Source organism: Silene latifolia, chromosome 2 (genome assembly GCF_048544455.1).
Source record: "Silene latifolia isolate original U9 population chromosome 2, ASM4854445v1, whole genome shotgun sequence".
NCBI classification, from domain to species: Eukaryota; Viridiplantae; Streptophyta; class Magnoliopsida; order Caryophyllales; family Caryophyllaceae; genus Silene; species Silene latifolia.
In genome coordinates this window covers 11,524,526-11,596,614 of record NC_133527.1, presented here as the reverse complement: position 1 = coordinate 11,596,614, position 72,089 = coordinate 11,524,526, and the positions used below count along the sequence as shown (strand labels likewise).

Here is a 72,089-nt window from a genome sequence, read left to right as displayed (position 1 = left end):
CAAAATAACTCTTCATTTGATACGTAGTACATGTTTTCATTATGATCAGTGTATCCATTCCACCGTAAACATGATCATTTTTTTAGTAACCATATAATATTATATTATACGTACCTATTTTATTAGTTTTTGTACGATTTTCACTCCAAATTGTAAACTGATTTTACGATCAATTTACGGTAAAAGCGTCTTCAGTAGACTTAACTCTATATTAAAGTACCTAGTTAAATATTGCAATTGTATACAACACACAATTATAATAATTTTTTATTTATGAATTAATTAAAGTAGAACTCTAACTAATTAACATGACTCCCTTTAGAACTCTTGGAGCAACGAATTAGATAGTTATCACGTTATTTATTAACTGCGTTATGATCTTTTATTTTAAATCTATTTTATTTGTTTGTCTTTATTTTGTGTTCGGTCTTTTATCTGAATTGGACTCTCTGTAATCGCTCGAAAAAAGCTTCCTTTAATAATATACTAGATTTAATGCCCGTGCAATGCACGGGCCTATTTATAATGCTTTGTATCATCTATAATGTAGTAACCTCTACCAATCGAATTCTATGATTGTAAACCTCTAACTCTCTGTTTCATCTAACACACACCAAATACCAATGTCTTATAGGGGTAGCTTGATGTATGTTAGATAATATTTTCTCTAGCAATCACTCGTATAAATCCAAATTTTAAAATCATTTTTTTTACTAATAAATAATACTCGTTATGTTCCTCTCATTTGTTTTCTTATTTAATTTTGAGGTGTTTTAGTCAATTGTTTGACTTTCTATTTATTATCAATACCTTATATGGGTAATTGAATCCTCCATACTTAATTTAGTTCACTTATCATCTAATAACCCACTCCTCTTTTCTTTGTTTTTGTGCCAAAACCAAAGACAAACAAATGACTTAGACGGAGGCAGTAATAAATAAAAAAACTAAACTAAACTAAATTTTATGTTATACTCCTGTCTTAGGGGTATTTCCATTAATTCAATCAAAATAACTAAATAATTATGGTTGGTTGGTGTTTGGGAAGACGATACATATGGTTTCTATATGGACTCTTCACATCAAAAGCAATAGAAACATTTGTTATAGAAAAAACATTTGTTATTTTTAGACAGTAGGTAATTTAAGAACTTAAATACATATAGATATAGTTAACAAAAATTGAACTTTCCAATATCGAACGAAATTTTTTGGCGCCTTTAGCTCCTCTAGTGTGAATATGTGATTTTGACTTTTGTAGTCCAACTCCGTGCCACAATTTCATACAAACAAAATTAGTTAAATAAACGATTCAAAATTGTATTATGCTAAACACCTAATCATGGCTAATATATTTAATTTACTTAAGTAATTATGATTTGCGTTTTATAAAATCAGATAAGAGTCCTACCACTAACCTCTCAATACACACACCAAAACTCATAGATTTAAGGTAGGACTTTTACCGAAAGTCATTCATTCGTTTAGTCAAACCGGTTTTATCACACGATCAAGAAGAGTCCGTTTAGTTTAACTCACTTTTACCGTAATTAATTGGAATATCTAATGAATCTTTCTTGTTCAACTTATTAATGCGTGTTCTTAGGACATGCGTTAAAAAAGTCGCAAACCTGTAAAACAAAACTTATAATTAGATGCTTAGTAAAACAAAAAAAAAAAACTAAAGATAAAACTTTGAACGGTGTTTCAAAGTTAGTCTCGTATGACAAATTAAACAAAAGAAAAATCATCAAAATTAGACATAATAGTATAATACACCCCCTATACGGAGTATTAGATATCAATATCATTATCACCATTTAATAAAGTTATTGAACATACTACTAATCTTTAGCTTCTGCGGTGTTTCATCGTTGAGCTTCTGCGGCTAGCGGTGGCAGGCAGTCGGAGATGCCAGAGGCGAGAACAGAGTAGAAGGAGAAGAGCAGGTGGTGCGAATTGATGAAGACTGAGGCAATGCTGCTGCTGGTTCGGCTGTGGTGCGACTTGGCAGCTTCGTTGTTGGGTTTCAGAACGGAGACAAAGTCCAAGCAATGAATGGTATAGGTGGTCGTTCCGGAACCGAGACAAACCCCTGAATTAATTGTTCTCGTGCTATTAAATTAAGGCATCACCTATAAATCTTATTTTTTATCCACAAATTATTTTCAATATAGGATGAGACTTACCCGTTCTTAAAATAAACCAAACGAATCTATAACGGACTCGTGCAAACTTGTCTGTTTGATTTCCTTAACGTCCATTCTTCATCTAGTTTGGTACATTGCTACTATTTGCTTCCTGCAAAAACAATTAAATTTAAAAACATAATTAGCAAAACCCATCAACCACTTTCATAAATAATATAAAAATAATGGTTATAAATTAACGTAAAATAACAATATAGGAAACATGTATAAATCTCAAGATGGTTTGATCTTTCTGGCCTCATCATTCATTTATATAGCTTCATAGCTTTTTTTAAATAGACTCCCACTGAAACTATATGATTAACATTTGGAAGTAGACTCACATTGAAATCCTTTAATGCCCAACGTCTAATAGGATACGACTACTATAACCATATATTTTTGTTAAATTTTTATATTTATTTTAAATTTAGGAAGTTCGAAAAAACTGGACTCTCTGTAATCGCTCGGAAAAAGCTTCCTTTATTAATATAGATAGATAGATATAGATAGATAGATAGATAGATAGATAGATGTGAATCCAAATCATCATGCCTCGTCCTTACCCAATCAATTTACATATGCCATGTGAATCTTTGTTGTAACCTTTTATTTACAGATGTCGACAATTTTAGCAGAATATATGTTTAATGCATTCTTACCCATGGAATAGAACTTTCTGAAGGAAGGATAGTGTTGATGAGCTCTATGATCGAATGGATAGCTATGAATTGAATAAGTGTCATGATGGTTAGACACTTAGACTAGTGAAAATTAAGAAAAAAAATACAAATAAGATCGTTGTATAATGTATAACAGCCTAATAAAATGTTATAAACTCAATTTCGTGATGCTAGTAGTAACTTTGTTATATTATACAATGGACTTATATTACTGGACTACTAAAGACCTGTTCTTTTCGGCTGAAACGAGCTGAATTGAATTAAATGGAGTAGAGCTGAATTAAACTAAATTGAATAGAGATGAGTTGGAGTGAATGGAGTTGAAGTAAGTTAATTTTGTAAAGAGATGAGCTTAACGGGAGTGACTAAAGTTAAACAAAACCGAATGGAATAGAGCTAAAATGAGTTGAAATTAAGCCACAAAAACAGGGCCTAATTGACCTAAGCTAACGAAATAAACGTTTATGGTGCAAATTCAAGATCATCTTTACAACTGTCCACCAACTCTATCTTATGGACAGCTATAAAGATGAAAGATCAGCTTAAGGACTTAACCTAGAGCGGAGAATATATATCATATTTTTATGAATTGTGGATACTAGTGCAGTAGAATGCGACAAAAGGGTTATCAACGCTTCCTCGCAACATAAACTAATGTTACAATGTGAAAAGTTGGGTTTTGAGAGGCGATCGGGTAACCGCGTTGCTGATGCCATTGCTCGTTTTGCTCTTTTAGACTCTAGCCCCTCTGCGGGTTGTTTTGAGTGGGACTGCGTTCCCCATTTTCTATTTGAACTATGTAACTCGGATTTACTTTTGGCTTTTACGCCGCTTTCCCCCGACCCGCCCCCGTGATGTACTAAACCTTGAACTCTGTCCTTTCTTTCATTTAATGCACTTCTTTTCCAAAAAAAAAAAAAAAAAAAAAAATGTGAAAAGTTTATTGTCTTTTAGTCTATGATTGATGATTTTATTTATCTCGTTTATAATGCTACACAGTTGTCTACAGAATATTGATCAAGCTTGCCATAAAAACAAATATATCCATCTATTTAAGAGGCAACGGGTACTTTACAGTTTACACCTAATTTTAGGGTCTCTAATAAGCCGGTCCAACAAACTGCAATAACATAAATTATACAGTAAAAAAAACAACTATTAATAACAATTTAATTTCACAATAAATGGAATAATATATATATGACAGCTAATTTTTATAATTTAAATATGGTAGAATTCCATCTTAAATTAATTCACTTTACAAAGAATTGTATATGTAAAGTGTAAACTCCGTAATTCCGTATATATAAGATAAATAAATCACAAAAGTCGAACCCAAACCCCGGGACTAGGAACGTCTCGATGCACAACGAACAACATATAAAACCTGGCTAGGTTTGCGGATCCGGGTGTGGTCATATTGACTTGAAATTGCCCGGGGCCTACGGGCGTTACAATCTTTGTACGGGTTAAAACAAGCAACCTTTGACTCATTGAGAAAGAATGAGTATTAAAAGCCGGCCTAATCATGGTAATTTTGATCGTATTCAGTTTAATTTTCGTAGAAATTGAAAAATTTACCATGACATTTTTACCATAGGTGATATTGGTATATGGAGTTGGGACCGTAACAGTCGGGTGGAGCCCCGACTTTTTTTAACTCAAGTACGGTGGCGAATATGCCTCCAGGCTAAGCTCAGTAGGAAATAACACGTTAGTAAAATTGTAGTACTCATGAGGGTTACTTCCACCTACTAATATTCTCCCATCTCGTAGTAAAACCGCGCTAGAATGGTACATCCTCGGGATTGTAGACGCCGCCATGACGCAAAACCTTGGCCCTACGGGCTCGTGCGGATCATAAACCACGGGGTCATAACCGGATCACGGCCGTATTCCCATCCAGCACAGCCCGATCCAGCTCCGTTAATTATTATTACTTTTCCGTTAGGAAGAAGTATCATGTCACCCATGATACGGCGCATAGGCATTTTTTCCATGACCCAAACCGGATTCGGGTCGTTGACTCGAATCCTTGCACACGTGTCAAGAGCCGGTATAAATTGCATTTTTTTTCGCCGACCAAAAAGAATTATTTGGTGTACCTCCACATACTAAAACTTGTGCATCAACATTCACCCCAAGCTCCAAATTAACCAATGGTAAAAGAACCGCGGACCTGGTACTAGGGTAATTCCGCGGTTCTCCTCCTGGTACACTTGGGTTACTCCGAACAACTTTATTTGCATTATAATCAAGCAAAATCGCTCGATTATTAGCAAAAATAAATAAATTCCCGTCAGCATTAAGGAAAACAAATGGGTACAAATTATTTTCCACGCCTTGATCATATGTTTGAGCTAAAAATGGGAATTTAAAACTATTTGTTGTCGGAAAAAAATCGTAATTAAATTGGTCTCTACCACCAATAATAATAATTTTACCGTTAGGTAAAATATGGTTTGTAGCATACCACCTACGTTGAAACAATTTATCCGAAAGTTTCTCCCAATCACACGTAGGACAAGGCGTAAATGTCCGAAAAACGCGTTCTCCGGCTTGCCAACCGCCGCTTTGTAGGAGGCAACCGTCGATTAGGGTAGTCCCGGACGAGCACCACGTATCGGAAATAATATTTAAGGGTCGGTACGTGTTTGATAAAACATTGTACTCGACTGAGTGGGCCGTACAATCGGTTTTATCATATCTAATTGGACATTGGCTTGACGATGGAAGGGTTAAATTAGACGGACCGAAATCGGTCTGATCGTACATTATAACACGATCATTGTGTAGGAGTTGCATGTGCATGGCAGAAATGCCTATGCTTTTTTGTAGTAGTTGCCATTGTCCGGTTTTTACACCTTTTGCTATTGGATTTTGAGAAAGGATTAATAAATTGAATAAAAATGGGTGTAAAATGTGAAACATAATTATATAGTAAAAATTATGGGAAATTTTTGAATTTTTGAGTTTTTTTTTTTAGGGTTTTAGTGAGGATTTAAAGTAGAAAATAATGAGGGGTATAAATAGTGGTGTGGAAGGATAGGTGAGAAGTCATAATCTAAGAGCAAAAATTATAGGGAAGTGCTAGGGCGACACCGGGTGTTACCGAGTTTGAGTAACACCCTAATTAAATTAAAAAAAATATTGCAAAATATTCTCTTAGAAATTTGCTTAGCACCAAATTTAAAAAGGGCAAGAATGTAATTGATAATTAAATTTATTTTTAGAAATGAGATAATTTGAAGATGTATGTAATTGATTATTTAACATACGTAATTATTTCATCTCAAACACTATTCACATTGATTGAGTTAGTTCATCATGTCATTGGAAACATATGGTACTCTATCTAGTTATCATATCATCTTGATACTTGTTATTTAATGTCTCCACCTCATTATCATCATTCCATCATCTTATTACTTCAAACCTTCCACCCCAGCAACTTGAGCCATGGTAATATACTTTCAGACTTATTTACATGGAATATCAACTAATTATATACGGAGTATATTGCAATACTTCAGGCCATGCATCTCATCAAAGCCATGGCTCATAACTTCATCATTATTATCTTGATTATATATCTTGTTTTACCTCTTATTTTCATTTTAAGAAGAATTTTTTTTATGCTTCAATGGTCAACAGTGTGATAATATCACATAAGATAAGTTGAAACCTTTCCTAAAAATATGCCATAAATTTAGTGTTAGTTATTTTTATTATTTAATTAATTAAGTAAATGTAAACTTCCTACAATACCCTTGAACTCTTTATTATTAAAAATATTTTAAATAATGGAATATAAATGATAGTGTTAACGAATTTACTGTTATACCCCGGGTGTTACTCAAACTAAGTAACACCCGGTGTCACAATATCATTTTCCAAAATTATATACGTATTTGTTTTTATTGAAGGGGGTATATATCATGTATGTGTGTTATGTGTATACGTATTTAATAAAGAAAAAAAATTGTATTAAATGAGGCTTGTCCCTCACGGATTGTATTCATGCGAAAAAAATTAGTATAGGGACCTAAGCGGTTTTACATTATTGCATAGAGTAGTGTAAAGTAGATCGCCTAGGTTTGATTTCTTTCACGCTAAGACGAGAGAAAGGAAAAAAGGGACATACATCGGATACACTGATTTAAACCTTATTTATTTTTGAGCATATGTGTATTTTTTCTAAGTTTATTAAAGTTTATAAGTTACATTTTATTTTATTTTCCATCAAAACTCAAATTTAACTGAGTTTATATGTAAAGTTTTTGATGGAAAAGGTAAAAGTGGCGCCAATAGGGGATAAGATGATGAAAAATCGACTAAGATGGTTTGGCCATGTGAAAAAAGAAACCTATGGACGCACCAGTTGAGAGGCTGAAGACTTGGAGAACAGAAAAGGTCTCTAGAGGTAGAGGGATATCGAGACATACATGGTTGAGAGTGATAGAGCATAATATGAGATTTCTGGGGTTTGAGAAGAGTATGGTGACAAAGAGGGTACAATGGAGGGAAATGATCCTTTTGTTTTTCATTTTTCCCTTTTCTAATTTTTTCGCATTTTGAGGTGTGTGTTTACCCATGGACGGTTTCAAAGGATGATTCATGTCAGCCTACCCCAAATCATTTTGGGATTAAGGCTATGATGTTGTTGTTATTGTTTATATGTAAAAATTTTGAGTTATATTATAATTTTTTGAGTTTAATGTTTGAGTGAATAAACTCAGAAATTTTATAATAAAACTCATAATTTAAAAAAAAAAATCAAAATTTTTATTATGATGCTTAGAAACTATACAATTGGTGGTACTACATCGGACGTATAATCTACTTATTGCAAACAAAGGTTTTATTTTTGTGGCTTAATTTCAGCTCGACTGAGCTTACTTCAGTTCAGTTTACTTCACTAAAATGCAACTCGACTTATTTCACATGTCACAAAAACTCCGGAGAGACGGTCTCTCAATAGCGTTATTGAGAGGCCTCTCACATGATGGGGTGAGGGACCCACTGAATTTATTTTTTCCCTATTATGTCTCCCACTAAATTAGTGGGAGACGGTCTCTCATGAGACCTACTGTTCACATGTATTCATCTCAAAAAACTTTAATTCAATTCAACTCACTTTAATTCAGCTCATTATAGCTCAATTTATTTCAGAGTTCAGCTTTATTCAACCTAAAAAGTCAAGCCAAAGTCTAAAAGATTTAGTTTTTAAAATTAGTTTTACACAAATTTATGTGTGAGGTAACTTACCCGATAATTTGTTTTCTTTGTATAATGAGCAATGGTTTAATGATGATGTTTTTTGTTTTGTTTTTGTTTTTTAGAGCACAGGCGGCTAAATTCTATGCACAATAATTATCACGGATTCATGGTACACCATTTGCCGCATTTATTGCGCAGTATTCTACTGTATATAGTCTACAGCAATGTTCGGCAAAGACAATTAGTCAATTATGTAAACTACTGTATAGATTATTAGAACTAATCAAGAATTTTTAATTAAGATTAGATTATGCAAATGCACTCAACCAATTAATGTCATATAACGGGCAGTATAATATCGAAAGTGGGGGAATTCGAACTTGAGACATGTTATCTACAATACTTCCTTTTAATCATGCATTAGGTTAAAACTTTCTCGTCACAAAATGATCTGCGAATTATACTTGCGACCACAAATCCTCCGGCAAATCTCCCTTAAGTGGGGTTATTTTCGTCTTCAGAATTAAGACGGAGAAATGTTGACCTATTTACGACAAAATACGACTATTCTTGAATAAAATGTTACGAAAATAATAATTTTAAACTATAACGCTAGCTACAATAATTTTTCGTTAAATAATCATGTTTTATCACAAAAATTGCGACATTTAATCTGTGTTAACCACTTAATCTTAAGACGGAATGGTCCGTCTGAAATGATAATTGGTGCAAAACCTCATGTGGGAAAAGAGTCATCTAGTTGACTAGGTTTCCCCTTGTTATAGTCCCAACTCCCAACCAAATCTTGTACTCGTACCTTTTCGCTTCCTAAATACTTTCTCCACATTTTTTATTTTATTAAATTTATCTTTTTATTTTTAAAGAAAATACTTTAAACAATTTCCCCTTTTTTTGATTCAGTTGCTAATTTGCTATTGAGCAATGGACCATGCATTATGCATAACCTGTAATAATACTTTGTGTGCAGTGACTAAGTCCGGGTTTGAATTTAGAGGGTAAAAAATTTTAATGGACGAACGAAACGAACGGATAATGTATAATGTAAACTCGAAAAAACAGTTAAAATTTTAAACAAAAACATTGAACTTCTTATTTGTCAATGGTGCGAGCGCCGCCCCTAGTAAATCCCTAACTCCACCACTCTATATAAATCGTCAAATCAAATTAATGTAATCTTAGTTGATCTTATGTAGGACCATTACAAAATACAAATACAATTACTACTATTATTATTATTATTAGGGTGAATTGATAAAAACACCCCTTTAAGTACCAAAACTTCAAAATTACACCCCTTTATTATGTTTTTTTTTTACAAAATTACACCCATAAACTTCCATTTCCTTAAAATTTGATACCCGTCTAATTATCCGGTCAAACAAAGTTATAAACTGACTATTTTACCCCTGACTTATATACAACTTATCATTTACCCCATTCATTTTTACATAGTCATTTCTCTATCCCAAAACTAAAATTAGGTTAAATCCTAAATTTTCCCCAAAATTAATCCAATGTCTTCCCACATTGATTCACGCCTGAGCATGGAAACTTCTTTCCCATTGCCATGAATCATCAACTTAGCCCTAAATCTTGCTAGCCAACACTTTCCATAGCTGATATGAACATTCAAAGTCCTTAGAACATGTGATTGAAAGGACTTCAATTTCCAATCAATGTTACTCTTCCAAAAATCAAGAAACTTCTCAGCCAAATACTCACTCGACAGCTTTCTATTGTACCTTGACAGCCCACAATGGTCTCGCCATTAATGGTCAATCAACTCCTTGTTGTTGATTTTGGTAGATTTATTATGATTTTGGATGATAAAAGCTAAGGTTGAGATGGAAGACATTGGATTAATTTTGAGGAAAATTTAGGATTTAACCTAATTTTAGTTTGGGGATAGAGAAATGACTGTGTAAAAATGAATGGGTAAATGATAAGTTGTATATAAGTCAGGGGCAAAACAGTCAGTTTTTAATTGTTTGACCGGATAATTAGACGGGTATCAAATTTTAAGGAAATAGAAGTTTATGGGTGTAATTTTGTAAAAAAAAACATAATAAAGGGGTGTAATTTTGAAGTTTTGGTACTTAAAGGGGTGTTTTTATCAATTCACCCTTATTATTATTATTATTATTATTATTATTATTATTATTATTATTACTATCATTAAACGAAATGTATTAAAATAGTAGTATGCAAAAATAACTTGCATGAATGAATTTTGAACCTTATTAGCTAAGAAATTCCCTCCTCGAATTAAGGGCTTTTTGTCAAACACACCCTTTAAAAAACTTTTTTTTCCAAACACCACCTTTAAAATAAAAGTTTATGAAACACAACCTTTAATAAAAAAATTTTTGTTAAACACGACATTTTGGCTAGAGTTTGAACACTTGCAATGGGTGACTTTCAGTCGGTGTTTGAGATAGCAAACGAGGTCGGTTTGAGGTGTTTTTAAACTCGTTGGAAAGATGAAAGTACAAGCATTCTAGGCGTTATCAATACGGCGGTAATAGGTAGCCTTATCTAGGGTCTATTAGTGTGTAAAGTAAGGCTGGTCAAGAAGTGAATTGGTGTTTTTCTGATTTGTTTTTACCTCCAATTTACTCCTTGACCAGCCTTACTTTACACACCAATATACCCCACATAAGGCCACCTATCACCACCGTATTAGTAACCCCCGGAAAGCTTGTACTCCCACCTTTCCAAATAGTCTAAGAACACCTCAAACCGACTTCGTTTGCTATCTCAAACATCGACTGAAAGTCACCCCATTGCAAGTGTTCAAACTCTAGCCAAAATGTCGTGTTTAACAAAAAAAAAATTATTGAAGGTTGTGTTTCACAAACTTTTTTTTTAAAAGGTGGTGTTTGGAAAAAAAAGTTTTTTAAAGGTTGTGTTTGACAAAAAACCCTCAAATTAATGATGTTTCCATCTATAACGCAATCAAATTCCTACACAACTTTCCTACAAGTCTACAACTATATTGCTTTCTTGAAAAAGTGAAATAACTTACGGAGTACATTTTAAGACGGTCTCATTAAATAAAAGTACACATGATTACCTACAAGGCTACAATTCTACAAACCAACTAATGTACTTATTATTAATTAGGTAGTCGATCGATTTTATGATAATCGTTTTATACTTTTCATTTCAACCATTAATTTTTTCTTTTATCGTTGTGAGTCGTATTTTAATCAAAACAGTGTTATTTGAGAATCTATATTCCATTGTCAACTTTATTTGGTTGTTACCCCCCTACATTCCAATTATTTGTTCACATTTAATTTAAGCAAATGTATAAAACGAAGAGAATACTAATTTTCTTTTTTTTTTTTTTTTTGGAAGAAAGGAGCATTATATAAATAAAAACAAACAGAGTTAAGAGTACATCACGGGGGCGGGTCAGGGGAAAGAGGCGCACAGGCCAAAACAGAGTCTAAAGTACAAAGGTCTACAACAAAAGGAGGGGGTGATCCCACTCAAAACAACCCGACAAAGTACTAGAGTCTCTAATGGAGTGGTGGGCAATGGAATCAGCGACACGGTTGGCCGATCTCTTCTCAAATACAAGCTTCAAATGCGGATAGTCCTGCAAGAGGGTCCTACACTCAAGAATAATGTTAGTAAACGGTCCAAGGGGAAAAGAGAATACTAATTAATATGAAGTATTCGACGCTATTACAAATTATACACATGTATAGGCAAATGAAAAATTATTAATAGTATGTATAGGCTAGGCAGTTGGCCTCACTTAAGACGTTATTTCCGTGTAATTAGATGTAAAACGCGTCAACTAGTACTCTATATAGATGAATGAAATAAGCGCATATCATTCACTAGACATTCTTTTTTTTTTTTTTTTTTTTTTTTTTTTTTTTTGTACACTCAACTACTCAAGGGGGTTAAGTCATCGAGAAGCAGTAAGAGCAGATAAAATATCATGTCGGGCCGACCAGGCTAGATCATGAGTGAATAAAAAATCGAAAACCTCATTAATCTATTTAGCACGTTTTACTGTTTAAGACTGATCGTCGTAAACCAGTATTTGTGATAGACTACACAAAATCTCATTATAGACGGTACATATCCGTCTATAACATAAAGACGGGCCAAATACAGTACCACATTCCTAATAAGCTAAGAAAACCAACAAGTGGGGTGATAGGGGTAAAAATGTCACCATTTTCAAGCTATTTGATCCGTCTTTAACTATAGACGAATATATTCGTTTATAGCAAGACCAGCTGAGATTGACAACACCTATTTATGAGTATGATGATCTTTACGACGAGGAAGTTTTAGTTCCATGGGTGAAAAGAATTTAAGGTTGCTCTAAGTCAAGAGTTGTTTCCTGAACACATGAGAGCAGGGGCGGATTTACAGGGGGTGATGGGGGTGAACCCTCACCCCCATTAATTTTGGAAAAAAAAAAATTAATAGTTAAAAAAAGAATTGCCGATTGTATTTTAGTGATGAAGATGAGCAGATGATAGAGGAGAAACAAGGATTTTATTTTAGCGATTGTTTTCTGGGTTTGGATGGGGAATATTTCTGGGTTGAAGAATGAAGATAGGGATGAAGAGGTTGAAGGCGGATGAATAAGTGATGAAATCAACTTTGTTTTATGTAATTGTTTAGTGTGGGCCATTAATTTTTTATGAATTTTTTTTACAATATTGTTTATTGTTTAGTGGTGGGACCATGGAGATGTGGCCTGGCTTGTGCTTAGACACATTTTTTTTAACTCGCTTGTTTTTACTTATTACCTAGAATTGATACTCGGCTTTGTACGGGCTTATTATTTTACAAAAAAATATTTTTAATTAAATAAAACTATTTAAAGTTGCATAACTTATAAATTTATCATTAATATATTTTTCTATGACATATCTTAAAATTACGATGAAATAAATTATGAGATAAATTCACAACTCTCGCTATTAATATTTTGCTTAAATCATCTGATTAACTAATTTTTTATCATAATAACCGAGATTTTCATCATACTATTAATAAAGTTGTTTTTACCCATTTTAATAAAAATATAGCCAAAAACCCTTGTAAAACTAAAATCGACCGCGACGAGCGATTTTGGTCCGCGACAAGCGGTTCGGGAGCGATTACGTGACACCACGATCACGACCGATACCGAGATTTAAAACCCTGACACCCGTCACCCCCATTCCATAAATCCTAGATTCGCCACTGCATGAGAGACGCAAAAATGATGAAGTTTTATAACCTTAGGCAAAGGAGTTTGAGTGTGCAAGAGTATTATGAGAAATTTTAAAAGCTAGCTGGGTTTGATGGATGTTCGTGGTAGAGCGGTAGACATCATATAAAGGGATGTTCTAAACAGAGTGCCAAGTTAGGGTTAGTTGATCGAGACCACGGCCTTCTGATCCTCCGTTTTAGGGTTAGCTCTTTAAGGGATGCATGCATTAGGGACTTTAGGTTAGTTAGTAAATAGTTTGAGGATGTCTATCTTGTCTGAAATAGGATAACCTGAACCTTCTATTATGTCTTTACTCACGCTGGATAAGAAAAGGTCTGGATTGAAATGTTTTCAGTTGGATAAAATGTTTTACAAAGATTGTGAAAAATGAAGTGGTTTTAAATAATTGTTTCTCGTTGGAATGTTTTGTACCAGTTATGTGATTGGATATTATAAAAAAAAAAAATTCATTTTCAAAATAAATTGTGTTTATGAGATTTGCAATTCATAGACTATGATAAAAGAAAATATGATAAAAGGATATTGGTTTAATGGAAGAAAATCAATCTTAATTAAGGAAGTGTTTTTGGAGGGAAAACATTTCATAATCCTTATTTTTTTAATATATAATAAGGGGGATGAGATGTATTTTCTTGCAAAAAAATAATATTAAGAACTAGGTTAAACCCGTGCAAAATTGCACGGGCATATAAATAATACTAGTTTAGAACCCGTGCAAAATTGCACGGAAATATATAAAAGAATTTTAGAAAAAATAAATTCATAATGTGAAGCTTTGTGTCTAGTATCATATTTAGCCATTCAATAGGTCTTACTTGTGACGGATATATCCGTTTCAAGCTTGTGACGGGTTAAGTATCACTCATATGGGTAGATAAGACAAAAAAAAATAGAATGCATAGGGAATCACAAGCTTGTGACGGATATCGGCTGTCACAAATGAGAATTTGTGTTGGCCATTACATTCAGTTTAGATATTAATTTCTTTTGTTAGTTTCCAGTTTCCACTATTTGTCTCGATCATTTATTCACCTTTCATTAAGGTATTCTTCACAAAAAATAGTACATAAGTATATTTCATAATGTAGTAGTTTCGATATTCTATTTCCAATTAAGAATCATGAAACCCTTGGATACCTTCCGAGGAAACAAAAATGAAATGATGTAAATAACACAAATTTTTGTGACGACATCTAGCTCAACATGAAAAAGGAAAATTTCTTATTCAAAAACACATCTTCAGAATGGTGATAAATAAAACAATTTTGTTACATTACGTTTTTACTCAAACTGTCAATATATTGTATGACAACTTCGACAATTCCTTGAAATCAATTCTTTGTAGCTTGACTTATTGGTTTTGACCTATTGGTTGAATAGTCGTTGATATCACACCAAAAAAAAAATCCCAGTAAAAGCGTTAACTAATTTTTATACAATTATACCTCGTACACATAACAATACGTCAATACTCTAGAACATAATATGGTGTAATAAATTACTGTATCAAATACGCACGGAACTTGAGAAAAACAGCACAAAAAAATTGGGAAAAAGTACCTACCCAATTAACCTGAGAAATTGAACCAAAAAAAAAAACCTGAGAAACCAGCAGAAAGGCTCTCAAAGGCAGGTACCAAGCCATTCCGCGCGACCTATAACAAAGGAAGGGGAAAGCTTAGGTTGCTAGCCCTTGTTTTACAGAAAAACTTGCCAACTTCCCATAGTTTCAGACTTTCTATTTAAAGATGTAGGAGTAACATTCATACACTCAATACACATATACAATTACTTCCTCCATCTCGGTCAGTTGTTATACTTTGGTTTTGGCACAAAGACCAAGGAAAGGGGAGATAGCCAACTACTAAATGACAAATGAAACAAATTGGGTATGAATGATCAAATTGTTCATCAAGTTCATTTTAAAAATAGAAAAGACAATAATTGATTGAGACATCCCAAAATTTAATAGGACAACAAATGATTGGGGAGTACTTTACTAAGTAATTAGTTTATTTAAGTAAATATAAAAATGACAATATCAAGTTAATTGTACATGTATATTAACCTTTTTTTAAACAAAAAATTAGTTACTACTTCAATAGCTCCAGGCCTCCAGCAAATTGCAATTTAAGTTGCACATACATAAAAAAAATAGAGTTGGTCTTTTATATGGCATTTTAACCCTAATATTATAAACAGATCCAAACACAACTCTATTAAGGGTAAAAATGATTAGTAAAAGGTCTCTTTTTATGATAATTTATGTAAAATCTCTTTCCACAAATATTTGTCAAGAACATATGCACATTAATGAAAATCTTTTAAAACTTCTCTCTTACAAAAGTACACTTGCCAACGTGAGAGGAAAAGTACAAAATTTATATGTACACCTGCCAACGAAAACATCAGTACCCTTGCGTAGCCTTCAAAAATCTTTGTTTATGATAGAATCAAGTACAAACTTTGCGGTTTTCAATTTTCATGCCTTCACATTTACATATACTATGTTAAACTTAAGAAGTAGGAATGAGCAAAATGGGGGTCAAGAATTCCATAACTTATACTCCCTCCTATTCTCTAACATCTTCCACATTTCCTAAAACGGCAAATTCACAATGATCTTCCACTTTCCTTATTTGTCTATTTTTTGTGGTTATAATAACTTATGACCCCACATTCTCTCTCTTACTTTCATTTACATCCACATATCATCATCCCACTAAATTCTACTCAAAAACAAATGTGGAAGAACATAGAGAATCGGAGGGAGTATTAAACAAAAGGCTAACCTAACGTGAACAATGTCGAGAGTAACCTAATAAACCTGAATTGGTTCACAAAATCACAACTGGAAGCAGAATTTCGTAACTTATGAATGCGGTGTATAATGGTTAGCAGCATCGAGCATTCAAAGGTATATTGAACACATATCAACAACAAATATTACATAGACCAACCTTTTAAGTAAAAACTTAAGGGGAAGTGGGATAAGTTACACAAACTGAAATACATACCAAGTGTGTCTTTGACTCATACCTCATTCTATAATCTCTTGATAAATTACATATTGATGCTACTTCCGTCGTTTAATTCAATTAAACACAACGCAACACAATAACAAATGGGATGAACCCATCATGTTTAAAATTATCTTATGCATAATTTAACAAATAAGACGAATTGTTGAGTGAAATTAAGGGAGCATTGTTGTACAATGAGTAGATAAAATTACTGAATAATGTGATAGAAGATGAGCCCATGCAAGTCAAATTTCAATATAAGGCTCTTCAAAACGTAGAAAAGCATAAAAACTTACATACATCTAGAGAACATGATTAACCTGCAGCAAAATTGAAATTAAGAATGTGCAAACTGCAGAGTAGATTAAATAGAAGGAAAAAAAATACATATTTGAAATCAAGAATTAAATGAAAATTAGAAGGCTAACTGGATTTAAGGTCCCGTTGATTCATACGCCAATAATGTTAATCCTTAGCAATATCCTGCAAAACAATTAAATGAAAGTTGGGCTTAATTTAGGCACCAATTCATCAAAAATCATAAATCAACAAATTAAAAGTCATCTTGCAATTAAAGTGACAGGAAAAAAAAGAGTAAATAACTCATAAAATTTGCAGAATTTGGGGGTATAACACTGTATAAATCTTGTGTCATGATTAGAGATCAAATTTAATACGGAAACAAAATTAATTGCCAAAAGAAAAGATATTTTAAAGGGAAAATCTTTTAAATTTATCTTAATACATGGTAAGTAAAGATGACGGCTAAAGCAAGATCATATTGGTATCTTTTTATGGCTTTTTTATGATAAGTTTATCTTAACATGATTTGTTAGGCGGGAAAATACAATGTGAGAGTAATTGTGGGACTGCCACGTGTCTAGTGGTTTCTGTATTATACTTTTTATATAGATAGATAGATAGATAGATTAGAATTAAATCTTAATTGACGGTTTATATTGCACACGACCTGGATTTTTGTAATTAAAATTATAGATGAATTAGTACGATATAGTTAAATGATGATTTAATGGAAAAAAAGTACTCCCTCCGTCCCGGTCATTTGTTGTCCTTTCGTTTTGGCACAAAGACCAAGAAAAGAGAAAATGACCAATTACTAAATGACATGTGGATGAAATTGAGTATGAATGATCGAATTGTTCATCAAATGCAATCCTAAAATAGAAAGAACAACAAATGATTGAGACACCCCAAAATGGAAAAGGACAACAAATGACCGGGACAGAGGGAGTATCTAACATTCTAACCTCAAGTTGTTTACCCTTGCATGACATTATTCTAATTAAAAATTAACTTTAATTATTCATCTCTCCCGACTAAAATGTATTATGCAACGTAATCAAATCAACATGGAAATAGAGTTTGAATTGAGTAGAGATTTTCTATAATATTATGTTCGTTAGCTGATTGTAAGTAAGCTTACCTGAGCCTTCTCTCTAACTTTCCTCTCCCTTCTCTCTACCTTTCCTAAACCCTAAGGTTTCTTGCCTACTACCGCCTCCATCCCCTCCATCCACCCCTGCTCCCCTCCGGATTCGCCGGAGATGCGGCCACTCTTAGGCCTATCTCCGGCGGCTCCTAAAGCTTGATCATGGGTTCTTTCATTTCTACCTCCGACCTACTGCTCCGTCTTACTTTCATGCTCTGAGTCTGGTGTCCTCCTTCTCTATGTCGGTACTCTTCGTTTCTTTTCTATCTAATGGAGCTGTGATGTCTCATGTTTTATTTTTCCATATCTCTCTGTTCGATTTTATGTATGCTCTCAGCCAAATTTTTATCAGTTGTTTATTGCGACTCAAGATTGCTTTTTTCTTATCCTCTGCCTTGGCGTTGCTGCAAATTCCTTATTCTCAGTGGAATTTTTCGATTTTAGCTCCAAATTTGTCCCTGTTTATGTTGTGGGTTAGTTCTCAGTTCGGTTTGTCTTGCTTGGGACTTTCGAGCTTGATAAATCATATCAGGAGGATCTTGCTTTAATGCTTTATTTGTATCTTTTCGTTTTAGGCGAGTTGCTGGTTCATTTCACTAGATTTACGATGGTTTTGGTCGGAGGTTCCTATAGTCTCTGGTTGGATATCTTTTCTTGATCTTTTCTCCCATGACCGATGTCTTTCGGAGGTGGTTTGCTTGGGTGGTTGGTGTGGTGGCTGGGTTGGGTTGTAGTAGTTAATCATCTCTTAAATTCCTTCTTTGCTAAGTTTTCTTCTTTCTCTAATTTCTTCCTCCTTACGCTTCTTCGTTTTTCTTATTATTTCTTAAGTCTTCCAAAATTTCTTTAAGTTTTACTTTGGTTATGGCATACCAATTAATTTTGGCCGGTCTACGGGACATGTTTTGCGGGGATGATTGTCCCGAGATGGATGAACTTCTTGGTCAAGCCATTATGGAATGTGGAAAGCCATCGTTTCAAAGTGTCGGCATCCTCAAAGATAAGGGCAACACATTTTTTAAAATGGGCACTGTGCCTCTGGCTTTCTTTTATTACAAAATTGCTCTTAAATTTCTCCTGCTTATGAGTACCCCTGCTAGTTACGATGAATCTTCTGCAACTGCTCTTGCCCTCTCCATATTTTTGAATTTGGCAGCTTGTGATCTGAAGACACCCGCTTATGACCAAGTTTGCTGGTATTGCTCGTTGATTTTGTTGGTTGATCCTTCAAACGTAAAAGCACTCTATCGAAGGGGGTTAGCCTTTAAGCAGTTGAATCTCCTTCCGAAGGCCGTTGCTGACTTTGAATGTGCTCTCAAACTTAGTCCTCATAACAAGGATATTTCCCGAGAGCTACAGGTTGTGGTTGACCGATTAGCTATCAATTCAAATGGCAAACGTGATTCTTCTCAGTCTGATCCACTAGGCATTGAAAGGAAAGGAAAGAAGCCCTTGTTGTCTCCGGCTTTGTTGAATGATAGTATCCCGGTTAGTTTACCTGAGGTGTCTATGGATTCCAAGAATAGCCATGTGCCTTCTGATAGTTTACCTGAGGTGCCTATGGATTTCGAGAGTAGCCCTTTGCCTTGTGAGGCTGTGAATGTCGCTGTCTCCTCAGCCTGCTCAAAATCATCTCAACTCAATTTTACCAACAAGAAGAAGCCATACAATAAACTAAATCTCTCATCGCAAGACTATGAGAGTTTAATGCAGGGCAAAAATTTGGAATTCTTTCACCCAAGATCCATGTCTACAATGAGGGTCCGTCCCTTCATCTCTAAAACCATCCAGACGGGAACTCCCCTGGAAGATATTTCAGGGACAGCAGAAGTTCCCATTTCTTCTCCTATGTTGGAGAACCTTCATATCAACTTTGATGTCAAGAAGGCTGATAGTGAGAGTGTTATGTTGGTTCAAGAAGACGTCAGTTTCCAAGCTGATAAGAAGAAACGTGTCTCTTATGATTCCTCCCATGTTAGCAAATTATCAATGACCACGTTTAACTTTGCAGCGGTAGCGGTAGGAAATGTGTTGAATAGAAAATGGCGACGTAATGAGAGTTGCTCGCAAGGAAAAGGTCGACAGGGTCAAGCTGTTACTACTCTGAGGAAACGCTCATTGGTTTCTGTCAGCGTTTCAACTTCTTTGGGCAGATTGGCTCACTCTTTCACTATGGTTACAAGGACCAAGAGAAAGGAGATTCACTCCATCGAGTTTGACACCCTCTATCATCCCCCTTTTAAGAAAACTCGTATTTTCTCAGTTACGAATTTGTGTACTTTTTCTTCGGTTATACTAGGTAGTTATGGGGTCTCTAATCCCCCTTTGTTTGTTTTTAAATAAATGGTTTGTACTAGTTTATTTTATTTATGAAAGTTTACTATTGTCGGAAAAAAAAATGTTCGTTAGCTGTAAATATGGAGTAGTACATAATAATAGTATTATTATAACAGAATGCATATTCGTAAAGGTATATCGATTATATTAGCTAGAGCTTTTAATATATACTATATGTATAACATTGGAATTTTTTAGACTGGAACTAGGTTTTTTTTAGTGAAATTAGGTTCTTTAGGCTTCATAAATCATAATAGAATTTTGGGTCAATTAATTTTTAGTTTTTTACAACCTTATAAATACCAGTATTCAAAAATTACTACCTTATAAAAAAATTTCCTAAAATTACTACCTTACTAAGCATTAGTGCATACAAATTGCTACCAATTCCTTTTTTCGGTGTGTTTTTATGTTAACTGGCAAAAATACCCTTTCAATTAAAGTAGATTGTTCCCTTCTCATACTCACTAAACACACTCCTCTTCATTTAAACCCTATCCCTCCTCTTTTAACCCATGCACTCTTTCTAATTTCTCCATCTCCACCAAATAATAAAATTGAGGGCTTGATTTCTTTTATAATTTGCCGATAAAGTATGTATCCCCCTAATTTCTTGCTATTTAATCCTGTATTTTGCACAATTAAAAATTGAGGTATAGTGGAAAAAAAAAACAGATGAAAAAGATGGATAAAGTAAGAATAAGAATGGAGAGAGATAGGTAAAAGAAATAGAAATAAAGAGAGGGATAATTTCGTCAGCATTTTTATGTTTTGGAGGGAAATTTCAAATATTACGGAACATTCTCTTTTAAGTGACCGAAAAAGAAAATTGGTAGCAATTTGTATGCATTAATGCTTAGTAAGGTAGTAATTTTAGGAGTTTTTTTTATAAGGTAGTAATTTTTGAAAAATGGTATTTATAAGACTGTAAAAATTAATTGACCCTAGAATTTTTCCTTTCATTAACGATTTTGTTGGTTAATACTGTATACAACACCACTATGATACAGCATGATAATGGTAATATCAGATGTATATTTCCTCTTCTACAAGACAGATATTAGTAATTAAAAAGTGGATTAATTAATGTAGGAACAATGTTTAAATTACATTCTAAGCTTTTTTTGGTATTATGATTTTTTTTTTAGATTGTTACTTTTGTTTATCGTTATTTAATTTTATTGTTGTTAATCCATGCCCTAACCTTTTTCCTTTATTAGTAAGTAAACTACACATCTGATGTACTAAATTGGTGGTGTCGTAATTTTATTATTGTAGAGTGTATTACTAATTATTCCATAAAACTAGTTTGAATGCCCGTGCGTTGCAACGGGGTAATTAACTTATTTATAATGCACAAAAAAAAAACGTTATAAGGGTTTAATGTTTACATTCTATGTCTAATGATTTATTTTCATATTATTAAAATATCTCTTTTAAAAAAATTCAAGATTAATATTTACGTGGGTTAACTCTTATTTATAATCGTATAATCACCCCCACCTTATACTAATCTTTCGATGTGGGACAATTTTACTATTTATAAGTAATATATTCACCAAACTTTGATTATTTTTCTGATGTGGGACAATTCTACTATTTATCCGTAGTATATCATCAAACCTGCATTGTTTTTCAATGTGGGACAAATAACAAACTCAGAATTACACCATCTTTTTTGCACTTAGTTCGACATTCAACCAGATCCCGAATACCGAATACGGACAATTGCTACTCATTATATCTAATAGTTATATTTAAATTTAATAATATGATCAAGTACTCTCCATTAATATTTGTCGTTGTTTTTCTTCATTTTTTTTATCATAGTTGAGATACGGAAATTTCCCGTGGTACCTCTTAATTTTGTCAGATTTTCGATGTTACTCTTACTTTTAAGAATCTGCCTATGGTATCCTTGAGATTCCATTTTTTTGCCCATGGTACCCCCTAATGTAAATGCTGTTAAATGGACGCTAAGTTTGATGGCGTGGCAATAAAATAACAATTAAAAAATAATACCCCCTTTATTGTTTTATTGGTACGGATATCTCTCTCTTTTAAATGAAAATTTAATTAACTATATCATTATAATATTGGAAATTTCTTATGGTAACCTTGAACTTTGATAGATTACACATGGTACCCCTAATTTTAAGTTTCTACAAATGGTAGTTCACCTTTTTCTTTCCCTGAATACCATTTGACAACTTCCATCATAACGTCATTACTCCTATGACTTTTGACGCTTTTTTCTTTTATTATCTATTTACACAAACACTTCATAATCTAATTCTTAAATCCATATTTTATTTAATAAACTAACATTTAATAACTAAATAACAAAACACAAATAGTATGGCATGCTCAATTACTCCTCTAGCTTAGTTACTCATAGGAGTAACGGGGTTATGAAAAAAGTAAACACAAGGGTATTATATGTACAAACTTAAAATTAAGGGTACGATGTGTAATCTAACAAAATTCGAGGGTACCATGAAAAAATTCCGTTATAATATTAACCATTTTATCGCTCTTTCTCACACCTAAAAAAATGTTACAACTTTAAAAATTTAACATTTAATTCAAGATTATGTTTAAAGTCTCATATATAATAAGCATACTTTGAGAGATTCAATATATTTGGGGTGATACCTAAGTTCCAAGGATAAATCCTATTTATAATCATGGGATCACCCCACCTTATGATAATCTTATGATGTGGGACAATTCAACTATTTATACGTAGTGTATATTTATCACATCTACATTATTTTTCAATGTGAGACGAATAACATATTTAAAAGTACACCATATTTTTTGAACTTAATTCGACATCCAACCCGATTTAATAATAAGCAAATACTATATTATCTATAAATACTCATACGTTTGTTTTTTTATTTATTTTTCATAATTAAAAATGTTATAATATTAACCAAGTTATTGATCTTTCTCACACCTAAAAAAATGTTACAACTTTGAAAATTTAACATTTAATTCAAGTTTATGTTTATAGTCTCTTATATAATAAGTATACTTTCAGAGATTCAATATATTTGAGGTGATACCTATGTTCTAAGGATAAATCCTATTTATAATCATGGGATCACCCCACTTTATGATAATCTTATGTTGTGGGACAATTCAACTATTTATACGTAGTGTATATTTATCACATCTACATTATTTTTCAATGTGAGACGAATAACATATTTAAAAGTACACCATATTTTTTGAATCTAATTCGACATCCAACCCGATTTAATAATAAGCAAATACTATATTATCTATTAATATTCATACGTTTTTTTTTGTTTTTTTAATCATAATTAAAATATGTGATATGAACCTATACTCTAATGATATAATATTTTTAACACAATTCTAATTATATTATTTAAACGTAGTATATTTACTACACCTACATTATTTTTCAATATGAGACATATAAAATCTATAGGTGGAAAATATAATAATATGAACTTTTAAGAGCTCCCCAAGACAATACTTAAGAGACTCAAAAGGTTTTGGGTTGATGCCTAAATTCCAAATATGCCTCCTATTTATAATTATAGAATCATCCACCTTATACTAATCTTTCGATGTGGGACAATTCTACTTATTTTTATGTAGTATGTTCATCACACCTACTTATTTTCCAATGTGGGACAAAACATACTAAAAAGTACACAATTTTATATATTAAGAACTACACCATCTTTAATATGTCCAAATAATATGAAATTTATACTCTAGTGATAGCATTTTTTACCACAAAGCTAATTATATTATTTTCATAATTTTTTTAACGATATTTTTCTGACAAATGAAATGTAAAAGTTTGATATAAAAATTGGAAATATCACTTGAATATAATTTAGGAAATATACATATTATAATAATTAAAAGATTCTCCACTTTATTTTTTACATCAAAAATTATACTTTCCTAAATTTATTTTTGATGATGTGGACGCTCTCAGATCGCTCGAAAAAACTCTCTTTTATATATATATATAGAAGGGATCAACTAAGGTCCTTAGATATAATAAGTCCATAAGTCCTAATGTGGACGGTTGGATCAATCAAACCAATGGCCAAGATTTCGCAGTCAAACCCCACTAAACCCCATTAAACTAATATTTTTGATTTACCTCTCTCCTCTTACCCACTAACCCATGCATGCTACATTTTGTTTGTACGTCGAGTCTATGATCATTTCCTCCTCATTTTCTAGACAATTCAAAACAACTTGCGGGTATTTTTCCCTCTATTTCCTGTCATTTCGTCTTCCTTTTCTTTCTTCACAATTCTGATAACTCCATTTTCATCACTATCAATTAACTCCATTCTAACAAACGCCATTTTCATCACTACAAATTAATATCAACTCGCGTGCAAACTCGCTTGTGTCCATTTTTTTATAAGGTATTTTCTCCATTCCTTATTTAGTATAACTCTAGTCACAGTTTGTATAACTCTAGTCATACAATGTATAACTCTAGTCACAGTTTGTATAACTCTAGTGATTCAACGTATAACTCTAGTCACACTGTATAACTCTAGTCACAGTTTGTATAACTCTAGTCATACAATGTATAACTCTATTCACAGTTTGTATAACTCTAGTCACACTGTATAACTCTAGTCACAGTTTGTATAACTCTAGTCATACAATGTATAACTCTAGTCACCGTTTGTAAAACTCTAGTCATACAATGTATAACTCTAGTGATTTAATGTATAACCCTAGTCACACTGTATAACTCTGGGCACATAATGTATAACTGTCGTCAAATAATGTATAACTCTAGTCGCAGTATTTATAATTCTAGTCATTCAATGTATAACTCTAGTAACAATGTATAACTCTAGTCATACGATGTATAACTCTAGCTACACAATGTATAACTCTAGGCAGAGACTGTAAGATGTATAACTCATTCTACACAATGTAAAACTCTAGGTATATAATGCATAACTCTAGGTATATAATGCATAACTCTAGGCATACTTTATATTCTAAGAGTTATACATTTAATGAAACGGCATAATATATGGAATGCGAAGGGTTATAAGATTTCAAACAGGGATATGCACAACTTCCTAAACAAAATTCGTATTAATTAAAAAACAATTCAAAGGACACATTACTAATTATAAATTCATTCCACTATCTAAAAAACCAGTTCATTATATCCCTATCTCCACCCTAAACTCCAAACCCTAATTCGTTAAAACCTAAAATAAAGTCCAAACTTCCTTCAACAACAATAAATGATGCCATTCGTAATACATGCATTATGACCGAGTACAACAAGAGTTTCATACGCCGGTTGCTGGACATCGAGAGGAGGTACAGGACCTACCTTGAGGACGCTCAGATCGCACTCAAGGACGCCAAAGAAAATGGCTTGTCGGAGCAGCAGAGATAATGCAGCTATTAGAAGATATTGCATCTCATGAACGAAACCTCCAAATAGCAAAGGAGGAGAGGATGAATATCATAGAAGAGAATTCATCCCTATATGAACATCTACTAATCGTATTTCTAGCAATGCATTAAGTTTATGTATCTATATCTATTAATTAAGTTCATGTATGTTAAATGTGGGTTTGTTTTACTATCCTCTCCATCATCTTCTTTGTTTTATTTTATTTAATTTGTTTTACTAACAAACACAGAAAAACTAAGCGAATAATAATTACAGAAAAAAACAATGACGGAGAAAAACACATGCAAATAACATGTATAACTCTGGGGACAGAATGTATAACTGCAGGCATTTAATGTATAACTCTAATCATACAATGTATAACTTCGTACAAAATGAGTATAAGTCTAATCATAGATTGTATAACTCTAGACACAGCTCGTATAACTCTATGCATTTAATGTATAACTCTATGAACAGTCTCTATAACTCTAGTCATTCGATGTCTAACTCTAAGCTACACAATGTATAACTCTTCGCATGCATTGTATAACTCGGGCACTGATCGTATAACTTTGGGTATATAATGTATAACTCTTACCATATCATGTATAACTATAGTTACACTGTGTATAACTCTTCGCACAGATCGTATAACTCTAGTCATACAATGTATAACTTGTATAACTCTTACCTATATATGGATAACTGCAGTGATGCGTTGTATAACTCCTTTTCAAAACGTGTATAACTGTAATCATACAATGTATAACTCTATACACAGTATGAATAACTTTAATGATACAATGTATAACTCTAGACACAGCCTGTATAACTATATCAAAATTGGTTCTTTAGTAAGATATGTTGGATCAATCAAACCAATGGCCAAGATTTTGATCAAACCCCACTAAACCCCATTAAACTAATATTTTTGATTTACCTCTCTCCTCTTACCCACTAACCCATGCATGCTACACTGTTTGTCCATCAGTCCATGATCATTTCCCTCCTCATTTTCTAGACAATTCAAAACAACTTGAGGGTATTTTTCCCTCTATTTTCTGTCATTTCGTCTTCCTTTTCTTTCTTCACAATTCTGATAACTCCATTTTCATCACTACCAATTAACTCCATCCTAACAAACGCCATTTTCATCACTACAAATTAATACCAACTCGCGTGCAAACTCGCCTGTCTCCATTTTTTTATAAGGTATTTTCTTCATTCCTTATTTAGTGATTTGTAGTTTGTTTGTTAATTATTGTCTTTGTTAAACTATCATAAAAAGAGTTCATTTGATTTTTCAATCTTCAATTATGGGTTTGCTGATGTTTATTTGTTCAATTGTTAATTATGGTTGTGCAGATCAAATTCGAGGTCATTTGATAATTAACAATGGTTTTTGCCAAGAAAAATGCCAATAAATCTTCCAAGAAATCTGAATCGAAGGTAAAAAATCTCGTCTTGTTGGTATAACTCTCATAGAATGATTTGTAACTTCAATTAAATATCTGTATAACTCTAATCCCAATTGTTTGTCATCTACAGATGGATGTTGTAGAAAGTATTGACACGGGAGGTGATATCCAGGTTAAAAGTTTTGATTTTGATTTATACGTTACTAGATGTCTAACTCTGCTTACTAGATGTATAACTTTAGGACTCAATATGTATAACTCTGGTTAATTAATGTAAAACTCTGGTTAATAGATGTATAACTTTAGTACGCAATATGTATAACTCTGGTTCCTAGATGTATAACTCTGGGTTCTAGATGTATAGCTCTTCTGTTTCTGTTACCAACTCCTTCTTCATAATGTCAAACTCTAATTGTTATATGTATGACTATACTTTTAATTAATTTCCATTCATAGAGTTATACAATATATGCCTACAGTTATACAATTTATACCTGGATATATACAATATATAGCTAGAGTTATACAATTTATTCTTTGGAGTTATACATTAGATGCCTGGACTTATACCTGGAGTTATTCCTGGAGTTATTCATTTACATTGTATGGCCAGAGTTATACATTCTATGACTAGAGTTATATTCTATGACTAGAGTTATACATTACATGACCAGAGTTATACTTTTTATTGCTAGAGTTATACATTTATCGCAGTTATTTGTTGTATAACTCTGATTACATGTTGAATAACTTCTGCTGTCAACATGTATAACTCTGGAGTTATACAATATTTGCTTAGAGTTGTACATTTTATTCCTGGAGTTACACATTAGATAATTTTAGTTTCAGATTGTCCACTTTTGTTATTATATGTTAATCTGAATCCGTTTTTGTTTGTCAGCTACAGATGGATGATGCACCAAGTCGAGAAGGAGTGATTCCCAGGTTCAAAGTTTGACCCTTTTATAATCATGTTGTCATTTGTTGTATAACTCGATTACATTTTGAATAACTTTTCTTTGTCAGAATGTATAACTCTTGATATTTTTCGATTAACTCTATTATCGAATGTCTATTTCTTTGTTCCAAATATCTCTAATTGCAACTACAGTATGTCTAATTTTGTGTGTTGTCCTTGCTTTTCCCAGGATGGTTGAGGTCAAGCCAAGGGTAAAGAGGGTGCATGAAACCACGGTTTCGTGTCGACCTCAAAGACTTATCTCTCTCATCGAAAAGCTTAATGAGGATCGGTGTCATTGTTAAGAAAATTGGGTTTGGTGGCCTTTTGGAACTCAAGATTAGCAACTTCCCACTTGCACACGTCACTGTTCTTGGAGTCCTTCTCGACGGGTCATATGTGTTGGGGCTTCGCGGAAGAAGGAGTTTATGATCAGTAAGCATGACGTGCATGATTGTTTCTTGTTACCTTTTCGACCCAACCCTCTCCCTTTGGTGCCTGTGAGCTCATGAGAAGGGGTCCAAGGATCCCGAGAATAAGGAGTCAAGGACAAATGGCGGCAAGCGTACGGGGTGGCCAAAGGGAATAGTGCAATACCCTTAGGGAAAGTTCACAAGCAACTCCTGGAGTACGAGGAGGCGGACGATCAATTTTGCCGGCTATTTGTTTTGTTCTGTATGTCTTCATTCCTCGCACCCACCCCAAACAGCGGGATAGATTGGAAGCTGTTAAGGGCTGTAGAAGATCCTAAAGCCATCCCGCATTTTGACTGGTGCTCTTATATTTTGGACATGATGGTGAAAGCGGGGTCAGACTATAAAAATGGGGTAACAATCTTGAACGGGTGTATCCCCTTCCTCATGATAAGCTACTTTCAGCGATATGATTACAGGGGTAAGCCGTGCAAACACGATCTACCTTTGATTAAGCATTGGGATGAAGCTTCGCTTGTAGAGAGGGTAAAATGGGAGGTGGGTCAAGGGGGATTGGGTACTTTAACCTTGTCTAAGACCAGGTATCCGAGGTGCCTTCAAGACCCCTCTTATGGGAGGAGTGTGGACAGTAGCAGCCTCAGCGGCCCGCGTGAACCCAAACTAATGTTGCTTACAGGGCCCCCACCCCCTCTCTCCCGCCCAACTTCTGAGAAGAAATTCATTCAGATAGAACTACCCCAGTGTCGAGGATGACCAGGAATTGAAAGCTAGGGCCGTCGATGTAAGTGCAAACTATTATATAGTTCTGCAGATGGATTCTGTTTCAACTTAACGTACCCATATATTATAATATAACTAACTTACTGTACTTCTTGGATGCAGGGTACTCACGAGCTTTATCTACAAATGCAAAGGAACGCTATTGTGTTCCATTCATGGTACGCAGATGCAACCGCACGGATCAAAGCTTTAACTAGTGATCCGAGGGGCCTAAATCATAGTCAGGCCTCTCAAGAATTCTTTGAGGGTGAAAAGATCCAAAACTACGTCGCTGAAGCAGAACAGATTGCCGAAAGGCTGAAGGTTTCTGTGGGTAACGCTCCTGCATTTGGAGAGGTAGTTACTGAGCCTCCCAAAAAAACTGACGGAATCGATGCATCTACGCGTCAAATAAGTGCAGTTCTGTCTAGTCTCGCCAATGATGAGGGTGGCAGGGGTGGTAACCCCCGTGTTGAGCCGCGTCTAGAGTCCGTCAAAGCCGACACGCCTACGAAATCAGTTGCAGTTTCATGGTCAAAGATCATGGAGGAAGTGGGAGGTGATACAGTCGTTTCTAAGCCGTTGTCACCTGCTAGCCCAGGGTTAGAGGATCAAGTTGTGTGCACCCCCGTTCCAACTAACAGAGAACTGTTGTTGGAGGCGCGTTATACAGTGGAGGAAATTGACGAAACTATCGGACCGTCAAAGGACGATGAGGCTCGCCTCTGGACAGGTGATGAGGGGCATGAGCACGGTCATGGGGACGGATTGAATGAAAATGCTGAAAATGTTGGAAGATTGTCAGACACTGACCATGAAAGAGCAACAGACATTGTAGGCCAAGCTGACGGACGGTCAGAGAATGCTGAATCTCGGCCCGTGGTAGGTGATGAGGTGCATGGTGTAGTTCATGGGGAGGGATTGCAAGAAAATGTTGAAAGATTGTCAGACAATCAACCGTCAGAAAAGGCGATGGAAAAATGTACGGTCCCAGAATTGGGTTTGGACACACAAGAATTGATGGAGTGCCTGTTTTCTACTGCTGAAATGAAGGAAGCTGCATGTGAACTTCCATCGTACGGGAGTGGTCCTGGTGGCGAGGTAAGTTGATATACTTGAAATACATTGGTTTTTTTTTTTGTTTATTGGTAGTGTATAACTCTAAGTTGATATAGTATAACCTTGTTGAAACTTATGTTGAGGCCTTGTAACTGTAATATAACTGTAACGGCCGGTTGGTACAACTCTTAACCAGTATATGACTACAGTTATACAGTATATAACTAGAGTTATACATGCTGGAGGTATATCTAGAGTTATACAGTAGAGTTATACATTATAGTGTATATGCTTACGATTATACATTTGGTGGCGAGTTATACATTCTATGCTTACGATTTATACATTTTATGGCGAGTTATACGTTTGGCGTTTAATTTTGTTATTTTTCATTCAGGCCATCGTTAAAAAGGATGTAATGGAGAATGTTGAACAACATTCTAACAATGGGGGAGTAAACGTAGATGTTGTCGAGGGTGCGGAGATCACCCCGGGGAATCCTTCAACTGAATGTCTTTGGAAATGAAATCCCTCGACTTTCATGAGCACGGCAGAGGTGAATGAGGCATTTCGGGTCGAGGAGCGAACGATCGGTGCTGCCAAAGAAGGTTTGGTAGTTGAAGAAGCTGGTGCTAGGGTTGAGCCGGTTGCACCACTCCCACCCCCTATTTATGTGCCGCGATGTGACATGATCCACCATCCCTTCTTCGCATTCAATCGCCCCCTTCCGTGTATGGACATTGTACCGAGAACCTAGGTTGTTCTAAGGATTGCGGGGCACCGAACCCGACTGTAACGTATGCTCACAAAGTGGTTGCGTTTTAACAAGGAACGTTTCGGGACGGTGTTCGGGGGTGAGGAAGGATGTAATGGATTATGTCTTTGATGAATTCCACGACCATAAGAAATCGTAAGTACAAGATAAGTTTTACCTATATTTCAATACGATGACAAAAAGGCCATGAATGCATTCCTTGCTGCGTGTCTCAATTTTGCTAATCCTTTGTAGGGAACAATTGGTCACATATCCCTGTCCAAATCGCATAACGCGTATTGATCTCCGATCGTTGATGCCCGGAAACAGTTCGGGAAATGTCATCGATTTGGTCCGTGCTACTCAATCGCTTAGGCACGCGAACACCGCAGTTTGTTTCAAGTTCGCGCTGTTTCTTTGGCCTAGGTCACGCTGTAAGTGTGCTCGAACTCCGCAAGTTATTTTGTGACAATCTGTACGTACCTTGTGATACAAGCTGGCAACCCCCGTCTATCATTTTTATAGGCCCTAGCAATTGACATTTGGCAAGGCAGGAAGAAAAACTTGGTTGTTGATAATTCTGAAGGCTTTTTTGTTACTCGTGGGACATGTGGCAAGAGTCGTGTCCTAGTCCATTCCAACTGGACTCCGATATGGTGAGCTCAGATATCAATATAGAGACATTTACATACTGGAATTATACATTGTTTTCGTAGAGTTTAACAAAGATATGCTTAGAGTTGTACAATATATGCTTTAGAGTTAGGCATGGAGTTTTACCTAGAGTAATACCTGGAGTTATACACTACACTTTATATGCTTACAGTTATAGATTGTATGGCTAGAGTTATACATCATATGGCAAGAGTTATACAAAGATATAACTTTAGCTTTCAGAATTACTAGAGTTATACGTTCTAGGGCTGAAGTTATACATTATTTGTCTAGAGTTATACAGTATATGCTTAGAGTTTTGATGAGTGGCTAACTTCACTCCATAACTCTAGGCATAGAATGTGTAACTTTAACCATAGAATGTATAACTCACTGCACATAAAGTACAACTGTAAGCATATACGAGATAGTGTATAACTCTAGGCATCCGCTTAGTGCACATAATGTACAAAACGCAAGAATATCTTTGTATAACTCGGAAATTGAATGTACAACTCTACACATATAATGTATAACTCTAACCATAGAATGTATAACTCGGCTACGCACAAAATGTATGCCTCTAATCTGCTAATTATGTTTTAAAACTCTTAGATTATACGTGCATGTTTGTAGGTTTTCGTCCCGGTAAGCACTGGCGATGAAGATCATTACTCTTGCATATGCATAAATTTCCTCTCTGAGCAGATCGAGTATCTTGATAACCGTTCTTACGAGGACGATCTTCTGACACTACCATACGGAAGGATTGCGCGTATTACTGTAAGACTTATAAAACTGGTGACTAGATTAATTATCAGCTCCATTTGTTTTGTTAATACGTCTTCCCCTTTTAAACGTCTTGCCTAACTTCCGCCAGGCTGATGCAATGGGAAAGTATATGGCCTACAAAGGGCTCGACAAAGGCAAGAAAGTTGAAGGGTTCCCTTTTGTCAACATTAAATTCAATTGGCAGGGAGCGGGACATACCGCCAATGACGTGGTATTGTGTGCACGTGCGTCATGGTTCATATTTCTTTGCACCGTGGAGAGCCATTCGACTGCACCCTAGGGATCGAGGAAAGCAATGACCTCATGCGAGCGGAAATTGCTGCAACCCTTGTCCTCAGTGACATTAACGTGGACAGGGAAGATGTGTTATCCAGGGTAACAGCTTTTAAGGAGCTTAAAGACCGTGAATTGGAGGAGGTGCGTGATAAACATAGGACATCCGGCAACACAAGTGGAAGGAAGAGAGGTTTTGGAATCGCCGGAGAGAACAGTTCTGCTAAACGACCTTGCTCTAAGGTCAGTTCAACCTTACAGACTCCACCTTCCAAAGTAGCCCTGGGCCGGACGCCGTCGGTCGGGCCCCTCTCGGTGTTAATAGCCGCTCCCGGGGTAAGGGCGACGGCCTTGGTTGCACCAAATATGTCGGGGAACCAGACGCCAACCTTACCGTGGTCGCCAAGATCCTGAAGATGAACAAGGCATTAACTAGGGATATCCCGGTGTATCGCAAACAAGTGGCTGACTACGTTTTCCTTGATGACTACAAATTTCCAAATGAGTAAGCTGTCTAAAATCCTAATGTTTTACCATATTAAGCTATACCAATATAGACACATTTCCATACTGGAATTCTACCGTATTTTGCGTAGAGTTTTACAGTATATGCTCAGAGTAGTACAATATATACTTTGGAGTTATACATTAGAGGCCTGGAGTTATACCTAGAGTAATACATGGAGTTATATGTTTCATCACTGAAGTTATATATATCGTTAATGGAGTTACACATTCCTAAACTGCAGTTATACGTTTCATCAGTGAAGTTATGCAGTCATTTTAATAGCAGTTACCTTCCCATTTAGTATACGTTATAGCCTGATTAACACTTTCCGAACTACAGTGAACCACTTGTGAGTTACGGCCGGCACGGAACAATTAATAGGTTGGAAATGTTGTCTATGCTCCCTGAGACGCCAATGGATGAAAAAGTGATTGAGTGTTGGTCCTTGTTGCTTAATCGACTGGAGGCACAGGATTGCGCGATTTTTCGTTCGTCTTTCTTCGGTATCCGTCATATGGTATGGTCCTAATCAATCCTTTTAGTTAGTAACAACCAGTATGAACTTAGGCATTTGTCATTATGCTATAAGAGTTACTGTACAACTCCAATGCACAAGCCCTATAACTCCACTGGTATCCTCACACATATACTGCTACTTGAACAGGAAATAATCTTGAGCCTTGTACGAGACCATGTCCAACAAACACCGGACACCGATAGGTTGTACAATATTTGGGACATCTTCCGAACCGACTGTGGGACAGATTTCAGCTTCAAGGCTGATTTAATCTTCGTACCCATTAAGATTGAAGCGCATTATGCATGCGTGTGTATCAACTTTAATTCTAGGACGATTGATCTCCTGGACAATAAGTACTATTCAAGTCCGCGGCAATCGGAGATATGCAAAGCAGGTCACGTTATTGTAAGTGGAATTATATTGTAATTATGTTCAACTAAAAAGTGTTCTCACCGCTTATACAATCTCACTTTTTGACGGACTTGTCTCTGCCAGGCGAGCCTCATGAGCGACTACATGGAGTGTAGGGACAAGGATAAGAACAGAGGGAAAGACATACCGTCGTTCCAGTTCCGTCAGATACAGTTTGCCTGGCATCAGCAAACGATAAACGACACCGAGTCTGGCTTGTTCTGCATGATGCACATGTTAATGTACGAGGGCGATAGGTTTGGTCACGTTGATCTCGAGAGGAAGGTGAACCGTCGATATTTGGTGATCCAGTTGGCAGCGACGCTTCTCCTAGCTGACATGAACATCATCAGGGAAGGAGTTCTGACCAAGGTCAATGGTTTCATTGCCGAGAAATTAAAGATCCTGAAGCTAGTAGAAAACAGACGGAAAGGAGCGCGGAGAGGAGATAAAAAACCTGCGAAAAAATAGAATGTATCCCTTTGATTATGTATTCTCTTTTTTTGCAACTCTAGAATGTTGTCAAGAAACTGCTTAACAACTTAGACAACTTGTTGGAATAGATTGTTACTATATCATCTTGGTCAGTCATAATTAAAATCCAAGTTTTACAGATAAGTGTTAGAGTTATACACTCTGTGAAGTAAAGTTATACAAATTATGTGCAGGAGTTATACAACACATGACTGCAGTTATGATAAAAGGCAAACTTTATTAGACAGCTAAGAGTTATACAAAAAACATCAAGAGTTATACAAACTGTGTACAAGAGTTATACAACATATGACCAGCAGATTATTTAAAGGCAAATTTTGTACAAGAGTTTTACACTCTGTGAAGTACATTTATCCATATATGGGTAAGAGTTGTACTTAAAGCCACTGAAATTATAATTCCTTCTTAAAACCACTTTTAAATATTGGATATGTTGCCATGAACAGAAGTCATCAAAACAATGTAAAAGAGTTGTACAACATTAGCTTCAAATTTCACACACCATATTATCGAAGTTATACAACTGGAAGGTGCAATCCCCCTTCAAAATAGACAAAAGCTAGCTATTAAATACCCGTTCCGTCTCACCAGATTTTTTACCTTTTAAAGAAAAAAAGATTGTAAATAATTTGTTGAGACGGGGGTATTTTTATACTGCCTACTACTACATGTTAAGTTTCTCTATTCTTCTTCTTCGTCGTCTTCGTCTTGTGATTCTTCTTCTTCTTCTTCTTCCTCTTCCTCTTCTTCTTCTTCTACTCCTTCAGATGCTGGTGAAGACGGGGGATGCTCAGAGAATGGGTTAGGGCAGTTCCGTTTATCATGGTGTGCCATTTGTTTACAGTTATTACACATGCGCTTTGGCTTAGAAGCCAAGGCAATGGCTTTAGCCTTAGCTGACACCATTCTTTTACCGCTGCCTTTGTTTTTCGATTGTTTTGGTGGAAGTATTGTTACCTCGTTACTGGCGGGGCAACCAAGGATTTGCTCAAATTCCTGTTGCTTTGTTAAATCCTTCTTGTACGGCAAAAGTTTCTCCTTGAACTCTCTAATTAACGAGCTTAAGTTCACAACTTCAGTCTCACTCGCGCCACGAAGTAAACCAATGGTGGAATGAACTTCTGACCACAACTTCACCATCGCAACTTCTTTTGCATCAGCGCTACTATTTGTTTCCATTTGTTCACCATCACATTCTCGATAATCAATTGCAATGCATCCTTTTTCCATCTTGTAGAAACGTAATCAACTGGAATTGTCTTCATGCCGTTAGCCGACAAAATCCAGACTATATGTCGGCACAGAAATCCCATCCTTTCAAACATCATACAGCTGCACTGTGTAGCCTGTGTCCCTATAATCCAATTAAATTATGCCGTTAGTTGTCTTATACATATAATAATAAGAGTTAAACATTATCACGCAGAGTTATACATATGGCAACAAGAGTTATACATTCTGAAAGCTACAGTTATTCAAATTCTAATCAGAGTTATACTACAAATAGCTGCAGTTCTGTGAAAAATAGAATTTCTAATGTTATTCTGAAAGTAGAGTTATACATATGCCAACAAGAGTTATACATTATGAAAGCTAAAGTTATTCAAAATGTAATCAGAGTTATACTATATATGGCAACAAGAGTTATACATTCTGAAAGCTAAAGTTATTCAAAATGTAATCAGAGTTATACTACATATGGCAACAAGAGTTATACATTCTGAAAGCTAAAGTTATTCAAAATGTAATCAGAGTTATACTACATATGGCAACAAGAGTTATACATTTTCAAAGCTAAAGTTATTCAAAATGTAATCAGAGTTATACTACATATGGCAACAAGAGTTATACATTTTCAAAGCTAAAGTTATTCAAAATGTAATCAGAGTTATACTACATATGGCGACAAGAGTTATACATATGACAACAAGAGTTATACATTCTGCAAGTAGAGTTATGCATATAATAAGAAAAGTTATACATTCAGAAAACTTAAGTTATTCAAACTGTTGTTACCTGGGTTGTACTCTACGTTGAAACTTTTCATCGATTGAATCCTTTACTTAGTCACTTCAACTCCATCGACTTCAAAGATAGCCGACACTCTTGCATGTATCGATTGAGCAAATGACCTCTATTTGGAATTCCTTGAAAACCTCACGGGTATAAACATCCGACGCATATTCCTCTATGGGTAAATGCGTCCCCATTGCCGGTGTTGAGTGTCGGTTTTCATGGTCAAGTCTCTTCTGCGTATGCCGTTGATGGTCCATAGCGCTTTCAAAACGCATCCAAAACTCCACTAACGTACCCGACTTCTGCTCGAACTTCTTAAAAAAACTATTAATACTCTCGATCTCTCGGGTTGTCCTCATTACACCACCCATGTTCAAGTCCCCGCAATGCGCCATCACCCATTGGCTCCTTTTATCGTACGCTTCTGTAAACCACTCTTCATTCACAAGACCATGCGCTACCATTATTTCTGACCACCTAGCGTCAAAGTCGTGCGCTTCTATGTTGTCGTCCCATAGAATGTTGTTCAATTTGAACGAACTCCTTATAATCCTCCCTTGTCACCCCGACCTTTGATGGCACCTTGTTCATTATATGCCACATGCAAAATCGGTGGCGTGCGATTTTGAAGGCAAGGGGTACGGCCTTAATAATGCCCGGACAACGATCCGTGATAATGTACTTGGGTTCATTTCCTCCCATAGCATTCAAAAACCTACGAAAACCCTTTGGAAGGATTCATGGTCTTCATGGGCAATCAATGCCCCACGAATGTCACCGATCGCTTATGGTGATCTATGCCGTGAATGGCGTGAAAATCATATCGTACTTGTTTGTTGAGTACGTTGGGTCGTACGACACCGCATCTCCAAAAACGGAGTAGTTCCTTCTAGCGGTTCTGTCAGCCCATATTGCGCTTCAAGGTCTGTTATCCTTGTCAACTTCATAATCAAAATAAAACCCCGGCCTATTTTGTGCCATATTCTTGAACCGCCAATGAACAATTGACCGTCCGTTTATGGATGAAGCACTTCACATCTCGGTGGAAGTTCTTAAAATCAGTTAAGGATGCACCAATGTTCTCGAACCCGTTTACGAACTCCTTACACATGTTGTACGTCCTAGTTGCTCCTATCCTCAACTGCAGTGGACAACAAAGAATTCCTCAACTATAAATCTTTAGGTTTACATAACTCTATCATCTCGGTAAATAACTTTAGAAGTTTGCCATTTAATTAGTGGATGTTTGTTTAATAGTAAACTAACCCTTGAGTTGTACATTATCAAGTAGTTGTGAAAATCTTCTATGTTCCGCGACATCTTTTGAAACTGACGATCCTCACTCGATACAAGCTCGTGATTATGCCCCATGTGGAATCGGTCAATTACTAGTACTCCATTCTTCATAAATAGCCTGGCATGAGCTTTACACCCTACTCTCTTGACTGTATATTTCTTCTGGTTCGCAGTTATTTTTCCCCATTGCATTCCTTCTTCCCTGATCCCGATCTGATTTTTTTTAATTACTGCCTCTCCTTTTGGGACATATGTGAATCCCTCTCTGTTGCAAACCAGCAACTTTGACCTGATTTCACCGTCGCGCCATTTTTTCGTCGAGTACTTCCGAACATCAAACCCGGTCGCCAATGCATAAACTTTATAGAATGTCACTGCCTCGTCGATTTCAAAAAATTGTTGCCCTACACAAGGTGTAAACTCCGCTGCCAAATGCTTACAATACTCAGTTTCCGCTGCCTTGCGACCATCTGAGCAGAATCAATCATTCAATGAAATGATTAAGAAATACATAACTCTACGCATATACTGTATAACTCTAGTCACAGTTTGTATAACTCAGGGCAAAGAATGTATAACTCTAGTCACAGTTTGTATAACTCTAGTCATACAATGTATAACTCTAGTCACAGTTTGTATAACTCTAGTCATACAATGTATAACTCTAGTCACAGTTTGTATAACTCTAGTCATTCAATGTATAACTCTAGTCATGCGATGTATAACTCTAGTCATACGATGTATAACTGTAGTCATACAATGTATAACTCTAGGCAGACGATGTATAACTCTAGTCATGCGATGTCTAACTCTAGGTAGTTACTGTATAACTCTAGCTACACAATGTATAACTCTTAGCACAGACTGTATAACTCTGGGCACATACTGTATAACTTTGGGTATATAATGTATAACTCTTATCATATCATGTATAACTATAGTTACACTCTGTATAACTCTAGTCATACAATGTATAACTTGTATAACTCTTACCTATATATGGATAACTGCAGTGATGTGTTGTATAACTCCTGTTCAAAACGTGTACAACTGTAATCATACAATGTATAACTCTATACACAGTATGAAAAACTTTAATGATACAATGTATAACTCTAGACACAGCCTGTATAACTATATCAAAATTGGTTCTTTAGTAAGATTAGTACGCACAATTTAGGGTTTGAATAACTGTGTTACCTGAAATTGCAAGAAAATGTCACAGAGTTTTACAAAAAACCTCTGGAGTTATAACACAATGAATATAAGACCTGCATGTGTACCCTGTATAACTCTAGTCATTCAATGTATAACTCTAGTCACAGTTTGTATAACTCTAGTCACAATGTATAACTCTAGTCATACGATGTATAACTCTAGCTACACAATGTATAACTCTAGGCAGACGATGTATAACTCTAGTCATACAATGTATAACTCTAGTCATTCAATGTATAACTCTAGAGTCACAATGTAAAACTCTGGGCACAGACTGTATAACTTTGGGTATATAATGTAGAACTCTTACAATATCATGTATAACTATAGTTACACTCTGTATAACTCTACGTCGATAATGTATAACTCTTACCATATCATGTACAACTATAGTTACACTCTGTATAACTCTAGGTAGTTACTGTATAACTCTAGCTTCACAATGTATAACTCTTAGCACAGACTGTATAACTCTGGGCACAGACTGTATAACTCCTGTTCAAAACCTGTATAACTGTAATCATACAATGTATAACTCTATACACAGTATGAAAAACTTTAATGATACAATGTATAACTCTAGACACAGCCTGTATAACTATATCAAAATTGGTTCTTTAGTAAGATTTGTACGCACATTTTAGGGTTTGAATTACTGTGTTACCTGAAATTGCATGAAAATGTCAAAGAGTTTTACAAAAAACCTCTGGAGTTATAACACAATGAATATAAGACCTGCATGTGTACCCTGTATTATTGAAGTTATACATATTTGGGTCAGAGTTATACTAAAACCCACTGAAGTTATAATTCCTACTTGATCAAGCTCCTAAATTTCCATCATTTTTTGCGATCAACAACAAGCTACCAACATGAAAGCACAAATCTGATGAACACCATGAAAGTACAACAGTATTAAGAATAATGAACACAAATGATATATCTACAACCTACAATAATGAATATTCGGAACTCACCATCGACGGCAACTTCAATCTGCATATAATCGTTTTCACGAACACTGACTGTCATTTTGATCGTCTTTTTGTGATGAACAATGACAAATTATTTATTTTCAACAAAGGGAATGAATTTTATACGGAAAAATGATGTAGTTAAACAGTTGGCATGAAATTTCTTTTCTCTTTTTGATGATTTATAGTGGATTTGCAGAATTATTCAGGTTTTTTGGATGTTTTTTATGGGTTTTGCTTGTTGAGAGTTTTTGAATGGTGAAAAGAGGAGGGAAGCATGCAAAATGATATAGGAGGCTTTGTTTATAGCTATTGTCCGCGGGATTTGATATGGAGGCAGTACATAAACAGTGCAAGTGGTCCCTCTCTCAAACAATCAACATTTTCCTTTTTTTTTTGCTCTAAAAAAGACGCCCTCTCTCCTCATCTCATCCCTTCATCCAAGGGCTCTTATAAAGACTTAGGGCCTTATAAGGTATGAAGACCTTATAAGAACTGCTCTCTCTCTCTCTCTCTCTCTCTATATATATATATATATATATATATATATATATATATATTCATCAAACCTTCATTGTTTTTCAATGTGTGACAAGTAACATACTCAGAATTACACCATCTTTTTTGCACATAGTTCGACATCCAACCAAATCTCGAATACCAAATACGGACAATTGCTACTTATTATATCTGACAGTTATATTTAAATTTAATAATAAGATAAAGTACTCTCCATTAATATTTGTACGTTGTTTTTCTTCAAAAAAATTTTTATCATAATTGAGATACAGAAATTTCTCGTGGTACCCCTTAATTTTGTCAGATTTTCCATGTTACCCCTACTTTTAACAATGTCCTATGGTACCCTTGAGGTTCCATTTTTTTTCCATGATACCCCTATTGTAAAGGCTGTTAAATGGATGTTAAGTTTGATGGACTAATAATAAAATAACAATTAAAAAATAATACCCCATTTATTGTTTTATTGGTACGGATATCTCTCTCTTTTAAATGAAAATTTAATTAACTATATCATTATAATATTGGAAAATTCTCATGGTAACCTTGAACTTTGATAGATTACACATGGTACCCCTAATTTTAAGTTTCTGCAAATGGTACCCCTATGTGGCTATGTTCACCTTTTTCTTTCCCAGAATACCATTTGGCAACTTTTGTCATAACGCCATTACTCCTATGAGGTGTGACGCCTTTTTCTTTTGTTATCTATTACACAAACACTTCATCATCTAATTCCTAAATCCATATTTCATAATTTTTACCGACATTATTTTGCCAAATGAAATGTAAAAAATTTTATATAAAAATTACAAACATCATTTGAATATAAAATAAGAAATACAGAGTATATATTATAATAACTAAAAGATTTTCCAAAAATTAACTTAGGTTAGAAATCATTATTGTAGAGACAGTAATACAAACTCTTTTAAGAGCTCTATCTGAAAATACTTACGAGAATCAAAAGATTTAGGGTTATGACTTCTATTTATAATCATAAGATCACCCTGACTTATGGTAATCTTCCGATGTGGGACAATTCTAATATTTATACATAATATATTCAGCACATTTACATTACTTTTCAATGTAGGACAAATAACATACTACATACACCATTTTTTTCGCACCTACTTTGACATCAATCCGATTTAATAATGAGAAAATACAATACAATCTACACTCTAATTATAGCATTTTTTTTTGTCACAATCTAATTATATAATTTTCATACGATACTTTTTTGTCAAATGAAATATAAAGTTTTTATATAAAATTATAAACATCACTTTTATATAATATAGAAAATGTATATATATATATATATATATATATATATATATATATATATATATATATATATATATATATATATATATATATAAGTACATATCTCTTCTTAAAAAGAAAAACCAATATTGTATAAAAAACCACTATTGTATACATATTATTTTTCTTTGAAGGTAAAACCACTTAGCTCGATCATTAGATAGAGATCTCTACATTGTACATATATTACTGCATTAAGAAGATAATCATTATTAAAATCTTTAGCTTTGTACTGTGTCAAGAGACTAACATTAATAAAACCTTTAGTTTTTTAATTTTTTAATTTTCTTGTTCATGTTCTTAACTCTTAAATTTTCTTGTTCATGTTCTTAACTCTTTCCCGGGTAGTTCCCAACGATTTTCACTTTATTTTTTATATCATATCGTAGATAATGATAGAAAATCCTAAGAGCTCTTTAAAAAAATATTTATGAGACTCAAAATTTTTTGAGTGATACATAAGTTCCAAATATGCCTCCTATTTATAATCATAGGATCACATCACCTTATACTAATCTTTCGATGTGGACAATTCTACTATTTATATGTAGTATATTCACCACACCTACGTTATTTTCCAATGTAGGACAAAACATACTAAAATTACACAATTTTACATATTAAAATTTTTTAATATGTGCAAATAATACGAAATCTATACTCTAATGATAGCATTTTTACCACGAGGCTAATTATATTATTTTAATAATTTTTTTAACGATACTTTTTTTGTCAAGTGAAATGTAAAAGTTTGATATAAAAATTGGAAATATCACTTGATTATAATTTAGGAAATATATATATTATATTAATTAAAATATTCTCCACTTTATTTTTTACATCAAAAATTATTATTTATGATACTTTCCTAAATTAATTTTTGATGATGTGGACGCTCTCAGATCGCTCGAAAAAACTCTCTTTTATATATATACTAGATTAGTTTTAACTATTTAAGTGCTTTTAGCGACTTAAAAATATATTCCTTCCGATCCAAACAGATGTTAACAATTACCTAAAATGGATGATCCATACCAATGGTTACATACCATGTTTGGCATGAAAAATAACTAAATTACCCCCCTACATCCACTACCGATTTACAACTTTACCATCCACTAACCAACTACTTATTTAATCCACCTAAATTTATGTGGTCTCAATTAATATTTTCTACTTTACCACTCACTTCTCCACATTTTCTTAAATAACCGTTTTTTACTTATGTTTACATATGTCTGGATGAAGAGTATTTATTAGGATGAGTAATAAGGCCATGTTTTTTTGGACTTAAAGTCATTCCCTTTAAGTTTAGTTTAATTTTTACATATATGTTCAATTTAGCTTCTATGAGTTCAGTTCAACTCTTATAAGTCAATTCAGCCCAGAAAAGTTTAGTTTCAATTCATACTCATTTTTCATTAAGCTCAGCTCTTATAAGTTCAGTTCAGTTCAGTTCAGTTCAATTTAGCTCTTATAAGTTCAGTTCAACAAATTGAGTCCAAAAGAACAGTCAGTTTGAAGTTGGAGTTCGCATCGAGTCTCTACAAGAGTTGACATTTGTACGTACGTTGTGCTTATTTTATAACTTAACATTCAACGGTGCTGGAAATAAAAACACCAAAAAAAAAAGTGAGTATCTTGGGATAGGGCTGAGCAAAACCGTATACCCGATACGTTTTGAAAACCGTATCGGGTATACGGTTTTTAAATTCACAAATTTATCGATACAGATCCGACCCGGTTTAACCGTATATACGGTTTTCGTATACCCGGTTTTTCCATATATCCGGTTTTCGTATACCCGGTTACGGATTTCAGTTATTTGTAGTTCAATTTATTGCATACGCGATAAAACCGGTTCACCTTAACTTAAATTTAATAATAGGTTACATATTAAAATAATCAAAATTTCAATATTGATTATACAAATGCATTAGGGAAAAAGAAAGTGGACAAGTTAAAGTAATTTTGGTTAAATTATTTAGTTTTTGTAAGATACTTTTGGTTTTTTTTAATTTTTTTTCAGAAACCGTATCAGAAACCGTATATCCGATTTCGTTTTTGCCTGACCCGGATACGATACGGTTTTTTGAAAACCGTATCGTATATACGAAAATTTGTTTAATTGAAACCGTATACCGGATCGTATCCGTATATTAAAACCGTTTCGTATAGTTTGCTCACCCCTATCTTGGGATACTCGCTGTCGGTCCCAATCTCGGATATAAGAAGACTAGAGGAAGGTTGGAGACTTGCAGTAGGTAGACCTGGCAAGAATAGCTCGGCCCAAAAAACCCATCCGTATTCAAATTGAAGACCTGAAGTCTGACCCAAGAACCAAATTGACCCGAATCTATTCAACCAGACCCGACTATTCATTATCACTAGATATGGTTTTCAAATGCCCCAAGACATAACCCATCTCAAAGCTTAAACCCTCAAACAACAATGGCGCATTTTCCAGTCCGTCGAACCCTCACAACCCTCCTCACCCGAACCTTCACCCAAACCCAAACCCGAACCTCATCTCTTCGCTCCCGCCTCCCACTATCCTTCCTCCAAACCCACCTCCTCTCCCCGAACCCAGCCCAACCAATCCAAACCCGGCTCAAATCAACCGGTTCGGGTTACTCACCCCTCAATGACCCGTCACCGAACTGGACCAACCGGCCTCCGAAAGAGACGATATTGTTAGATGGGTGTGATTATGAACATTGGCTTATTGTTATGGAGTTTCCAAATGATCCTAAACCTTCTGATCAAGATATGGTTAATTCTTATGTTCAAACCCTTGCTCAAATTGTTGGCAGGTTTGTCTCCGTCATTTGTTTACTATTTTGTTTTATCGGGTTTTTAGTCATTTGTTTACCTATTTCATTTTGTCAGGTTTTGGTCATTTGTTTACGTTTTTTATTTATTTGGTATGTCTTGTGTGGTGGAAAATGAAAGCCGAGTTTTTATTAGCGCACTTGTGTGTTGATGGAGAGGTAGTCTTGTATTCCCCTGGGGCCGTCACATTTATTTGCTTACATTTTTTGTTCTTCGTGAGGGGTATTTTAGTTAAAGGTAAATAAATGATTGAGACGGAGAGAGTATTGTTTTAGGTGGTGTTGTTTTTTGTTGAGGATTGTTGTTAGGACGATTATGTTATGAGATTTCAACCGTTTTGGGATTGTTGTATAGGATGAGTTAGGTTAGTAAGTTGGGAGAGATGAGTGTGATGCTTTGGTGGTAATTGAATTCAAGGTTGTCTAGTTCGACACGAGTACATCCCTCTCATATTTGAATATGTGATATGCTTAGTATCACGATAGTATATGCTTGAAGTTTAGCAGATTCGTGATTTGCTAGGAGTTGAGCGAATCCAGTAAAGCACGCTGAAGCGAGCTTACCAAATTGCTCCATAGATATGGTGTCTAACTTGAGCGTGACATGTAGAGATGTCCTCGCTTAGCTCCAGAATACGGTTCATTGAAGAAGGTGAAGCGTATAGTTCTTGAGACAGGTTGAGATGTCCTCATTTACTTCAAGAAAATGATTCATTAAAGAAGGTCAAGCTTGTAGTTCTTCCAATGTGATTGATATATATTTGGCTTTATAGATTTTAGGATAAGTGAAGATGTATGTGTTTTAAAAGTAAAATGTGGTATAGTGAGCAGAAGAATGAACAACTTGGAAAAGATTGTTTTGAGACGTGTTAGCAGAAGAAGAATATACGAGTTTTAGTATCCCTATTTAATGTAGAAGCAAAAAAGGGTGCCTAAATGCTTTAAGATGATTAGAACTTGGAAAGAGACGCTAAACTAAATAAAAATTACCTCACCACCAAAGTCGTACATAGGTAATTAAGCTTTTTTAAATTTAGTATCTGCCTAGTCTTTCTCTCAAGTTACAACAACACCATTTTGCTCGGGGCTATCAAACATGAAGTCCAACGTGTGATTTCTTTGGAATCATAAAATCCCATGCTTTGACCTTAGGAAACTTGGGAGCAATAATGCATCTTTTTGGAGTGCTATGTAGAAAATGAATATGCTTTTCATTCCCCTCAAAATGAAATTGTCTTCATATAATACATCAGTTCGCTGTGAAGCTCAACAGTTATTGGCGTGCTATGTAACCACGGGCCAGAAGAATGGCTCATAATTAAAAACGTTCAGCACTAATATTCGGTCTGATATATTGGATATTTGGATCCATAGAGTGTTCAGCACTAATAGTTATTTGCTGGTTATCTTGTTTGCAGTGAGGAGGCGGCGAAGAAGAAGATTTACTCTATTTCGACTACAACTTATACTGGATTCGGAGCTTTAATTTCTGAAGAGTTATCATATAAAGTTAAAGGTATTTTACTTGAGATTTATGTTTTAAAATGTTCATTTCTGACATTAGGAGCCGTTTGGTTTCGCACTAGGGAATCGGAAAGGGAAACAAGAGGAAAGGAAAAGGTTTCCCTTTGATATTATTACTTTTTGGGTTAGAATAAAAAAATAAGACCAAAGCCAACCACCACCCTAAACCACCATACCACCACCCTCAAACCACTTCTGCAGCGCCACCGTCAGCCAGCCCGCCGGAACGCTGTCAGTCCCTCAATTGAGTACTCTCTGTCGCTGACGAGCGCCCTCCCCACTCCGCTTTGAAACCTAACATCTTCAAGCTCTAATCACCATACCAACGCCAACAAATACTTCCTCACGCCACCGAAACCTCCTTCTCCGCCGTTAAAAACTCTAGATCTGGTGTTTACAGGGCTGGGGGAGGAGGTTGTGTAGGAGGGTATTTGTTGGTGTTTGTCTACTGTTTAGAGGTTGGGGATGGTGGGTTTCAAAGTGGAGTGAGGTTGGTCGATGTAGGTGGTGCCGACGTGGGTTGGCGGTACCAACAAGAGGGCGGGCGTTAGGGACTGACACCGGTGGTAGTATCGGCATGGGTGGAGGCGGCTGGTGTTGGTGGTAGATGTTGATGGTGGATGTAAGGGGTGGAGATAGGAGGTAGTAGGGAAAGGGTATGGGTATGGGTATGGGATACCCTTGGGGGAGGGGAATCAAATTAGAGGAGTTTGGGGTAATCCCATTCTGAAATTTGGGTAAAGGGTAAGGAAAAAGTGGGTAAATAAACAACAACAACAACGGGAATTGGAGAATTCCATTCCCTTTCCTAAAGACCCCTAACCAAACACCTCCATATTGATATGTGTTTGCTCATTTTCCTAAGTAAGATTGTTATCGCGGTAGTTTTCCTGCTCAGGGATTGAATCATATTGGCCATTTCTCCGTCTTAGGATCTATAGTGTCAACACTCCTCGTTTTTCAGATGTTCAAGAGGAATTTATGTGAAAGAAATTTTCAGATCCAATGTACCAGATTACCAGTGTAGGTCTGAGCCTTTTGCTGGACTATGGTATAGGAGAGGACTAGAGGAGGAATACTTGTGATATGTTGCAGTGGCAGAGGCGGTTGCTACAAGCTTGCTCATTTGTATTGTGTGTTTGAAGAGCATGAGGACTGTTCTCATCTGCTCTTGTTGCCTACTCCCGACGTTGAGATTGGTGAATATTCTTCTCGAGAATTGGGTACTGTGCAGGATGTATAATGGATTTATTGACTATCGACTTCTAGGGTTATGTAACAGTAATGATGGGAAATTTTTTGATGGGAGTCATGCTTTTCCTGTGGTGTTTTGTGTGTGGCTAAAGCAGTCGCTTCTGGAGCACTAGAACCTCATCATTCAATAGATTACACTTCATGTTGGGTTATTCATCTTGATTCCCTATAGCTTAAGGCAGTAGGTGCTTTTATTAATACCCTAATAACCTTTCTTCCTAGGAATTGGTATTACTTGAAATTTTAGTTAGGAGGACTCTTAAATTCTAATACTTACTGCTAATACTGTTTTTCTAAATTAATTAGTGAGGAATAACGCCTAAGTGTAGAAATTTGGGAATGGGTATTATATTGCGTGGACTCTTTGTGGCAAATGAAGTAGTTTATGTATTATTGTGGGGATAGCACATTGTATTTGTAGCCGCCCTTCCCCCCTGCACCACAATCGGCTGTTTCCGAAAACAAGGGACGAGGCATGACTTCATACAAACCCTATTGCTCAGTTATAGTGCTATAGTTGGATACACCAGGGGATATCGAAATTTTGTGTGGCTTACGACTAAATGGGTTCTGCCTTTTAAGTTTTAACTTTAGGTCAAACAAATATTATATATCTGTGAGTATGGTAATGTGTAACTTATTAACTTGCAAATTAGAAAGTTACCCTCTCCGTCCCGGTCAATAGTTATCAATTTCTTTTGGCACAAAGCTCAAGGAAGTGAGAGAGGATGTAAAATAGTTCAATTATTTATATAATTTCATCCACTTGCACATGTCCTTGTCAACCAAAATTTAGGAAAAATGGAAATAAATAACTGATACACCCTAAACTGGAAATAGATGCTGGCCGAGGGAGTAGTACAATGACCATCTTAAAATGATGGATCCTTGCTCTTAAAATGCAGGATCTTTGCTGACTACTATTATTACTCTTCTAAATAAGTCGTATAAGCGGCGCTCTACCGTAAGTTGCTTTTCATCTGAGGGCCGATTGGCCCGTCTCAGTTGCATGGTTGTCATCTTGTTGAATGTGGTCACAACCTTTTTTCAGTGACCATCTATTTGGTAAAGTCCAGGAAGAGAATATCTATGCCACCACCCTCATGTATCTTGCGCCCCTTTGTCCGTCCATGAACCTTGTTGTAACAAGTGCATGAGGATTTAAGTGATGTGGTACCTGGATACTATGTTACCTTGATTGTTTACTTATGAGGCCGCGCCCATGTCTAACACGACGTTAAAGTACATGATTATGGAATCCGTATCCAACCTTAGTACCTTATCATTCTCACATTTTTCCCAGAAGAGTAAAAAAGGGATGTCCAAGTAGTATCAATTAGAAAACGCATCTCTCTCTAGAAAATATCCTCCCATCTCTCTCTAAAAAAAAAGAAAATCCTAATTCCTGAGCTGATCCGCCGTCTCTCCTTACCAACCACTTCCCCTCCTTCTCCCCCTACCATCGCCGGAGATGGGGTCATTTCTTGACCCATCTCCGGTGATCGAACATGTTCCCTCTTTTTTGCGGTTCCCGATGGCCTGATTTCACTCCCTCCATGTTGTCGGATCTTGCTTTCTATCCCGATCGTCCGATCGTCGGTGGCCTTGGCTGTTGTTTCGTGTGGTCGCTCTGAGGTCGGTCCGTTCCGCCGTTCCCTTGTCCTGTCATCGAAAGCGTTGGCATGCAACCCAGGGGTGTCTCCCCTCTCCCTCGCCCCTTTCCCCACCCCTGGTAAGGTCCCGTGTCTTTGAAAGGTTGTTGGTCTGGTCGATGAGCATAGCTCATCTTGGTGGCTTTTTTCTGTTTGTGGTGGTGGTCTTGGACGATATGGTGTTCCCCCTCCCCCTTGCCCCCTCCCCCACCAGATCGGTCCTTTTCCGGTGTTTGTTGTCAAACTGTTGTGTCTTTTGGTTGGTAGGGATGCATGTCTGCCGATGGTCCTGGACGGGTCGTTTTGGAATTTGGAGTTTTAGAGGTATGTTTTTTGTTGGGTTTTTTCGTGTCTTTCGTGGATGGCACAAGTGTCCGTCTCCTTTTTGGTAGGTGCTGTTTTGGAGTGAGGTCATGGTTGCCGGGGTCCGTGTCTGTCGGTTAGAGGCGTGTTTGAGTAGGGTGGTTTTGGGGTTCGGTGTTGGTGTTGGTTGGGGTCTGAGGCGGTGGTCTTTTCGTCGTTGAATGGTTCATCTTTTCTGTTTTATGTCTAGCTTTTTTCTTCTAATAGCCTCCTTCGATAGGAGCCTTAGTCGTCGCTTTTGTGGTAAGCCAAGTCCCATTAGCGGTGTTGGTGATGTGGTGCTTGTGTCTCTGGGGGTTCGTGTTACTCATTGCAGGTTCGAGCTCTCGGTCTGTTTGTCCTATGATCACTGGGTGCGATCTTTAAGGTGTAGGAGATTTATCTCCGTCAATGGCAGACTTCGTCTTGCTTTTCACCTTTTCTTTCTACGCTCTTTTCGCAAGAGCGTAAGTACACCTTTTTATCGTCACTCCGTTGTTTGTATGCATCGATGGTACTTGGAGGTCCGCTGTGGTAATGAAGATGATATCAACGTTCGTGGCCAAGTTGCCGTCTTTAACCATTCTACCACCGTTAATCTTGCTTATCTTAATGTTGTAGTTATCCGTTTAAATAAAGGTTATGTTATCTCTATGTATGGCTTTGTAGGACTAGATCTAGTGGATGAGTGTCTGGTGCTACCTAGTCGAGTAGCTTACTTTGTATTGGTTACAATAATGTAAGTTATTCACCTACTGTCAAAAAAAAAAAAAAAAAGGGGATGTCCACATTACAAAATTAGAGGGCAGACTGTGTATAGAGCACTTAGATTTAAATCCTTTAGTTCTCAAATGTCTTAACTATTTTGCCTTAAATATTTCAAATGAATAGATATGATTTTGTTTTGGAGACATGTCCCCAGACGAGTATCATCATTTTAGCAGAGTCCCTGTTTGTCTGAACAATTGAGTTATGGTTAGCCTGACATCTGAATACTGTACGCATACCGAAGTCCTAGCAACATAGCCTGGATGGCTGGGTGTTTATGGTCATATAGGTTCAGGCGTTTTTAGCCGACTTTGATTGTGTGAGATTATTCATAGCTTTGTCATGGCTTTCTTTTTGTTTTATTTCAATTACTGACTTCTTGATATCTTTTTTTTTTTTCCTCCTGCAGCATTACCTGGTGTTCTATGGGTCTTACCTGATTCTTACCTTGACGTTCCCAATAAAGACTATGGAGGTGCGTAATTGTCACTAATTGAAATACTGAGACCTCACAATTTTCTTCTTCTGACTCTAGCCTCTTTGTTTGATTTTTTTTATGTAGCTAATTGATGTTGTAATTATGGTTTATAGGTGATTTATTTGTCGATGGTAAAGTTATCCGTAGGCCAGAATATGATTTTAGTGAAAGGCAGACCAATCCTAGACATAGACCTCGCCCTCGACAGGACAGGCGCAGTAGGGGTCCCACGCAGATCCAAAATCGAACCCAGTCTATGCAGCAGTCGATGAATAGACAAAATGTACCTCAAAGTTAAGGCGGCTATCCTGCTGTGAACTAGGTTTATTTAATATCATGAAACCTTAAGTCAACTTGCTTTCATTAGTTTTTCCTGTGTGACTTTTCTGTTGGGAGTATTTCCTGAGATGCTTATGTTCCAATGAGACTGTGATCGCCATCCGAGGTAAAGTTTGTAAAAAAGAATTGGAAATATTGTCAGCTAGTTTGTACACATTCTATCTGACCGTCTATTTAGGCTCATAAGCATGCTGTTTTTACCACTGACCCAAAATGATTCAAAGTTCAAACCGAAATTGTTTGTACAGTCCTAGACAGGTCGGGTTGGGTTGGGTTATGGTTGACCTAATAAGCCGCACTTCTACTAAATTTCTCATGAGATATTTTTAATCATTGGATATTTTTCTTGAGATGTTTCAAGTAATGAATCAAACTTGCTCTTTTGTGCACCAAAATGCAGCTGAACATGGCTTGTTTCTATTGAAGTGATCTATTGTTTGGAAGAACTGCGAAAATTGAGAATGTGATTGCCATGACGGAGAGTGCCTATTGGGTGTTTGGTTAGAGGTTTTGGTAAAATGAATTCATTCATTCCTAAGGGTAAGATTATTTACCCCAATTTCATATTTACCTTTCCCTACCTAGTTTTCATATTTACCACACAAACAACCTCGTCATCTCCCACCACATGTGTCCAAAGGCCACCCCCCACCATAAACTACTCCTCACCCATTGAAACTCTCTTCTCAACTCCCTAAAATTTGGTGCTTGTAGGAGTTGAGAAGGGAATTTCGATGATCGGGGAGGAGTTTCTAGGGTTGGGGTTAGGCTTTCGACACATCTGGTGGGAGATGACAATGTTGTTTATGCCATGAGGAAGGGGAGTCGATGAGGCCGATAGGGTGGCGTAGCAAGGGTTGAGTATGAGGGGGTTTTGGGCATAGTTACTGGATTTGGTATGCGTACGCTCCCACTTATTTGTTATGTATGTGTCCCTACCATTTGTTATGTGATCTTTGAGAAAATTGTTGATTACGGCCTTTTAAAAACAACTTTTTGAAAATTACAGCCTTATATAATTTTTTTTGTAAATTACATCCATTATATTACTTCTGATCAGAAGTTACATCCAAAACATATACTCAGGCCGAAAATTGATGCAAATTTGAATTTTAGTCACTTAAGTTCATTTTTTATGACGAAATTGCCCTTACCTTCATCTTTTATATTCTCTTATGTTCTTCACATTTCATTTGGCCATCATCTCTTTTAATTCTTCATATCTTCAACATTCTTACCTAATAAATCTTCCAATTTACCCCTTTCTTAAACATCCTTACCTAATAAATCTTCCAATTTATCCCTTTCTTCAACATCTATTCTAATCAATTTAATTGAATGAGACAAATGATAAGAATAATACCTCAAATATAGACAATAAAAAGAAGAATATACCAACTCATACAGCTACCCCTAAACCATCGTCGGTCTAATGATTAATTTATTTAATCCGATGACTTACAGAAAACGACCGTAATAATCTATTGACCTTTCCCCTACTACCCCTTTGGCACACATACCGGTATCCTTTGGCGCATATGCATGCTTTGATCCGGGTTAGCACCCCTACCAAATGCTTATGAAAAATCAAAATAAGACCAAAAACTAATTTTAGATATAAACCCTAAAATTCAATTCAATTTTAGTAATAGAAATTAGGGGAAATGGGCAATGGATTTCAGTAGGGGGAATGGATTTGAGTAGGGAATGGATTTTGTTCAAATAGAAAATAATTATGGTGTTCTTCCAAGTAGAAATTAGGGGAAATTTTTAGAGAGTGATGATGAAGATATATGATTTCAGGGTAAAATGATATGAGAGAGGTAGAAAATCTGGGTAAGTAAGCTATAACACAACACAAGGGTATATCGGTCATATTTTAAAAAAAAATCACCGGAATCCTCAACTTGGCGCAATTTTGGAAGAAAAGTGTTATTATGGATGTAATTTACAAAAAAAATTATATAAGGCTATAATTTTCAAAAAGTGATTTTTAAAAGGCTGTAATCAACAATTTTCTCGTGATCTTTTACCTAAATTGCACATAACCCCAAACGTTTGGGGGTAATTTGCTATTTTTTCCTGCAATTCTGCCCCAGTAAGTCTCTCATCAGACAACAATATCTTTTAAGATGAAAACCGGTTAAAATATGATCCAACTTGCATATATAGGACAAATCTTTTGTTGGTTCCTAGACATCCTCTTTTTGTCTTCTCGACCATAGTCCATATTTGACCCATTTTAAGTTAAGACACAGATGCTTATTTAGGGGTATACGCTCCCATCTATTTGTTATGTAAAAGATTTGCTATGCGTACGCTCCCACCTATGGTGTACCCCCGTGTTTTTTTGTTTTCTATGTTGTACTCCTACATTTTTAAAATTTTATATATAGTATACCCCTAAACTCTATACATTAGTTTATACAATGACCTTATTCATTGTTTTTGTTAGCTTAATTTCTTAATTGATCTATTAAATCGTCTATTTACCATTCTAATTACTCGACAACCTACTCATTAATTACTTATTAGTTCACCGAATTACCGTTAACCCACCAAATAGTATACGAATTTAACTCAAATTCATCAAATCGTCATTATCATTTCATGCTTCATAACGGAGGTTTTTAATATTAGTTTGTGTTTATTAAAAGTGATTTGTAATGCTTCTCGTATACGATGGTGATACAAAATTAATGAGTCAAAATAAAGGTCAAATTACGGTTGTTTTATAGTGATAAAGTTAATGGAGATTTGAAGGAGGTCAAGATGGAGAATAAGTAAGAAATTTAAGGGTACACCATAGAATTTCAAAAATATATGGGTGCAACATAGAAAATCAAAAAATTCAGGGGTACACCGTAGAATATCTCAAAAAACTTTTATCACCCACCATTTTCATATACCTGTTCAGTAAATCTCCTTTAAAACAGCACTATCCGTTTAAGTTTAAAACGGGTCAAATTTATACAACTTGTGTATATAAAAAGATTGCATAAATGTATACTACTCGTCTACTCTGTATAACTAGAATTACTTGATCATCTACTGATCATATATTCATATATACTTGCATCTTCTGGTCCAATTACTTTCTCTCTCGGAATCTTCCCCAATCTCATCATCTCAAAATTAGGGTTCTTTCGTAATTCTTAGATTCTATAGATAATCAACCTAATTAATTCCACACAACACTTTTATCATCTTTAATTTCTTCTTGCAATCTTATGCGATCTGATCTCTACAATCGAAGATCAAGATCTCAATTCCTTCATCATCAAGGTACATTTCCGTTAATTCGTTTTTCTAATTACTTTCTAATTTTGATAATCAAATCGAGAATTAAGTATGAATTCGAATCTAAACAAATTTGATTTCGATTTCGGAATCGGATCGAACAATCGATCATCGAAACCCCTAAATGAGCAGAAAAACAAATCAGCTAGTAATTCGTATTCGTATCCGTATTCGAGCTCAACGACGTCGTTTTCGGCTGCTAAGTCAACGCCGGCGTGGCAACCGAATAAACCGTCGTGGACTCACCAACCCGCGCCGAGTCAACCCGGGTTGACTCGGACCGAGTTTGGCGGAGGTGCGTCTATGGTGGGTGATATAAAGGGGAAGAGTTGGAACTCTATGGCGCCGGCTGTGCCGCCTCCGAAGGTTGCTGTTGCTAGCAGCGTTGGAATTGCGAATAAGAACCCTAATTTGTTTGGTGATTTGGTGAGCTCTGCAATTGGGCAGAATAAAAGTAGTAGTAATGCGCCATTGAAAAGTAGTGCACCTGCGAAAAGCTCCTTTTCCATGGGGGGTGTGGCGAATTCTTTGCCTAAGACTAGTGGTGCTAGTAGTTATGGCAATGTGGGTAGTTCTACACCGAACAATGTGGGTAATTCTAGTGGTTATGGGAATATGGGTGGTTCTATGAAAAATGGGGGTAGTGCTAGTGGTTATGGGAATTCGAGTGGTTCTTCGATGAATAATGGGGGTAATGCTAGTTGGGGTTTTAATCAGAGCCCAGTGAATAAGGGTTCGGGTTTTGGTGGTTCAGCAATGCCTAGTGCTGGTGTCGGAGGGGGAATGAACTCGAACAAGGACCCATTTGGCTCTTTGAATTTTTCGTCCAAGCCAATGGGGAGTAGTGTTGGAGGTGGTGGTGGGGGTGGTATTGGTTCTATGGGTAAAGGTGCTGCTATGCCGACACAGAACTTTGATTTTGGTGATTTTGAGATGGCGTCAAAGTCGACTCCTTCTGTTTTCTCGTCTGGCAGCGATAATCCCTTGGGATCGAATTCTGGAGGACAAGAGACTTCGGGTGGGAATGACTGGGAATTTGATTCGGGTTTTGGAGGACATGGTGATGGGAGTACAACTGAGCTTGATGGTCTACCACCACCTCCAGCTGGGATATCTGCTTCCACCGCAAAGAGTAAGGGTCTTGATAACTACAAGCAGGGTCAATATGCTGATGCTATAAAATGGCTTTCTTGGGCTGATGTTCTTCTTGAGAAAGCTGGTGATGGTACTGGTACTATGGAGGTCTTGTCGTGTCGGGCCTCATGTTACAAGGAAGTTGGGGAATACAAGAAGGCCGTTGCAGATTGCACTAAGGTATATTTCTGCCTTATAAGTTCGTGTCTTGTCGATGTGCTGTACGATGTGTTCTTTGACCTGATTTTGTTATATACTTAATGTGATATAATTATTAATGACTGAGCTGCGCGATTTTCCTATTCGCTATTTTTTTTCCCATTGTTTTACAGACTGTTGATGGTTACAAAAGATTATGTTAGGAAATTGTGTTCAGCCTCTCTTTTTGCTGTTGTTGTTGATGAACTTGCCTTTTGGTGTTTGTCTACCTATGTCCTATGGTCAATGTAGATTACTCCTTGGAAATGGATAGCCTAGGATTTACCTATGTTTATTTGTTTAATTAGTGATTAGAACTTAGGTGGAGTTGGTCAAGTGGGTCAGTCTATGCACGACACGGTTCCACAATATGAATCTATCTATATGTGATATGAAGGGGACACAGCCGCAGGGAGTCACAGATGGGCTCCTTATAGTAAGTTATGCCTTTTGCCAAAACAGAAAATTTTCCAAATTCTATAAAACTTGAATACAAAATCCAAACAAAATATTCTTGCCAATGTTGGTAGGTTTTTGACTAGGAGATGCTAGGACTTTGGATAGATATTGCCATTCAATATAGTGATTCACAAATTTGTTGAACTTGGCTTCTGTGTGGAATCAGGTGGTTACTAGAAAGGAAAGTATTGTCACAGATTACACTGGAAAAAAAATGATTTTTTAAAAACAGTTTCTGATCACTAATAGTAATATAACTTCCCAAATGCCTAGTTGCCTTTGGCATCTTGGAAGTTTTAAATTAGATCGCTTGGTCGCATTTGTTAGAGAATAGATATGACTAATTATACAGCAAGTGAAGTAGGTTAAATTTTTAGAAATCTGATTCATGTCATTGAGCACAGACAAACTGGCTATGTATGCAGCATTTTAGAAATTTTTTGAGTGATCAACTTTATATTGCTATCTGTCTAGTACTATGACAAGTAATTTTTGTAGACTATGAATCTGCTGCTAGATACTGGCTGTTATTTTTATTCTCTCAGTACTTTTTACGATTCAAATTTGAATCTTTTGAAGTGCGAACTTTAATCTTGTTTGTCTTATGATACAGGTGTTGGATCAGGATGGAAAGAATGTCACTGTCCTGGTACAACGGGCACTTCTGTATGAGAGCATGGAGAAATATAGACTTGGAGCTGACGATCTGAGAACAGTCATGAAACTAGATCCAGGGAACAGGGTCGCAAGAAGCACCATTCATCGTTTAAATAAAATGGCTGAATGCTAATCAGTGAGTCTGCATCACTCTTATTATTCCTCGCTCATTTCTTAGTACGTTTATACTTTTTTCCTCTCCAACTTTAAGAGTTGCAATTTGCAACTATATTTTGCTCTAGATACTGCATTTTTATTATTTTCTGGGAGTGGTATACGTTTAATGTGGGTGTCGTTTGAACTGGGTTCCCTTGTATAAGTTGTGTATTACCTTCGGCTTGGTTTGACTGAATGTTAATGTTCTTTGTGGCCTTGTAATTCATTGTTCTGTTGATACTTGTACTGATAAAGCTTATGTTATCCATTGACATTTCGTATTGTTCAACTGGCTGAAGCGGCTGTTTTTTTTCTTGTCAGTTATCTGTTTATCCATTAATTTTGCCATGTTTGATTCATCAAAATGTTAGTCTGAATCAGTACACTTTTGGACATTGTTGATTATTGTATATTTTGATAATCGGTCGAAGTCATTTTTAATTGATTATCAAATTCAAATATGCACAAGCTTGTGACCGTCACAAGCAAGAGGGGCCGCATTTTTAAATGGGCATTGGACAGGATCGCAGGAAAAAGAAATACTGTAACGGGCAGAAAAGGTGTGGAAACATGGTCGCGTTTTTACTGTCACCCTTCTTTTCATCAAGCTCTACGTTTATGCCGTACCCCCTCCGCCTCGGAACTTTATTCCAAAAAATATAACACAGCTAGTAAACAAAGAAGAACAACCACGGAGCAAAAGTATCTCAACTAACACAAATTCTCATTATAGGCAGAAGATATCATCCGTCTATAATTATAGACGGATCAAATATATATCCACTAAGTATAAGACAAGCAACAAGTTGCATATTGGAGCCCAAAAATATCATCACTTTAAGTATATTTGACTTGTCTTTCACTTTAAAAGGATATATCCGTCTATTAGTGAGACTAATTGCTCAACTAATAACAATACCAAAAATGAACTTTCGAGGTAGTTGCATAACTATGTCGGCAATATCTGAATGATCAGGAGAAAGAGGTATTTGTACGAACAGCTACTCTTCTATAGGACCGTCCTATATTTAGGACGGGCCCAATAGAAAAGACTAGCCCAACAATTGCACGATAAACCAAATCAACACATTAAAAATCCTTAACCTCCACTAACGTAACCTCCTCTCTCTCCTTTGCAACCCATGACATATTTAGACATCGCTCCAAAGTCTCCAGCTATTCCACCGCCTTCATCAGCACCACCACGTCCCTTCAACACTTCAAGTCACGTCCTCGTCATCTTGGTGATTTTCGTTTCAATCACGTTCTTTTGCCCATTTCTCTCCGTCCACCAATCAATTCAAACTTAAAAAGGTAAAGATAATCAGCGTGGCCGACTTAAAATTAGGTTTCGTAACTGATCTTCGAAGTTACGGTTTCTAAAGTTGAATACTCGTATTTTTAAATGGAAAACTTCGAATTTTATGCTGAAAATTATGAGGTTGTGATTTTTGTTTGATTGAAGTTATGATTAACTTTCAAATATACGTATTTTAATCATCTTAGAGTTTTAATTTCAAAACTCACAATTTTAGGTTAAAAACTCATATAAATACAATGAAATTTCAAGGTTTTTAATTTGTTTATTTTCTTTGTTTTTGTTAAGTACTTCGTAGGGTTTTAATTTAATGACAATTAAATTTAACTTGAAAGCTTAAAGCTGTACTTTAATGGCTTGGAGTAGAATATTTGTGAAGAGTTTGCGGTGGGTTGTCGTTGGTGATATCGGCGTTGACGGGGTGTTGGTTGGGAGGCTGGTTTCGTCACCATTCAGAAATAGTCCTGTATTAACTAAGTAATTATTTGATTTTTTGGGCCTTTTTGTTAATGGGTTGGTCTCAAAGTATGAGACCGTCTTATATAATAATTTGTGTTGTACGAATGTCACCTTTTTGTGAGAGGTCACAAACTTGTGACGGGATTAGCCCGTCACAAGCAAGACTAACTGTTTTTATTATACTCCGCAAGTTATTACTCTTGCTAATTGTCTAAAAAGAAAAAAAGAAAAAAGAAAAAAAAAAAAAAAAAACTCAGCAAGTTAATTCTACTATACTACAATGCACTTTTACTTGGAGCCGACAAACATTTGCTATTTTGCTACGAGTAAGGCCTTGTTCTTTTGGATTTAAAGTCACTCCCTTTAAGTTAAGTTCAGCAAAATTAAGTTAAGTTCAGAAAAGTTCAGCTCCTAAGTTAAGTTAAGTTCAGCAAAATTAAGTTCAGAAAAGTTCAGCAAAATTAAGTTCAGCAAATTAAAATTAAGTTCAGAAAAGTTCAGCAAAATTAAGTTCAGAAAAATTAAGCAAAATTATAAGTTTCATAATATTGACGAATTTTAAAAAAAAGCTACGATTTTCGTTCAAATCGATTGTATAAACAATCCGAAATTAATTATTATTCTATATTTTTTTCAAAAAAAAAAGGTATTTATTTCAACCTCAAATACAATAGGATATTTGTCTTCTATTAGCGATAAAAAAAACAAATCTTAGATGTCATATGCCCGAATTTAAACATAGACCGTCCGAAGGAATGTTAGAACATTTTAATTACCAACATTCGTCATTGAGAACGAAAGTTGAAATGACATTTGATTTATGCAGTTCAAAACCCGAACCTGACCTCAACCTAAGTATGCCTATTTTACATTTATATTCTTACAAATAATAACATTACTTTTTTCGCATATAATAATTTCAAAACAAACAAGGGTAATACTCCTTCTATCACGGTCATTTGTTATCCTTTTCCATTTTATAATGTTTCAGACAATTATTGTCTTTTCTATTTTTTAAAAAAATTAGATGAATCATTTGATTATTCATACTCAATTTGTTCCACTTATCATTCAGTAATTGGCTTTCTTCTCTTTCATTTATTAATATTCTAAAGGCTTTTTAAAGAAAAGGTACAAAAAAAAGAAAACCAATATTGCCTAACTCTTTCAGTCCTATAAAAGCACTAACACAGCTCATATATTCTCCTCTTCTCTTTCTCCTCCAAAAAAGAAACAAAACCACAATCAAAACTCAACAGCAACTAGAAACAAAAAACAAGTTCAGATTAAGAGGTATGTAAAATTATTACTAAGTTGTATTTACTTTTGTAATTAATTTTTAGGACTCTATTATTTAAATAAAACTTATCTTATCAACCTTTTTCATGTATTCTACCTTGCATGTAATCAATACTATTAGCATTCATTCTTTGTACTTGTATGTTGTTCATTGTTAAGCTCATCCTATTAATGGAATCAAAAATCTAATTGCATGCATGTAAACAATATTATTGCCATTGCTTCTTTAAACTTGCATATTGTTCAATGTTAAACTGTTCCTGTTTCTGGAGTTCTGTACCTAACTGCATGCATGTAAATAATATTATTGACATTACTTCTTCATTTTTACATGTTCTTCCTTATGCATGCCTAAGTTACCACAGTTAGTCTATCATGCAGATCCACTAGAGTAGTACTTCAGTTCAAAATCACTAGGTTTCTGCATACATAATTAGGAATTTAACAAAGGAAAACAGCACTATCTATGCTAAAACCGATTGTCCAATTACCATGGCTGCCCTATCATTCAGTCCCACTTTAGTAACATTTCAGTTGAAAATCACTTGCTTCTTCTTAAAGTCTAATTATCTGCATATAAATTACCACTAATCTGTTTAAAGAATCCACATTTTCAGAGAAATTTTCTACATTCATGTTATAGTCTCAGTACTTGTTATTGCCTCAACACTAATTGCATGCCTATTCTATCATCATTTACATGGAGGCCACAGTAATCTATTTAAGGAATGCACATTTTCATGCTCATTTTCTTCATTCATGTTATAGTCTGCAACATTTACATGGAGGCCATCCCTACATGCAACTAAATTATCACTGTAATTATACCAGTTCAACATTACAACCATGTCCTAATGTATTGCACCGCATGCAGAATGAGGCCAAATAAGGTATATCTTACTCAGCTCACATCATCAAGCAAGAACTACAAAGTTAAGGTGCATGTAATCGAAAAAGGTCGTCCGAAACGTTCTCCTACAAAGGGAACTCTTTACCAGAACTTAGTTTTGGAAGATGAAAAGGCATGGCTTCTTTCCATCAATCCCAACTTACTATTTCAGTGATTCACAAACCAACATTATCTCCCTATTTCAAAGCAAACTAATTTTGACACCAAGTCTATTTAACCGATAACTAATAAACTTGTAGGGATCCAGAATGCGCGGCACCCTCTTTGGAGAACAGATAGAAGGGTATAAGGATGTCTTAATGTACAATGGCGAGTATGAAATTGCTAATGCACCAATCAGACCTTGTGACGAGAAGTGGAGAGCAACTACATCAGATTTAAAGTACCAAATGCAATTTGGAAAGCCTGCCATTATAGAACAAGTTCATAGTAGCCAAGGACCCCTCTTGCCACAATATAGACACATTGCTCACAATCCAAAAACTGGTGACCCAGATGACAAATATGGTAAGACAACAACCCAAAAACCCGGCTCGTGCACATTGCATTGCTTATAATCATAACCTGTCATATCTAATAAATTAACATAAATGTGTAGATATAGCTGCAGTTGTTCTCTTTGTGGAACCACAACCCCGCAGAATTACCAGAGACGAAGGCCGTGTAATTGCTGTCCGTGAAATCACAGTTATTGATCACAGGTTATTATCTTACTTGCCAGAAATTACAGCTACTACTGCTAAATACTTTATAAATTACTTACTAATATATACAAGTGTCCTCTGCACTAAACGTCAGCACTGAACAACCAATTATCTATTTCTGCTTGGAACGATTTGGCTGAAGACGAGTGCGATTTACTAATACAAAAAGCAGAGCAGCTTCAGGTGGTTGGATTCACAGCACTTAAGGTCTCATCTCACATAGGTACCACACACTTCCATTTCTCCCTTATTATTTGACAACATCAACTACACAGTAATAAATACATACACATGCCCAGGTTTCTCAATGACAACAACCATGTCAACAACAATTATACATTCAGCTGATGGTGATAAGCCCCACGCTTTGGAAGACTGGTAAAACATACAGCTGAACCTCTTCATATATGTGTAAAATAAACACACCTTACTGACCCAATTACATTCCAATTCAGGGTAGCTAACCACAAAACCAAGCTATGCCACATCCAAGCAAGAATCCAACAACTAAAAGGCTTAATGGGTACCCACCAAAACACAACGATCGCTAAACTGCGCATGAAGAAGGTAATATTTCCTCTTCTTTTCTACATCAAACCCAACTGTAATACCCCCATATTCCAAGTGCCTTACCAGAACCACTCAAGGCATGGAAGTGCTACCATCTCGGTTACCCGAGGCAATGATAATCAAATGACAATGAAGAAACATAATTTAAATAACAAAATAGTTTAAAGTGATTACATGATCAAAACCAAAACCAAAACCAAAACTGAAATACAAGATTCTCAGACGGTCTACTGCTAAAACTATCAAAGCTATAAAACATCGTCTGACACAGCGGAAGACTTCTAACTGCCACGTGATGACTCATCCCAGCTATCCCATACGCGTCATATCATACCTGCTCAATAACTGCTCACCACCCCCGAATGGATCACCACAGTTTTTAAAACATTTAAACGGGGTCAGTACTAATCACACAATTTATATAATTCAACAACACAACAAACAACACAGCTCAAACGGTCACACACATAATCACACCCACTCCAATCAATCTCCGTCACCGACTGTCCACTGGACCAGCCCTGTCAGTGGGGGACCGCAGCCGTACCCACCAAATCCCCGCTCATCATACCGAGCGATAACCCTGTCCCATTAATGTGCACATCCCCTCCCGTGGCGGGTTCCACGGAGGGCGAAACTAGGGCGTGAAGCCACTCCCGCAAGTGACTCCACTCAGCCGAGAACGCATCTCGAGAACCAGAGACAAACAATCACAACCATTAAACAACAATCAAAACCAACAACCGTCATAATACTCGTATGACAACAATCAACAATCACAAATCATCATCAACACATTATGAGACTAATACTGAGTAGGGAAACCCTACCTAGAACAACAACACAATCAGACGGTCTCAACAGCTGTATCAAAATTCTTCTTCTACGAATCCTCCTCCTAACATATAATCACATAATTACTAACAATCACAAAACTAACACAAATCTCCAATTCCCAAAATTAGGGTTTAAACAAAGTTAACTAAATACTATAAAATTGGTATGTAGATCTTACCCTTGACGCAAGGAACACTATGATGCAAAGAACAAGATGATCTGACCCTCCTAGCCTTGGGGATTTGCCAACAACGCGACGAGAGAGAACTACGTAACTCCTTTTTCTTTTGAAAGGTTTAGAAAGGTTAAAAATGATGAAATAAACTGATGGAAACCTTTTATATCAAACTCGCGTTATTAGCAAAACCCGTCAAAACAACCCCGTAAAACACACTTACTCGATCGAGTAACTAACCTACTCGATCGAGTGTCGCTTACTCGATCGAGTACCAAGGCTACTCGATCGAGTACCCAACAGGTCAGAAACTATTTTAAAACGCAAAACACACTTACTCGACAGAGTAAGGCCCACTCGATAAAGTACCCAGAGACTCATAAAACCGTGGTATTACAGTCTTCCCTCCTTAAAAAGAACTTCGTCCCCGAAGTTCAACCCATACCCAAAAACAAACATACTAACTCGATCCAGACACAACAACCAACTAAGAACTCAGAACAAAACCCCAACCGACCAAACATGAACTCGTAACCCCAACTCCACCAACTATTCTTACTTCCACAACATGGCTCACGATATCGTACCAACTCCATTATATCTCTCTCGATCCTAACTCTATACACTACCAACACAGACACTGCTAGCTCCGTAAAATATCATCCACTAGATAATCCAATATCAAGATACTCATAACATCAAACAAAATGTTACATTCTACCACCCTTAAAAGGAACTTCGTCCTCGAAGTTTACTTACACTCATAAACATCATCATGCCACTATCAAAACTCTCGAACTCCTAAACATCATCATCCAACCCTTACCAGAATCTTGTATTCTCACACTCCTAAGCATCACACTATTACAAGCACGGCCATGGCCTTTTAACAGTATCATCCACAAAACAAATCCCTCATTTACGCTACGCTAACACTCTACTTCCAATTATATTACAACATGCACAACCATGAAACTCTCTTTTATCGCATCCTACTCCTCTTAAGACAAATGTTACGTCCTCGTAACTCACTAATACTAAATCCTTAGTTATATCATCTCAATATCCTCATCACCACCACATGTCAAAGATAACCACCTATAACCTCATTTGTATAACCATTCCTATTTCCAAAGCTCTCTTACTTAAACAGTTCTCATACTTCAATTCACTCTGCACTCCATCTAAGCAATACCGCAAAACCCTTAGCATAACCAATACTCCAACTCTTCCACATTACCGCAACATGACATACCTCTCTATATAGACTATATAAAACTTCTATCGCCAAAAGCATAACTCACGATCCACACTTGTTACGTACACTCCCACAAGATTCTCAAGTTCTTTTCTTTCATCACTGCAAAACTCATACATGACTTAACATGACACTAAATCCAAACACCCTACCCTCACTGTCCCAACGAAAGATTATGAACCACCTGCAGCTTTCAGATAATTACCACACATGTTCTACGAATCACTTGCCATGACTATGTGCATCGATGTCTCATCTACAACAAGATCAAATGTACTGTAACAACTTCTGACAACTGTGTCCTATCAACAGAATATCCCTATGCCATGACAACCACGGAAACAAAGACACTCTCTTTCATATCATACTCTACCCTCATTCTCAAAGTGAAACTGGTAAGAAACATCAGCAAACAAAACAACAGTCTACCTGTTCAACCAAAACTTACAAGGAACAGTAGCAAACAAAACAACAATCTATGTGTCCAAACTGAAACTCACACGGAACAACAACAAACAAAACAACAACTATGTATAACTGATATGTACTTTTGAGAACTCGTATCATAATCATCTCGCCTACTCCACCACAACCGGTGACGGCATCGCAACACCGCCACCAACAGCCACACCGCAGTGCAAAAATACCCGCATCACGATATGAAGTACCATGCCTGGATCACCACTCGAGGCACACAACCACATCGATAAACATTCCAATCACATATAATTCCCATAAACACTGACTCAATATGATATTTCGAACAAGAAAACTCACTCAAAACCGTTTTATTAGATTATAACACAACATATTATGCGGAAAGAACTGACAAGAATCTCATGAACATCATCCTTACCATTTCACGGAATAAAAATGTATCATCAATACACATACCATTTTAACTATACATGTCAGATCAATCAAATAATTACCTTTTTGAATATCATTCAATTAGATTAGCGTACCCAACATGCATTACAGAACATTCAAATAACAACTTTATGATAATCACACCATACCACGTCTTGTGAGGTCAAAACCTCACACAAACATTTATATATATCACAGACCCGTAATCACATCCAACCAGTCAATCCTGATCACGTAAGCTACCACATGATAAAAGTTACCTCTCACCCGAGCTTAACTCGTATACACCTCATAACATATTCTCCCATTCGCATATCCATCACCCTCTGCCAAATGTAGCCACACCATTAATACTCAACTACTAACAACCGCCTCATATAACCACATCTTATACTCTTTCATAACCATACTTATCAATCTGGTCCCTACAAAATCAACCTCTTTAGAATTGCTACCTTTCTAATATACCATCACCCTTAACCACTAGTCACAAACCATAACACTACCACTGTCCGGACATCAAACCTCTTACACTCATCTCTAAACATCACGTTTTCTTTCCTATCTTTGGTTAACATCCCAAATAACGAACATCAAATCCATCAACAAAATTACCTCAACATTCTTCCCAATACTATCCCGAACTGTATCGTCATCTAACTCTCCACCAAAATCTCATAGAGTGCAGATACTAAATCAACCTCTTACTCCCTTAATTCCTCGAAACTTATGATTAATCATGTTGTCCTGAAACTTCTGTATAACCATTAACTCACTTACTCTTGGTAGTATCATACATCCCGATGATTCCTTACTTTTATATCACATAACTCCGGTGACATTTTTCTCAGCTTACTTTTATCCTTCTTTTCTCTTTATACTCAACAATTCCATTTAATATCTCAACTCCTTATTACTTCTACCTAACCCTTTAGTGCTCCAATTACCTTCTCATCGCTCCAAAACTCAAATCTCATTATTTTATATCGATATCACCTCACTCTTTTTTACCATGGATCTTCTCTTATTATGCAATTACTCACACTTGCCACTAATCTATCCATAAAATCAACGTTCACTGTATACCACTCTTCTCAACCCCTTTAAAACGAACTTTCACTACATATATCCTTAATCCACACGACTCCTAACCATCTCCCTCCATGATTCTTTACACATCTCAAGCTGCCACTATCCACATCCTTACTTTGAATCTTTTTATTCTCACGTTCCTTAGACTCACATCATCCCTTGCCCATATTCATTTGCTTTTACGTTACTCAACACACAGTCATATCACTATCTATCAGAACCACATATAACTCATGTCCTCCCACCGAACTCATACTCACCACAGGTGCCACTCCTTACATCACAATATTGGGTAACTTACGCATCAAGACCAACATACATGTAAAACAATGCATAAAGAAGGAAAATAACAATTTTGAATTAAACATAATATGCAACGAATTCAAAAGATAAGCATATGACCCGAATCATGGGTCACTAGATCGAGTACTGGCCACTCGATCGAGTAGGTGAAGGTCAGAAGCACGTAAAACAAATCATCAGGGCTACTCGATCGAGTAACTAACGTACTCGATCGAGTGCCGCCTACTCGATCGAGTACCAAGGCTACTCGATCGAGTACCTTACGCAATTCTCAGCATTGTCCAGTTTTCGTAAAACAGTCATAACTCACTCATTTCTTGGTCGTTTTGGGCGTGTGACCTATCGTTAGAATCGTAAAAGAACAAGCTATTACCTCCAATTGGAATCACATTAAAATAATTTATTCATCTCAAGTTATAACAGTTTAAAGACAACCTCTTTATAATCGAAAAACACATCAACTTGATTTTACTTCCAAACAACTTAAACGACAACAAGGTAAACAAAAACAACCCAATACTCATAAAACCAGCAGCCCCAATCACATGTTACTATTTTCGAAAGCAAAGCAACAACATTCATCATGCAAATAATTTATTTAACTTGCCAATCATGACTTGCCAATCATGACTTACCCACATGCTTTTATTTTATCACTTTTCGTAAACAAAACATACTCATGCATTACAAATCCTATTTCCATGTTACTAATACAACAATAGTACGAATATACGTCATCACCTAAACATATTCATAATCATAAAATTCATATTCTTATGCAATTGACACTCCATGTTTTCCAATCACTTCATCCATTTCAACCACATTCCTCATATAACATATACATATGAACAATAGTAGGCATGTATATGAAATCATTATATAAAATTACACAATCAAAATTATGTATAATCATATCACATCCCCTAATCACATGTTACTAATATAGTCGCATTGTAGATCATCCATCTTGCAACATCATTATTCATCACATCTTATCACATATGAACCACCTCCTTTTTCCACCACGTTACTCATCATTCTCATACACTTTTCTAACAATTCCAACCAACATTGTAAACCAACTATCATTCAACATGCTTTCAACCAACAACATTCAAAATCACACCGATTCATGCCACTCGTCACTATATAGATACACAATTCACAAAATAACACATAGCGATCCCGACTCATATCCCATGGTGACCGGTTCAAAATTGTAGGGCGAGTTCGCGACTTTAGGACGTCTCCCAAGCCTTTGCATTAGCTCCTACAACTTATACCCCGGGTTAATTTTAATTTGACTCCCTATGTTCATTAGGTTCATTGGTTACAGGTTTCAGGATCGTCGCTCTGATACCATTTTGTAACACCCCCATACTCCAAGTGCCTTACCAGGACCACTCAAGGCATGGAAGTGCTACCATCTCGGTTACCCGAGGCAATGATAATCAAATGACAATGAAGAAACATAATTTAAATAACAAAATAGTTTAAAGTGATTACATGATCAAAACCAAAACCAAAACCAAAACTGAAATACAAGATTCTCAGACGGTCTACTGCTAAAACTATCAAAGCTATAAAACATCGTCTGACACAGCAGAAGACTTCTAACTGCCACGTGATGACTCACCCAGCTATCCCATACGCGTCATATCATACTTGCTCAATAACTGCTCACCACCCCCGAATGGATCACCACAATTTTTACAACATTTAAACGGGGTCAGTACTAATCACACAATTTATATAATTCAACAACACAACAAACAACACAGCTCAAACGGTCACACACACAATCACACCCACTCCAATCAATCTCTGTCACCGACTGTCCACTGGAGCAGCCCTGCCAGTGGGGGACCGCAACCGTACCCACCAAATCCCCGCTCATCATACCGAGCGATAACCCTGTCCCATTAATGTGCACATCCCCTCCTGTGGCGGGTTCCACGGAGGGCGAAACTAGGGCGTGAAGCCACTCCCGCAAGTGACTCCACTCAGCCGAGAACGCATCTCGAGAACCAGAGACAAACAATCACAACCATTAAACAGCAATAAAAACCAACAATCGTCACAATACTCGTATGACAACAATCAACAATCACAAATCATCATCAACACATTATGGGACTAATACTGAGTAGGGAAACCCTACCTGGAACAGCAACATAATCAGACGGTCTCAACAGCTGTATCAAAATTCCTCTTCTATGAATCCTCCTCCTAACATATAATCACATAATTACTAACAATCACAAAACTAACACAAATCCCCAATTCCCAAAATTAGGGTTTAAACAAAGTTAACTAAATACTATAAAATTGGTATGTAGATGATCCGACACTCCTAGCCTTGGGGATTTGCCAACAACGCGACGAGAGAGAACTACGTAACTCCTTTTTCTTTTGAAAGGTTTAGAAAGGTTAAAAATGATGAAATAAACTGACGGAAACCTTTTATATCAAACTCGCGTTATTAGCAAAACCCATCAAAACAACCCCGTAAAACACACTTACTCGATCGAGTAACTAACCTACTCGATTGAGTGCCGCTTACTCGATCGAGTACCAAGGCTACTCGATCGAGTACCCAACAGGTCAGAAACTATTTTAAAACGCAAAACACACTTACTCGACAGAGTAAGGCCCACTCGATAGAGTACCCAGAGACTCATAAAACCGTGGTATTACACCAACATTCCTGCACTTTCTGAATATTAATTATGTTGCAGTCTTAATTACCAATTTAACTACCAATAGTCTATTAGAATACTGTCTACTATTGTCGCATTCATTTCCCCATTCGCAGATGCCATTTTCCAATGCCTATTCTTCTTTTGTTGAAACAAAGAGATATTGCCCAGACAATAATTAAATCACACTCAGTTTTTAACGCAACATATTATGCCACACATTATTCTAAACTTTGTAAATAATATCATTGTTTATCTACTACAGCAAATGTAGTTACAACGATATATTCGGTGATGTTGCCTACCTCACTTTATGCTGATGAAAATTTCACAAGAACTAATTGCCCAACATCCAAATACTATGCAGCCTCATACTACACTACAAGATGAAAGATATACCCTTGGAGTCACTACCCCTGAACCTGTTCTTGAAAAAGTCAATGCATATTTAGGTTGTTCGAACTGCAACAAGCGGACAGACACTGCAGCAGCGCACACCTTCAGCTGCTCAAACTGTTCAAAGTCAGAAGCAAAATCAATTCCAAGGTAAAAACCAAACTTATATCTATGTTTGCTGATACAGTATAAATCGCACAACCAATACTCACTTTATTATGTGCCTTACAAGGTGACATTCAACTGCGAGATCTCTGATGGAACCGGCACATTACCAATATCAGCTTTCACCACAGATGTCGAAAAAATGTTTAACATGCTCAGCCCAGATATTTTCAGAATGAAACATTCAGTAAGTAATTTATTATTACCGACTAATTTGGAAAGAAAATTTATCGGAATACATGATCTATACTAATCAAACCACAACAAAAATGCCAGGACGACACAGGAAGATTTGAACTACTGAAAAGACAACTCCAGACATCCCCAATGACCCTTGAAGTCGGCCCAAATACAACACTCTCAACAAACAACGTCCTGCATTGGGTGTTAAAGAAAGTAGTCGACCTTAGTAAAGAATAAGCACACTCACCAACATCTTGTGCATCACTGCCTGATCACATTCCTACTTCCTGTTCGCAAGCCTGCACGATTGAAACCACCATTCTAGAGAATACAGAACCATCCTTCACCACAGAAACTACCGATGCCACTCCATCTCACCAGAATACCGACAAGCAGAAAGACAAGGATAATTCAACCACTAAACAACTTGCCTTAGTCAAAATCGAAGGTACCAAATCAACAGCAGAAGACAAGAACCCCAAAAAATGTGTGCCAGTTCAGCTGTCGGAATCCAGACAGCCCCACAAAAAAAAAAAAAAAAAAAAAAAAAAAAAAAAAAAACTCAGCAGCGTGATGTTAGTAACAAAGCCAGGGTGCAGTACAACCTACATAAAATAGTATCTATGTAATATATTTATGTAATATGTAACAAGTACAATATTTTGAGAACAACCATGCTTACAAAGCTAGGTGTTATGATCAAAAGCAACTACCTATTGCTTCTCTTTGTGTAGAATCAAACATGAAATAGGAAAATGTAATCTTTTGCTTATCTATGTGCAGTACACACAACTTCTATTCTAAAGGCAAAGCTTTCCATAATTACCCTTTATGCAGTCATTATCCGTTTTAAAAGGTATTTTCGACATAAATCAATAAATCCGATGTAATTATTGTAATTTTCATTATTGTAATTTTATTATGTCGGAATATTATGTATCAAATTTTATATTATTTCAAGTGTGACCTGACTCTTACTTTCCTTGTTGATTTGGTTGAGTCAGGTCAATATCGGATAACGGGTCAAGTCAGCTCTGATCACATTTGGATTGGAATAAATAAGGCTGCTATTAGTTATCAGTTTAGCCTCGGGTCAGGTCAGTTCCGATTCTCCCAATTTACAGGTTCTATCGGGACAGGTTTCATTCGGTTCGGGTCAGGTTCCTCAAGTCGGGTCAGCTTCTGCCAGCTCTAAGTTTAACATAACCATGTTCTAAAGAGGAAATTCTTCAAGTGAGTTTAAAAAAGTATGTTTCAGCTTTTTCTATGTACTAGTCTCTTGGTTCGATAAATTGGAATTCATAAATTTCATTTATGAACTCTTGGGGGATATTATTAAAGCAATCTTTTACCAATTATTACTTGTATGATTTATGTTCCTTATTAGCCTAAATCGTAATACTCTATTTGATATTTTGGATTGGGCACCACTAAACAAGTCCTACACTGCAATTACCCTACCCCACCCCACCCCGACAAAAAAAGGAGAAAAAAAGGAGAAAACAATGTGAATCTTCACGCATTCACATATCTTAGATAGTCAGATTGTAAAAGATTGATGAACAATTAGCAAAGGCGTATTACCTGTAAACATTTGAGCGCCTTGTAATCTTGCTCTAGTTCCCAATCCTCATGCTTCAACATAAAAATCAACGAAATAATAAGTGAGAGAACAGTGTACACATTAAATCACATATAAGAGACCTTGAATAAAAATAGTACATAGTTAAGAAATTGGCAAGATATGAAATG

General features: G+C 35.9%; 2 protein-coding genes, 1 long non-coding RNA gene and 1 pseudogene across 3 annotated transcripts in view; 2 read left to right on the top strand and 2 right to left on the bottom strand.

Moving 5' to 3' along the window:
- Nucleotides 1-4,170: 4,170 nt before the first annotated feature.
- Nucleotides 4,171-5,850, bottom strand: LOC141628374 (aldehyde oxidase GLOX-like; annotated as a pseudogene).
- A 38,542-nt stretch (nt 5,851-44,392) lies between these two features.
- On the top strand, nt 44,393-51,403 carry LOC141642267 (multiple organellar RNA editing factor 3, mitochondrial). Its single transcript, XM_074451004.1, has 4 exons — nt 44,393-44,817; nt 46,254-46,351; nt 50,785-50,850; nt 50,967-51,403. Exons 1-4 carry the CDS (start codon nt 44,456-44,458, stop codon nt 51,149-51,151), a joined length of 711 nt encoding a protein of 236 aa, XP_074307105.1. The 5' UTR covers nt 44,393-44,455; the 3' UTR covers nt 51,152-51,403.
- A 2,804-nt stretch (nt 51,404-54,207) lies between these two features.
- On the top strand, nt 54,208-57,385 carry LOC141642266 (uncharacterized). Its single transcript, XM_074451003.1, has 2 exons — nt 54,208-55,806; nt 56,897-57,385. The coding sequence occupies exons 1-2, from the start codon at nt 54,544-54,546 to the stop codon at nt 57,071-57,073; spliced, it is 1,440 nt and encodes a 479-aa protein (XP_074307104.1). The 5' UTR covers nt 54,208-54,543; the 3' UTR covers nt 57,074-57,385.
- A 14,536-nt stretch (nt 57,386-71,921) lies between these two features.
- The window catches only part of LOC141628370 (uncharacterized), a 4,506-nt gene continuing 4,338 nt past the window's right edge, over nt 71,922-72,089 (bottom strand). Inside the window, exon 5 of the long non-coding RNA XR_012537124.1 lies at nt 71,922-71,972. This is a non-coding gene — a long non-coding RNA (uncharacterized LOC141628370). The remainder of the gene's footprint in view (nt 71,973-72,089) is intronic.

What these genes read in the sequence shown, in the direction of transcription:
- LOC141642266 (XM_074451003.1), top strand. Translation starts at nt 54,544, where the DNA reads ATGAATTCGAATCTAAACAAATTTGATTTCGATTTCGGAATCGGATCG. An exon ending in CCGTTGCAGATTGCACTAAG is followed by an intron (nt 55,807 to 56,896) that starts GTATATTTCTGC and finishes CTTATGATACAG; the next exon opens with GTGTTGGATCAGGATGGAAA.
- LOC141642267 (XM_074451004.1), top strand. Translation starts at nt 44,456, where the DNA reads ATGGCGCATTTTCCAGTCCGTCGAACCCTCACAACCCTCCTCACCCGA. An exon ending in CTTGCTCAAATTGTTGGCAG is followed by an intron (nt 44,818 to 46,253) that starts GTTTGTCTCCGT and finishes TCTTGTTTGCAG; the next exon opens with TGAGGAGGCGGCGAAGAAGA. An exon ending in GTTATCATATAAAGTTAAAG is followed by an intron (nt 46,352 to 50,784) that starts GTATTTTACTTG and finishes TTCCTCCTGCAG; the next exon opens with CATTACCTGGTGTTCTATGG.